Raw genomic sequence first — 71,511 nt, forward strand, 5'->3', positions numbered from 1 at the left:
TCCTGCATTGGGGTCCAGGAGCTGGTCTGAGAAATCAGCCCGCTCCTCTAGTGTAATGTGAGGTAACTAGCTTTTTGGGATTTCCTTAGAGCCTCTTCGTGTCCTCTTCCAGCACAGGAGGAGTGACCCGCAATCTCGGTTTCCATCGCTAGAGGGAGGGAAACTACACGGAATTATCACCCCCCTGCGCTCCTCTCCGATCTCCCCCTCCGTCTGTCCGTCCACCCGCTCCAGGCAGGGCAGCAAATGCTCTTCTAGCATGTTTTTATGAGGAACAGGTAAAAATGTGGTAGGTGGGCTGTTTTCCTTTAATGGTAGCAAACCAGGGTCTGTGCGCATCCTTGCAGGTTGCTGCGAGCAGGGTCTGGGACCATTGCTTTGGGAAGCTCTGCGTAGCCCCCGGTACCTGCTGAAGGAGGGGGACCACAAGAGCCACGCAGGCTGCAGACATCCCCAGGGCCACCAGCAAATTCTGCACATGCTCTTTGGGGTAATTTTTGTGGGAAGTGAAATTGCAGTGGCAAGGGAGTCACATCCTACCCCTGTGGTAACTAAATCGGTGGGTGATGGGCGGAGAGAACTTAACACATGCCATGGGTGCTGAATGTCATACAGCGGTGTGCTTTTGCACCCTTCTGAACTGAGGGGGAATATGTGCATTATCTCCCCAAATATATTCTCCTTCAAAATGCCTATCGGATCTTGTATATCTTTTAGCTTCATAATCTGTGATGTGGCCAGTTCAGTGTGGCTAAACAAATTAAGCCATTCAAAAAAATGCGGTTTAAGGAAAGACTGTTCTCACACTCTAACACACATATCTAAAAAGCTAATTTAATGAAACAAAATAATAACAAAAACAAATGGTGATAAATCTTATGGGTATTCTTGAAGCAGTGCAGCATAACTGTTTTTTTTTCTATTTGAAAGTATAGTAATTTTGAAATACATTTTTCAGAGAATGATGATGACAATTTCAACCTAGGAACACAGTTGTAAAGTCAACCTGCTCCTATGGGAAGTACTAGAGAACAACTTTCCTGCTTTCGGAACCTGTTTCATGAAACCTGGTAGCTCTTTACCAATCCCTCCTAAACTTGGGGTTATGAAGCTAGTTAAGGTCAGCTTTCCTCACCAGAATGGCACCAGCTAGCTATGGTGGTTTTGGCTTCGTCTGCTGAGAGGACCGTCCATCTCCCCTATGTGACATGGAAGGGTGAAAGCAGGCATGTCAGAATGAGCTACTGGCTCTAAGAAAACCAAGGGCGCATCCCTGTTCTAGATTTTCTTATGATGGCCACGGTCATAACACAGTGCTGTATAGCACTGCAGAGAAGGGTGCTGTCATCTCTTGGGAGACTGTTGCTCCTGAGGGATGACAGTAGACTGATATTTTTGCTTAATAATGTTTAAAATGAAAGAAAAAAGGTAAGTCAAATAATTCATTGCAATATGGAAATAATTCATAATAATAAAAAAGTAAAACAGACCAAGAATGTATGTGACCATGGCTTATCTGTTGCCCAATCCTGAACATAGGAAAAACGGAGACAGTAACAAATCAAAGCAGAAAAGGCACATGTGTGGGTTTGTGTTTGGTCTTTTTATTTATTTATTTATTTTTTAAGTACAGGCTATTACTTTTTTTTTTTTTCCTTCCTTAATGAAAGGAAATATGAATGGTGCAGGACTCCAATTCTGGAAAAAACTGAAAGATGAAACCATAATGAGAGCTTCTTAATGTGTGACTTGGAGGTGGTCACACTTGTAACTGGGTTGTTATCGGGAGGGGAAAAAGACAGGGTAGAGCAATAGTGAGCATATGATCCCCTTTATCTTTTGATACTAAAAGAAATACGCACATCCACTATGTGAAAAATGTGGCTTCTGGCAGTGAAAACAACATGGAAGGGCTGAAGCAGCAGCAGGTCCCTGTGGGATGGGACACCAGGGTGTTGGGTTTTGTGCTTCGGGCTCAGCCTTCCTCTGGGAAAGCCTCAGCCGGCTGCAGCGTTGGCCAGGGCCGGCAGCGGTGGAAAGGAGGCAATTTTCTTCGTCGAAAGCTTGCCCGAGCGTTGCCGGCGGTCGGGAAGAGAGGACGGGTTCCAGGAGGGGACCAGTGCCCGAGAGGAGGGTGTGCCAAAAAGATCTGGCTGGCAGCAGAGCAGCTGGCCTCTGCTGCTAATTCAGATTGGCTTGCCCAGGAGGATCCTAATTACAGCACAACTGCTGTCTCCATAATCGCTGCGGCAGGAGCAGCGCGGGCCATAAGGCACTGAAAGGGACCTGGATGCAGCAGCGGAAGATTATTAGAGTTACTGCACTCTGTCCTGGCCACTGAGTTGCACAAAACCTACCAGATGTCAGGGAGGAAGAAATGGGTCATCCTCGGCATAGGCTTGACTGTTTATATGAACAACGTGATTGCATAGCGAGGCTGGGTTATACCCTACTGAGGTTGTTCACGGGGAGAGCGTTGGAAACGCGGTGAGTCTGCTCAGGCATCGGGGTCTGCTTTGCAAAGCAGCAGCTACTTGTGTGGCTGATGTCTGATGTGAATAACAAAAGCTGTTCAGACAACTCCCGGTAAAGCACTGTAGCTGTGTCGGATGTTCCCTGCGTCCCAGTAACGATGGCCGCTCACCCATCCGCACCGGCTGCTGACAGACGAAATCATCCTTGACAAAACTTGGGCCCGGCAATTATCAAGAAAAGCTGCGATGAGCAATAAGAAAACTATGTTTTTAGGATGTGAATGTTATTTTTTTTGGATTCCTGGTATGTTCCCAAGGTCAGCTTCTTCAGATATATTTTGAAATCAAAATAGTAAGCTCAGGCAACAAGCATTCAGGGGGGATGTACCAGAACAGATGTGATCTTTGTAGTATGGGCAGTTTGTTGGCAATCTGAAGTTACTGCCGATGCCCGTTGTGTTTAGAATCTAGGGTAGGAGGTGCTCCCACCATTTCCTTTGTGAGACAGAAGCATGAAAGATTTTACAATGCTCTTTTTGCAAGTGCTTCCTCAGAAAAGGACTGCGAAATGTTAAACCGCACCTTTGACTTGCAGCCCAAGCATTTCCCGAGTGAAAAGCCCGGCTCTTGGTCCCCAGATGTGAATAAGGGAAGCGGGGTGCAGGTAAAGCGTTATTCCCTGCATCCTCCCACTTGCTTCCCAGCGGGGGAAGAGCCCCCGGCCGCTTCCGCGCAGGCTGTACCTGAAGCACGTGTTTCTCTCTTGCGCCAGACTTTAATCACATGCAATTGCCTTACGGATAGCCGAGGCAATAACGGTGATCTTAAACATTGCTGGATGACTCACATTCGCTTTATCTAGGTCTGTTCACACTGTTGCAGCTTTTCTTGCTGGTGACGACGTGGCAGAGAAGGACAGAGTGAGAGAGTGAGATAGCGTGGAAGTGGGAGGCCGTGCCAAGGTGACAAGCTATTTTGCATTGGCATCTGATGGTGCTAATCAGTAACGGTGTACTTTAGAAGGTGTCTTTGATAACACTCTTTAATAATTTAACCCTCCTCATATTTTTGGATATATAATTTGCGTAGGGATTACAACCTGAATCTGCTTAGGTGCCTCTGGTTTCTGACACAGCAGCAGCCTTTGAATCAGCGAGTGTCTGCTCTTGCTGGTTAATCTCTGAGACAGCCAATTTGGGGACAGAAGGAGTTTTTACTTTATCTGCTCCAAACACACTTGTACTTTATTCCTTTGTATTGGGAAAACAGGAAAAAAAAAAAAAAGGCAAAAGGAAAAGGGGGGGGAAAAAAGCTGTGTGTGTGAGCACGTGTGCGTGTGTTTATATAGTATGGGAGACAGAGACAAAACTGAACAAGTGTGGGAGGGTGAGAACCTTTATTGTGCAACAAACTGATGGCACCAAATATGCTGCATTTGTTGTGAGTTAAAAGGTTTATACAAAGATTTTCTTAGTAGTGTCTAAGATCTTAATAGGGTAATTAATCTTTCTAAGTGTTAGTGCCAGATTATGGGATCAGCTATTACCCCTGGCTACAGAGTACTCCTTTGTGTGTTGCTACGAACAGGACTAAGTGATGAGACTACTCCATTTGCCAAACAAAGATATGGTTGCTGCTAGCTTGTTTATGTTTGAAATGCGTTTTCTGGTGCAGTAAGAGAAGGCAGCACCATTTCCTTGGGAACATTGGTGCCCTTTAAAATGAGCCTTATTAAAAGAAGAAGGGGATGAAGGTCTGTAGAATTTGCAGAGCTTTATAGAAATGTGCATATATACTTTAAGAGACATAATGGTGAGTTTCTTAGTTTGACTATTTTTTTTTTTCCAAGCAGGAAAATAAATAGATAGCTAATGTAATTGTAAGAAGCAGCTGTAGGAATAGATAAAAAGAGGTCTCTACTTAAAAACTTTTGTATGGAATGCAGAAGCCAAACACTTTAGTTGAGGAATTTAAATCCAAGTTGTACTGCAGTGGGATAGGGTAGGACATAGAGGACATGGGAGAATTTTTCTGAGAAATAGCCTTTGCTCAAGCCTGTTTATTCAAAAGGGTGAGTCAAAGCTATCGGTTGTTTTATTTAATAGCTAAAGGATTTTTTTTTTTCCCAGTGCCATTGGGGTGGGGGGGGGGGGAGGATAGAGAGAGGGAAAAGTAGTATATTACCCAATGATTGTCACTGTTGAAACAACTGGGGTGTCCTGGAAAAATGGCTGCTTGGCTGAATTTTGACATCTCCTGTACTGCTGAATGAGCAACCTCTGATCAAGGTCAGTATAAACTACTCTGTCCACATCATTTAGTCTTCAGTCTAGTGAAGGCTGTCATGTTCTTAAGTGATGATAAAGGAAAACTCCAGCTCCAAGCTTTTATATATACTATAGCCGGCTTAAACCTAGGATTGCTTTTAAGCCATGCCAGAAGCAGTCACCTGCGAGTGACCGTTCACGCGTGGGTGAGCGTGCTTCATGTATAATAGTGCTGGTGAGATTGTCGTATGTCGAGATGAAATGCTCTGGAATGGCTCAAGTTGCTGCCACATCAGGTGAGACTTTCTTCTAGGCATTGGGTGGGAGGACACTCACACAGGGTACGTGGGAGGAAACCTTTGCTATGTGCCTGGACAGTTGGTCAATTTGCAGAAAAGTGAGGAAAAGAGCAGTCAGGGAGGCTGGAGGAGGAGGTCTTGCTGCCTTTTGCATTGCTGGTACCCACTGATGCTGATGGCTTGCCACAAGCTGTCTGACGGTGTCCTTTCCTTTACAAGGGCAGGTACCTGTAACAGGGTTGGCCAGTGGATCTGGCGCTGCCTGCCTATCTCTGTAGCAACCATGGGGCCGTACGCTTTCTTGCCTTGCCTGCTGTAAAATGAATTATAGCTGAGCAACAATGGAAAGGAAAACCTGCAGGACCTGATTCACCCTCTTTTCACTCTCAGTGAGAAGCTTACATTTTACAAGGCTTGGGGAATCAAGGGAGAATCATGAAATTGTGCCAAACCACCAGAATGAAGTTGTAATGCTCTGGTTTGGCATAAAGTTGAAGAAACCTCCCCATGGGCGCATTGGGTAGATGTAGGATTGAAGGATTGGTCAACCAGGCCCTGTAGATGTTTACTCTAGATGGTGACACATGCTTGCCGGGCTTCTCCCTAGGTTGAGAGGATGAAGTGTCAGCTCTGCTGGCCTGGTAGGGCTTGTACAATGCCAAGCAGCTCCTTGCGGGCTCTGCTTGGCTTCCTTTGTGGCAGCTCCTGCTGGCTGGCCATGTGCTGAGGCCCAGGGAGGTGTGTGGCACCAGGGATGTCCACCCTGCCCAGCTGCTTGGGGGGAAGGCGCTGCTTGGCCGACGGAGGGGAGGTCATTGATTCCTCCCACTGGGCTGTGTCAGTGAGGCTACCCACAAGGGCAGAAAATGAGGGTGATGCTCATCCCACTTAACTAGGGGGGGTGGTGGTTGAAAGCCCACCAGGACTTTCAAACCTGCTGCACTGTGATTGCTCTAAGTGACTGGAGTATGTCTCTTAGCAATCGAATATTTGCCTGAAAACAACAGTGAGCCCCTGGCTCTGTCCAGTTGTCCCAGCACCTGTGGAGCCTCTTTTCCCACCCCTTCTCTGTGATGCTGCAGAGGCATGCTTGTTTGTAAGTAGATGACTTCATCGGTCAAGTTACACTTACAGCTTTCTGCATTAGCTTAGACTGTTGTCAGTGTTTGGGATTTGTAATTTGCTTTACAAATCTCAGTTTGATCCTAGAAACGATATGCAACACGAGATGCTAAAAACTCTGAAAGAAAGTCTTTGAAGATAATTACAGCTACCTTACCACAAAGACGCTCTGAGGGTTATGAGGAAAAAAAAATCCCTATTAATGCAGAGTTAAGATGACCCAGTTGTAGCAGAGACCTTTCCAAGTGGAAAATTCAAACCCAGGAAATACAGAATCAAGGTACATGCCAATAAAACATTAACTCTGCCCCCCTGGAGCTGGCAGTGCTCACTGGGAATTATCTGCAACCACTCCAGCTGCAGTCACTGTATTAGCTGGAGCAGTATTGAATGGTGGGAGGATTAGCGGGAGTTTGGCAGAGCTTGGAGGATAACAAGAAAAAATTTCAGGGTGGGAGAGAGGAGAAGCTGAATGCCCATACCTGTGTGTGTATATGCATACATAAAGGGAAACAGCACCTATGTGCCAGGGGGAACTTGGGAATTTCACTGCAGCACTGAGATGCAGCAAAGAGACAAAAACCTAGCAATGGAGATTTGGCAGCAAGGCATAAGGGAATATTGACTTAGGGGTTTAGTGCTGGGCTGAGGTGCTGCTGTAGGCTATGTAGCTGGGCATGGGGTAGATGTGTGCAGCTTCTGTTTGGTCCAGCACACCTACAGCACAGGTAGCATTAGCAGAAGGAAGGTATCAGGTGCTGTCCCATGATGGTCATCAGTCTTTTCCTTTCCTTGCATCTACGAAGTGTGTTATTGGGGAATTGAGGTCAGGGAACAATTGTACAGCTGAATTTTCTTATTTCCAAAGGACTGCTTATCCAGAGTGGTACGTATTACTGGGCAGCCCGGGCGTTCTGATAGCAAAGATAGTTAGTGAAATCCCTAGGTTTGTTCAATAGTAATAGCAATTTTTTGTTGTTGTTGTTGAAAATAGTGATGACTTCAACTACTTAAGTTAACATATAGGTTTTTACTCAATATCACTAAAGAGGAAATCAGAAGTCTTATGATTAAGTGGTTGTGTTCTTTTTTTTGTGTAATGAAATAAATTTTGTTCCTGTGGATTGGAAGTTATAGTCATGTGGGCTAGCAGAAGAGGAAGGGAATTCAAACCTGTGGTCTGTCTCTCCAGGTCTTCAGTGCTTTCTTTTGTGGTGGCTGTAACAGCTTGAAGCTTGCAACAGCTGGCTGATACATCTTTGTTTCCGCCCCCACCCCTGCATTTCCGGCAAGATGTAAAACTGGCCTGTGTCTTTGGCCCAGTCCATTTCCCATGCCCTTAAAGCATTAGTACCTCAGGAGCTGTATATTAAGCTCCTCTGTGATTCTTTTCTAAGCTGGGTTTTTGGAGCTGACCTGGGGCTGGGTCCTGGCCCCTGTGTTGTCCCAGCACAGGTCGAAGAGCCAGGGCTCCAGGTCCGAGCACGTAACCCCCATCCCGCTGGAGTTCAAGTTTGGAGCGAGCTAGAGGCACTTGCAGATGGGTGCAGTATGTGTTAAACATCTTCCTGGCAGGCAAGAAGGGTCTGGGTGCACTAGAGTCCACGATGCCCTTGCTTGGAGGCCGTTCTGGGCAGCCTTCAGGCGGGTGAGGGTTGCAGTGAGGTCCTGGTAGCGATGCTGGCACAGCCCCCTCCCGGGGTAGGGTTGGACCTGGGAGGTTTAAGCCCCAGGCTGTGTGTCTCAGAGAGGCATCTTGAGTCGCCTTTTCTCAAAAGCCCCTGATTTCGGATGACAAACAGGCCTTTTTGAGGCACAGCGAATTTGTAGGTAGTCTAAGTTGGCAGGGATTTTAGACTTCTTTGAAGACTCAACCTTTTAACAGGAAAGGCCTCTTAGCCTTTGTGAGAGCTAAACTGGCCCTCTGCTACAACAGATACACCCAAACATCTTCTCTTACATTTTGTTTTAAGGATACCCACAATATTAGGAAAATGTCGCAATGAAACACTACTGTTATTTCAAGAAGTAGCTAAAAAAGCCTCTGGGAGAGAAGTGACTTATTAACAAGTCACGGGACTTTGGTACGCCTCAGGCAGCATTTTCAACCTATTGCTCTCCAAATCAGTCGCTATAATTATATCACTTTCCAAACAGAAAAGAACAACGTGGGAAATTCATCTAATGTAATATCATAGGTCTGAGCCTTGGAGCAGAACAAAATGGGTTATTGAAACATAATAATAAAATAGGTGTGACTGCAGAACAGCAGGTCAAAGCAAACTCTCAGATGAGTAATTAATTCTTACTATCCTACTTGTTCTATTTCATCTTTAGGTATTTAATTATACAGTTTTCCTTTCCTCTTGTCCTAACATGCACCACAAGGCAATTTTTTTTCCTTGAGCCTTGGAAACAGTAAAACTTGAGTGCTTTATTAGAGCTACTCTCCTAAAAATAAAACTTTGAAAGGCCTGAGCAGTGGTAGGACCAGACTTTGTAATTACTGCTCTGTCTAGAGGGTACAAGATGGATGAGGGTGTCCTTGTGCTGGGTGCTGTACCCTATGTGTTAAGGCAGGAACTTAAAAGCAGCAGAGCACTGAAGAAAACCATGATCTTCTGCACAACTTGCAGCCCTTGCTCGAAGTTAAACCCATACTTTGAACTGGGTTGAGAGCAAGTTGCCTTGACATGGTCCCTATCTGGGGATGAGAAACTAACTTTTTTTGCAAGGATGTGTGCTGGATAAAAGTAGTAAATGCTGCCCCTGGGTTACTAGCCTGGAAAAACAAGACCCAAGTGCTTTCTTCAAAAAAAAAACAAACCCCACAACCATTCCCTGCCCGTTTAGGTGCTTACAATGTTCCTGTCATTTTAGTCTTCAAACGCCTACTATTCTAGCGACTCAGCTGATAGCACTGTGGAAAGTAAATCTCTCTCAAGCATTTTCCTCCCTCTGGGTAATAGCTAATCTAATAATAGTTTGACTCCTACCACCACAATAGCTCTCTTTAGCCTCCTCCCACTACACATCTTATAAAGATATTGTCTCCTCCGTGGTGATCCAAAACTCCTTGAAAGTAGCGTAATGGTACTGAATTGGGGCCCTGCGCTGCTTATCTCTCACCTTACAGACCTTTACAGGCTTAAATGTTTCTTGGATTTGACTTTAAAAATCCAACAAAAACAACCAACCAACCCTCCCCAACAATGCATGCCCCTCTCAGTTTTTGTTATTTTTCCCCCCTTTTGTGTTAATGTTTTCCTTGTTAGTGTTTCTGCACGAGATCCTTTTATTTATTTATTTAGTGCTTTTACATCAGCCCTAAATGATCTTCCTATTCGTACAGGAAGCTGGCAGCAGCCAGTCTGCAGCCTTTGGATAGCCAACTAATTAAGGGGAAAGCAGGTGTGGATGAATCTATTGAGTCTATAAATAAATGCCAAAAATTTAAGTTATTGGTCTGTGAGTGTTAGCAGGTGGAGCACTGTTTTATACTTTCAATGGAGAGAAAAAGAAGGGTTAGATGAAATTATTATTATTATTATTTTCGTGATTTAAACCTCTTCGGAAATACAGTATGTCTGTTCTTTAAAACAAAACAAAAAGTCATTGTCTTGTACAAGGTTAGTCTTGAAGACAAATAAAGGTAGTGCAGGGGCTCTTACTTTCATTGACCTGAGCTGAGTGATGAACTGGATGGTCTGCAAAGAAATAATTCATATTCTTAGGCTGTGTCAGAAACGTAACTCACAAGTGACTACAGATGTTAGTGCCTATTGTTCCTTTGTGGTTCTGTTTATTTATAAACTTTCCCTGCCTTCCATCAAATGCTCAAAATGTTCTAATCTGCAAAAAAGCCTCTTCCCTCAGTGCTAAACACGATCTATTGAACGAAGTATTATGCAAGGGAGTTTGTGTCTAAGAATATATTCTCTCCTCACACTGATTTCTCCTCCTCCCCAATTTCTGTACTGGCTTTCTTCCTTTGTGCTGGATTTAGTAATTTATTCAAACACTTCTAACCAGGGGGCGTTTTTCACCAGGGTGCAGTGGCAAGAGACCACAAAAGCATTTCACAACACATGCAAAATACATTAAAACACTTTCAGGGTAGTATAATGTGTAATAAGATAATGTTAGAATAAAAACATGTAGAACAGCCACCTACTTACTTGACTGGTTTCATTAATTTTGATCTGACTGATATAAAAGTCTAGTTCATGGACATGTATTAATCTTTTATAGGCTGTGTATAAATTTAAATGCAAGCAATAAATGAATGCTTACACTAAAGCTTGCATGTGTCAATCTGGGAAAGGCAGGGTGAGAGGAAAAACCCAGTATTCAAAACATACACATTGTTTACATTTTAAAACTCTGGGAGCATCTGGCCAGGCTAACAGGTGTTAATCTGGAGTCATAAGAAAGGGGACTTGTGGTCTGAGGCTTTTTGGAGGCACTACTGGTTTTAGGGACTTACTTTCTGAATATGCATCTTGAAACCAGAATGGGACTTTTTTTGCCTTTCCTTTTCTTTTCTCCCCCTTAAATGCTTAAAGATGGGGGAAAGAAAGAGTTTTCTAGGTCAGATTGATCCTTATGGATTGCCTTTTAGTTCCGAGTCCAATTCTCAAGGCACTCAACCACAATGTGGCCGTGCACGTGAGACCTCTTCTCTGCCTGCCAAGGTATAGGATGCTCTGGCTTGGAAAGGGGAATGTTTGTAACTTGCCTTTTGCCCCTGGTTCCTCTTCGTACAGATAATGAGGTATTCGCTAGAGCAGGGACTGGGATTGGGTACTCAGCCTTCCTAGCTAAGTGTACTAATCAGTGTCTCTTTTTCTGTCTCTTAATGAATCCATACATATTCATTGAGAAGTAGAACAGCTCCAATAGGAGAAACTCAAGGAAAAACTCTTTCTCAGAATACCCTGCAGCCTACCTGATGGTTTTAACTTTCTCCTGATGGTTAGAGACCATGGCTTAATTTCTTTGAATCAGGTGGAGGGAAGAAAAAAGCTCTTTTGCCTCTAGGATGAATCGTCTGGCCACTAGACCATTGCAGGCAAGGAGAATGGTCTTCTTCTGGAGGGTGTCTGTGTGTTGATCCTTACTTCTTACGTTCTTTTATTATGAGTGCCTTAAATACAAGCTTTTTCAAATTGGAGTTGAAGAGAAAGTTTGTTTACTAAGTAAATCTAAATTTTAAAACCTGTTTTAAATCAAATCTAAATATTTCCTTTCTTTAAACCACAGCAGCAATATATTTTTGGTTTGATAGAGGAATATGAAATCAATCATTGACATCATTTTATTGAGGTGCTTTTTAAAGCACTTGGACCCTATATGCTTTCCTATTTCATCCTCAGGAACACTTATGTTTTGTCACTAGAACAAAAAATAATGATACTAGTAATAATAAAAATGACTGGAAGATAAGTGGGTAAGCATTGGCTGAGAGTACCGACAGAACCCATCCTGCTGGAGAAAGCTGGCTGTGAAATGGGTGCTAAAAATAAACCTCAACTTTAAAAGTCAGTTCTCACAGACCTGGGTCCTGCTTCTCTGTGTAACGTAATTTGCCACAATCTGTGGGCTGATGTTGCAGTAAATTAGGTTCCTGATACTTACTGTTAATGAGTCACTGAATAAATACATCTGTATAAATTAGCCCACAATTTGCCTGTTGCAAAAATAAACAGTTTTGATTTCCTGTGTGAACAGCATGGCAAGCGTTGTACATGTGTAGTTTTGCTAAATACTGCAGATGTTAACTTGTGGAAAGAGAAAGCGGTCATGAACAGGTACGTGAGTGGTGTGTGGTGGGATGGAGAGGTTCAGCCCTTGTGCCACATCCCACTAAGTCGGAATGGGGCCGTGTGAGGCAGCGCAGGGGGGGTAGTCTACGGATGTGGAGAATCAAGAGCTCCAAGGCTGTAGCGCTGTCATCTTGTTTTAGACTGGGTGTCCTCTGCGTCAGCCTGAACGAGAACAGCAGCAATAAATCGTGTACCAAACAGCAATGTTCAAGATGTTATTTGTGTTTTTGTAGCACGGGGCTCGGGCCTCATGGCACCAGATGCTCTGTAAGACCAAAGTAGGAAATGTTCCACTCTTGGAGTATTTTACAGTTCAAGTCTGAGAAGACATAATAACACTTGGAAGGAAGACAATGAAACCAGCAATGAGGGCTTAGGTTTATATAGGCCAGATATTTGCACAGTCACAGTAGATGACTAGGCTTCTCTTGTGTATTTTTCATCTCCAAATAGGGTGGTCTAAGTGCTTTACAAGTTACTAGTCTGAAAAAGACTCGGCTACTCCTTTTTCAGTAAAAACACCTCCACTCCTATGCAGTGCCTTCAGTTGGAGTTATGTGGAAACAGAAACGAGTTCAATTCTCAGTCCTCGTGAGCTGGGTAGTGCATTTAGCTGTGGAGCTATATGATGTCAGTCTCCCTGAAATGGCTGTCTCTCTTAAGCACTGGGTCATTTCCAAGGGTTGCAAAGAGTTGCCGGTCTGCTGGTGCTAGACATGTGACCTTATTGAAATGTCTCCTTTAATATCTAGAGGCTGCGATATGTCACACTGATACGTGTTTTTACCTTAACACTCACTCAACAGCAGCTCTGTGATGTGACAGTGCTTTTCTAATGCGTAGACATCCAAGGAGATGGATGCCTGTGTAATGCTACTTCTGTTTGCCTAGCTGGTCTGATAAAATTAATATCCTCCCACAAAGTCATTATGTGAGTGGCTTATGATGGCATGTGGGAGTATGAACTTCAGTGCTTATTCTACCCAAAGTATGCATATCCCACGGATGACCTGTTGCAGGCATTTATTCTGGAAATGACTGTACGTAGCGTGCAAAAAAGAATGAGTTGCGTGTTGTGTTTGGTCACAAGCAACGGAGTCTGCAGAGGGGCTAGGACGAACTTGAAGGAAAAGGTACTCAGGCTCTGCCTGAGGCTGGAGCATGAGCAGGGGAAATTGTCAATGCAATAAACCCAAAAAATACTTAGCAATTTTTAGGGTCATTTTGGTGGCTTCTCTGGGTTGGAGATGCCTTGAAAAGCACCTGGCAAATCTTTCTGTCTAGTCAATACTATTCCGTATGGGTTGCATTTGCTAGGCAAAAAAATGTGACATTTTTATGCAGCCAATTTCAGTCTCTCCTTCCATCAGGCATGGTCCTTGTTTGTCGGCATACAACGCTGTGGTTCCTCATTCACTTTGTGTCTCAGTACACTACATGCAGCTGGTCAACCTGATTCGGGATTTGTTGGCTGGCTGCCAGCCCAGGGAGCATGTGAGCCCTGATAGAGAATGCACATGTCGGGATCCACCAACGATAGAGAACCAACCATACCTGCTAATTTTCTTCTCTCTGTGTGTGTATCTTGTGTGCTGTGGGAGGAGAAAGTCAAAAGACATACAGAAAGCACAGAATGAGTTAATAAGCCAACTATGCAGTGGCAAACCATAATCTGACCAGGAGAAAACATGAAGAACAGGGCTGTTTAAGCTTGACTTTTAAAATAAAAATAATAAAAAAATGCTTCTATGAAAGGCTATTTTATAATGAAACTATAATTACAAAGCTGTTTATTGTGCACATGTGGGTGCACATATACACATGTGGGCACATATGTACCTGCACATTGCGCATAAGTACCTGACCGAAGTCAATTTGATTCTGCAGAATGGTGTGCAAGCTTGTACTGGCTGAGGGATTTGTAAACTCTTTCATATTGCACAAAAAATATTTGCAGAAGTTATCTGTTGCCCAGCAAGGTTAATGTCTCTAGGATCATGTTCTGGTCAAGGGGAAGAGAGGAGCTCTCCCCAGGTGCAATCTAGAGCAGCAGTGGTGGACTTTTTTTGGGGTAATTTCCCTATGGGAGTTTTTCTCTTGACAGAGAGCGTCAAGGCTGCTGTGAGCCTGAGTGAATATCCTTCACAAGGAGATGTCAACTAGGAGAGGGCAAGTTGTCGAGGGTTTTTTTTGTTTGTCTTTTCTTGTCCTTTTTTTTTTTTGAGAGAAGCATCTTTAAAGTTAAGCTTCTAAACTCCTACTTCAGCATTGAAACCAGATGCCTGGGTTTTAGCAAGAGCAGGGGGGTCCCAGCTCTCTGCCCAGGCACCAGCAGCAGGACCCGGAGGGGCTGCTCTGCTTGCTGTAGGGCGATCGGGGTTCCTGGGGCTGCACCGTGCTTGCTTCCCCCTCGATCCACTTTAAGCTTTGGCTCTGTTTCACAACTCTTCATGGAAATAACTCCCCGTTCTGGGAGGGGCTCGATTTCTTTCTCAAATTATAATGCAATCCAGACATGAATTGGCAGAAATGTCATGAGACTCCTTATTCTTGCTTATTTCCAGTGTGAATGCGCTCAAAATATCCTGAGAAAGGCAGCCTTGGTATTTTTTCTGATGAACTGACACTGACCTGATAGTTTATTGCGGTTTCTTCCCCAAAAGTTGGTTATATAGGAAAGAAACTGAAGGATCCCTTTCCCATCCCTAGCTTGTTTTCCAGCTGTACTACTAATAAAACCTATTATTTTTCTACACTGTATTTTAATAATTGTTGATCCATCAAAATACTTACAGTTCAACACCACCTTTAAGCATATGCTTAAATGTTAACTTAAAACCCATTTACCTTTGAACTCTGTGCATTTCAGGAGGCTTAGTGTACCAGGTAGGAGGGGACAAATGGTTTAATATAGTCCACTGAGTACAAATTCAAAGGGGGACCTTCTTACCTCAATATATGGGCAGCCTAGGATGACTTACCTCCTTCAGGGTTGGCACCTAAATTTACTGCCCAGAGTTGGGCAGAGTGAATAGCTGCCATTATTATGTTTGTGCCTTGAGACAGCAGGACTCCTCTTTCTCTGCCTCCCTGTTTCCTCAAGTCGCTGATAGCAATTCCTGATATATCCTGAATGATGGAAGGAGAGAAGGTGTTTCACGGGCTTTTCCCAGTTTTGTTCCTGTATGCAAAGGGGACTACTGATGTGGCACAAGAAGAGCCACTGGGTAAAAGACTCTGTGGATGGGCTGGGGTCAAGTACCATGTTCTCTGAATCCTCTAACAGTTGGGCGACATGAGTGCCTGACTTAGTGAGCGCTGCTGTTGTGGCTGTACAGGGATAGAGAGGGACCTTAACACAGATCTTGGTCCCCACTGTGCGTATTCTGCCCATTTTTTGTGTGGGGAAAGGCTAATCTTGACTTGTCTGCTTAATCTAGACAAACTTCCCTAAGAAAGAGATCCCCTCTCATGAAAGCCAACATGGAGATTCAGGAAAGAAGATGACATTACTTCTTCATATGTCTTTCCAACATAGCAATGAATGGGTACAGCAAGGTAGGTGCAAGCGATTTAGCTAAAGTCTCACGGGAGAGCTATAGTGGAGCTAAGAACAAACCCGTTCTTCAGCCCCACAGCACTGACCTCCTTGTGGGCTCCTTTTTATTTTGATCCTTGAACCAGAATGGCAGCATTTCACACCACATATGTGCATAATTTTTCAGAAGATGTAAGGTATGAGGCACTGGAGGGCTGGATCTGCTGATTTTTTTCCAGCTGGTTGTTGTTGGGCTAGTTCCCCTCCTCCAGGGCCCTCTGTGGTTTCTGGACCTCAGTCCTCAGCACCCGACCACCGAGACACCAGGACAGATGGGATCATAGGTGCTGCTCAGAGAGGAGCTGGGGAAGAATCTTTGTTCCAGTTTCTACCTCTGCCAAACACTTCTCAATGGCAGTGGCACGTGTGTCACCAAAGAGGGCTGAGATGCTTCTTCCATGGAGGAAAGTGTGGGAGAGAAGCAGGTGAGCCTTATCAGGCTGGTTTTGGGTTAGTGGCTGAGTTGAGCTAATAGTTCATATATGCCTCATATAAAGTCAAATGTGTCGCTCAGTCAAGCACATCACTTTATTTTTAAAATAAGCTCAGCTTAGATGTGTCAGTAATACCTGGCAATGCTTCTTCACAAGAGAGTTGAACTGCTGCATACTTGTCGGAAAGGCAAGAAACAGAGCAAGTACCAAAGCTGCAAAAGCACTCTACTGGTAAAATATCACAGCATGACAGGCACATCGCAAATCAATACTACAGAAGAGTTTGAAATACAGTGTGTAGAAATATTTACAGACCATGGAGATTCAGAAATATTACTGGCATGGTTCGGGGAATCAATACATGAGGGTAATTACAAAATGCTGCCGCCTTCTGAGACAAAAAATACAGGTCCTCATCCTACCTTAATAGCAGTTAACATGGACCTTTATAGAGTTTCATTGAAACCAATGGAAAGTTCAAGGGGTTTCTGTTCCTCCGCTGAGTTATCTAACTGGACCCAGTATTAGATAATAGAAATGGGTCCCTTACTTCCAGCTATTTTAAGGAAAAAAAGAAAAAAATCCTGGAAAGCAGGAAAACTCTGAAATGATAAATAATTGGAGAAAGAAATGTTTAAAGTGCAGAAAACTTAAGATAAAAATTCAAAAAACAGTTCCCTGAGTTTTCATCTAGCTCCAGATTTTATTCTGGAAATGTAGGGATCAAAATGAAGCACATAATTTAGGAATTCTTTTTTCTTTGGATTTCTGTAGGTGTGATTTAGTTTACTTTGTGCTAAAGCAGATGTAGGTAGGATAATACTTCTGGCAGTATTTCATATAGCCTCTGTTCATAGTTGCTGAGTGGATTTTTTTTTTTTCCTGATTTATTACTGAGGTGTAAGTTAATATGTGGCCTGTCAAATATGTTGGAAAGACCCTATTTAACTCTCGGGAAGGAGAAGGCACCTCATCCGTGCAGTAAACTTACAAGCAGGATGGAGCCGGAGGCAGACTGGCCTTGGCTGCTTTGATTGCCAAACTCTTCCAAACTGGGCAGTAACGTGGTCTGTGGTTTCTGCCTGGTTCGGTGCAGCCTGCAGAGGTCAGGAACCATTGAGCCATCTCTGGTCCAACAGACACACAGAACATAACGAAGAACTCATTTGTGCCTCTTCTCCCTACTCCAGAAAATTCAAACCAGCAGAAGATGACCTTGACATCTCTGCTGAGATAAGCAAAGACAGGTTTTAGCCAGTATACATCAGAAAGTAACGTTTATTGAGAAGATTAGCCTAAGCTTAATAAAGGCTTCCTGGCATCTTCAGCCTTCATGGCAGACAGTGCTCTTGTGATGAAGCTGTGCCATTAAGCCAAGAGGGAAATTGGGTATCCATTTCTGCAAGTGCTTCTAACCCCACAAAGGTGCTGGGGGAACGCAATGTTGCCATGTGCGCTGTGGGCCCATGCCATGAGACATAAGGAAAGGTCTCTGGGTGCTTCCAGGAGATGTGGTGGCAGTAATTCCCATGGTGGCAGGATGCTCAGAGAAACTTCTCCCAGCAGAGCCGTCACTCTGGCACTCGACCATCTGACCTACCAGCTCGTGCACTGATACTGATCCAAATGGTGCCTCAGCAGAGCGTTTTGAAGGGAAACGATCTCCAGAGGGTGGAAAAGCCAAAGCTGTATGGTGGACAGCCTTAGAAGAGAGGTGTTGAGTTGCAGGCATGTGTTGCACCAGGTCTGTTTAGATGCTAGTTGAACTAAGAGAAGTTACAGCTGAACCTGTGGGTTTGGAAGCAGCCAAGGAGGAAGAGCCAAAAAATCTGGAGGCAGCACAAGCTGAGTTTCTGCTAGCACCAGAGACCAGTCGACCCAGCCCAAGCATATTGTTACTGTTTTATTAAAAGGGTTGATTTGGAGAATGTTGTGTTTGCAATTCAGCATCATGCCTCGGAGCCTTGATTTCAAGCCTTTATTTATATGCTTAATTGTTGCTATGGAAATTCAATATTTAAAGAGGTAATTATTGCTGATCTTGTTGCATGTGTCCATTTCTGATGTCCAGCTGTTAGCTCTTTAGCTCCAGTCTAGCAGATTAATTACTACTATTGATTACTTTGAGCTACTCTCTTCACACCTGCAGTCTGTGTAATTAGCCGGTGGCCTCCTCTGAAAATTAGGAGCAGTTTCATTTTGGCACCTTGCCATTTCTCAGCCATGTGCATTACACTGATGAACAAAAGCAAATCTATTTTAAATAGAGATATCTGGGCAATGAACTCTTTGTATTTTTGAACTATCTGTGGAGAACTCAACTTACTCTATGTTAGCAAATATTGCAAACCATTGGAAGACCACTGGTAGTAAAAAAATAAATAAATTCCAAAACACTGGCATTTGCTCTGACAGCCCACCAGTCAGTAAATGCTGTTCTAGCTTTTTGAAGTTCATTTTCCATAGTGATTTTTGCACTAAATGGGACCCAACCATCTGAGCAGAATCACTTCTTCTCTGAACCTGCTTTCCTGAGGTGAAGTTGTGCTTTCATAGAATCATAGAATGGTTTGGGTTGGAAGGGACCTCAAAGATCATCTAGTTCCAACCCCTTGCCACGGGCAGGGACACCCTCCACTAGACCAGGTTGCCCAAAGCCCCATCCAACCTGGCCTTGAACACTTCCAGGGAGGGGGCATCCACAGCTTCTCTGGGCAACCTGTGCCAGTGCCTCACCACCCTCACAGTAAAGAGTTTTTTTCTAACATTTAATCTAAATCGACCCTCCTTCAGCTTAAGGCCATTACCCCTTGTCCTATCGCTGCCCTTGTAAACGGTCCCTCTCCAGCTCTCCTGTAGGCCCCTGGTGTGTGTGTGAGACATTTCCTGATATTCTTCCTAGATACCACTGGGGCACATCAGAGGAACCTTAAGTAGGAGGGTACATCTCTACCCAGGAGACCCTCATCCATCCTCTCCCTTTCCAAGCACTGTGCTTGTGTCTGGCCATTTACTGTTTTCCAGTGGTCACCCAAGGACTGTGGTCCTTCTCAGGAAGACAAGTCTGTGCTGAATTCTCCCCCTTTGAACACCACAGAGGCAAAGACCAAGGATTTGTAGGCTTTGTTTTAAGAAATAAAATACACTTATTTTGCCACTGAGGTCATAGCTTCCTCCTCTCAAAAAAGAAACCTTTTCTTTATGTAAGCTGGGTTGCTAAGCGTAGGTCATGCTAACATTGTGTGATTTCAACATAAGCAGTGTGCTGGGAGGGGGAGAGAGCAGGAGGTGAACTCTGTCTTTGCTGTCTCTGGGCGAGCATCCAGTCTAGATTTATAGCAGACCAAGGACAGTCCAAAAGCACAATACGGGTGGCCTGTGAACCGAAGTGTGCTGAAATGCAGTGTTCAGGAACTAACTTTCATATTAATGCTGCATGACTGGACTCTCTCCACATATCAGCAATTTAACATGCCGTGGTTCAGGGTGGTGAGTCTCCAGAGTCGAGGTGGCAATGAAAGCGATCTCTGCTTCATGGGTCTAACGCCACCCTGAAAGTTGTTGTGAAGTTCAGGGGAAAAGAAGGAATTATCTCCTTTCTGGTTGGGTAAAGTAGTTGCTTTAGACTGTTTGGTACAGCACCGGCCTCCAGACCAGAAGGTATAGCACCGGCCTCTAGACCAGAAGGTCCCCAGCTGGAATCTCATCACCGCCACTGTTTCTAGATTAAATTCTAAATTGTGTACTGTCATTTGGAGGCCTTCTGTGCAGGGTCTCACTGAGTCACCAGTTATTAGGAATGCCTCCTATTATCGCAGCCTTAAAAGCTATTTGAACAGAAGCCTAATGTGACTGTGATTTCCAAGGACCATTTGCTGTTATTGCAGCTCTGCTTTGCTGTGAGTGAGAGAAACAAACCAAAGTTGCTTTCAGATCACATGAAAGGGAGGGACAGGGAAGCAGTGGAGCTGGAGTGACATTCAGCTGCCAAGAAATGTAAATTCACCAAAAAGAAACAATCTTTTTATTAACTAGAGTGGGATCCTTTCTACTGCAAGAAAGCAAACAGGTTAATTTTCTTCAAGCAGATACATTTTCAGGATTTTGTAATTCTTCTCATTTTTCTAAGTAGCTGCAAAACATAGTTGCTGAAGAAGTATGCAGAGCCTATACGCTGCCCTACCCCATGGTCCAGAGGGGTTTCCTCCTCTGTAGAAGAGGAGGACATAGCCGAAAGGCGAATGTCTGCTCTCTGTGAGAGGAAGGCAGTAACATGTGTGCACAAAATGGGAAACTACAAACATAAATATTATCGTGAAGGCACGCAGATGTACGTGAGAAGTCTATATAATGTGAGAGAGTTTGGACTCTGAACGATACAGTTTAGAGGCTGGAGTTCAGAGCAGTCTTGATTCTGCTTTCTTGCTGACTGTTTATCAGACTACTTAGTCCTAAGTTCCCTCCATAAAATGAAAGTGGAATTTTGCCCCAAGAAGGGCTGATTAAGGTACTAGGAAAACAGGTCTTTCTTAAAGAATTTTAGAAGTTCATGTGCTGTGAACAGCTTGCTCCTGCTTAGGAGGACTGATGTGAAATGGCATTGGTCCACTACAGCTAGCGGTGCTAGCTTCAACACTGGTTGAATATATGGCCAAATATTTGTATTAGTCCTGGTAATACAGTTGTATACACAATTCAGCCCTGGCTCTCCCTTATCTAGCCTAGCGCTGGGGTGTTTGGCAAGGATGAAGGGCTACATCAGAGACTCTATTTAGAGCATGAGGTGCCAGACATCATCTTCGTATCAGATGGTCTGCAGCCAGCCACGCTCGCAAAGAAGGACAGACGGCTGGCGAGGGAGAAGACAACTGAAAGCTGGGACCATTAGAGGAAGGCAGAGGTGCTGCCAGCTATTTGCTTTCCCTGTTCCCAGCTGGATATATCCCATTTAAGATGCTGCTGTACTGTCTCTACCAAAAAGATTAGTAAATTGGGAAGGGAGCACAACTAGCTGTGGGGTAAAGAATAGGTGGCCAGGCAGAAGAGAGAGCAAATGTGTTTATGCATCCATGTTATGTGTCCAAGCACTCACAGCACTTCAGCATGGCACAGGCTGAAGCATGGGGATGCTTTCATGGCTGGCTTACCATACTTGGAAATCTGTGAAATTTAGGGCTGAAGTTTCAAAGATTTCAAAGTGGCCAAAATCCCACCTACTGCAGCAGAGGTCACAGTCTCTGGCCAGCGCAAGGTGCAGAAAGGCCATTCCTGCCGTGATTGTCTCCTGGGATCTAAGAGCAGCAACTGATCCAATTCTGTGGAGAATTAGCAAGCCAGCCTGGAAAAAATCAGTCCTGCATGTACAATGGAGCCACCTGGGCACCAGCTGCCTGTGTGTTTTAAACCACCTTGAGGCATTGCTTTTACCTAACTGAGATCGAGCCTGGAACAACTTGCTCCAACCCACACAAAGAGCTGGATCTCATGGCTTGGGGGTGCAGGTGGGGTGGTTGTCCCCATATTGATGGCGAGGCAGACCTACCAGACTTAACGGGTCTGTGTCCATGGTCAGGGCCAGTGTGCTAGTGGAAGTGGTGACAAGCTGGAATACTTCTGGGGCAACCGCTTTACTCCTGGAGAAAGGTAAGGCCACTGGTAATGCCCCTCAGGGGTTGCTGGTAAAAGAATAAGTTCTCTACCTACAGGCTGTGACTAAATCTGTGATTAAAGGTAATGAGTGTCTGACCCTGAAATTCTTAAAATAAGTTTGCTCAGTAAACCATTCAAAGGTGCCTACTGGCATTATCAAAAACGTCTGAGGGCCCAGTTCAGGAGGATCTGAATATGGGCACTTTTGGTGATGGCTGCCTGTATCATTCTGCTGTCTGTATCTTTAGGTGTGTAAACAGTTTGATGTGTTGCCATGTTTAGAGTGTGTTAAAGGTGTGACTTGAACAGCCTATCACCCTTTCTGAGGGGTTTCATCATTCAATTTTGCATTATTGCTGCAGCTTTCTTCGTCCTTTTACAAGATTGTGAGGTACTACCTCCTGCCACCGTATACTTATGTAGGTCTCAGCGCAGCTGGTTCAGACTGAAGTCATCCCAAAATAAAATGCAAGTAGTAAACAGGAATAAGTGCGTGAGATAAGTATGCGATGGCAAAAGTGAGATGCTCACAGCTGGGCAAATTGTGTATCAGAGGTCTTTAGATTTGAAATGCCATTTATTTTTGACTGTTTGTCTCAGTGCAGTGACTTTGTTGATGTTTTCATAACAGAAAGTTCCAGCTTTAGATATAGAAACAATTTCAGTAGAGAATGAAAAAGAATTAAAATGATCAAAAAAGCAAAAGAAAATTTGTTGATTTTTCTTCACGATTCTGACTTTTTTGATTTTGACTTTTATCTTTACTGAAGTCAGGAGCATTTATTAATTCTCAATTATATAGAATTATGCTGAAAATTGAAAGCAGGAGAGGGACTTCTTGCAAGGACATGAATGGCTTTAAGCTGAAGGAGGGTCAATTTAGATTAGATATTAGGAAGAAATTCTTTGCTGTGAGGGTGGTGAAGCACTGGCACAGGTTGCCCAGAGAAGTTGTGGATGCCCCCTCCCTGGAAGTGTTCAAGGCCAGGTTGGATGGGGCTTTGGGCAACGTGGTCTAGTGGAGGGTGTCCCTGCCCATGGCAGGGGGTTTGGAACTAGATGATCTTTGAGGTCCCTTCCAACCCAAACCATTCTATGATTCTATATGCCAGGTGTTGTGTTTGGCCTTTGGCATCAGCCTATGCAACCATCACTGACTTCACCTGAAGCTGTGCGAAAGTGCTGCACTCTGTCATATTTTCCTTCCCCGGGATTGAAGTTGTTTGAATTGCTATGTGTGTGATCCTTCTCCTACCTAATGACATGCAGTGGTTGCACTTTGTCTTTTGTCAGTGTGGAGTTTTCATTTAGACAGTTACAGCTGTGAGCTTCTGTTGAGCTCTGATGGTGGTTTTTTCACTAGTCCCATAAAAATCTGTTGCCATTGCTAGAAAGGACACATCTGGGAGTGCAAAGCACTCAGGCTTTAAGCTCTGATCTGCATTCGAGGTGCTTGTTATGTCCTGCTTCTCTGACACCAGCTCAGGAAACCCTACCAACCTGCTGCCTATAGGAACGGGCTGAAGGAGCCGATGGCACGCTCTGCACCAGGCTGCTCCTGCTACATTCCATCTGCCTCGCTTAGCTGGAGCATTTATTGTCGAAAGCCCTCCTGACAGGAATCATTCCAGCTGTAATGAAATATCCACAGAGATTAATATGGTATTTGTTACCAAAATGTATCCCAAAACCACAGTAGTGACTTCTGTGTCCTAATTGTCCCGCATCTGCTTCCAGCTTCAGATTATTACCTCTTAGGTAGAGGGGCTGATTAACCAAACCGTCTCTTGGTGTCCGTTGCTTACTAATGTGGCTTCTGCATTGTTCATGAGCTAAGGAAATAGCACGGTGCTATAAGGATCCTAGGAAACTCAGGACAATCTGGGTTCTTTATGAAAGTAGATGTCTTCAGTAGGCATTTGAAATCCTTGTACTATCTCTTGATATAAAATCCTTTTCTTGAGAGCACTTATTTTATGGCTCACACTTTCTCCTCTCTGAATGTAAATACATGTACATATGTATGCATGTGTCTGTGTGTGTGCATGACATATATGAGAGATTTTTGTCCCTAAATAGGGAAAACATGAGTTGGTGTGTGTTTTCATGAGCCTGTGTGTCCCATCCACAGTATCAGCTCTCACCCTAATGAGCTGAAGCTACATTAGCAAAATCCCAGGCAAATAAATTGACTTTAACCTTGGTTTGATGATCCTACTAAGACATTCAATTAATTCTATTTTGCTACAAGCTAATTTATGACTTTGTATTTATTCCAAAAAAAATGTTGAATGTACAAATCAGTAGGAGACAAGGTAATGAATTATTCTACCTTCCTTCATGCTCTTGTCTTCACACTTCACTTCTATAAGAATGGAAGAGGAAATATGAAAGAAATGTCTTTTGATGTATGAAATGTGGGTATTTTCTCATACTGAGCTGTATCTAACTGGTGTAAACACATAATCAAGCCCTCTAGGAGATGCTAATTAGTGCAGTAAATGTTAGTTTATTAATTGCCATTACGTTTCTCTTTGTTTCACCAGTGAATGTGTCTTTTCAGGAGAACAGATTTGATATGGTGTGTCTGTAGAATTTGTTTGTGTTCATGGCAAATGAAGACAAGTAGCCTAGCAAAGCTGTGATGAATTAACAGCAGTCCGTGCGATCAACGTTTCTGTAACGGAGTCCACAAAGTGCATGGGCTTCTGTGTGATCTGAGAAGAAAAACAACACAAAACAAAAAGCCCCAGAGGATTTGATAACAATTTTCTGCTCCATCTCTCTACTTGGTGTGTTTTTAATGAGCTCTCCAAAAGCACAGGTAGTAAAACTTTCCCTTTTTGATGTGGCAGAATACACTGCCAAGACATACTGCAGGAGAGGTACTTCAAAGGCAAACAGCCAGCGAATACAATTACATTAGGTGAGGCTGCTGGGTATAATTGAGTTCCTCCCATCCTTGGAAAGTGATAGAAGACAGTCCCTTAACAATTCCCTCTTCCTGCTCCTCCAGCTTGTTATTACAAATCAATACTTTCCCTGTGATGTTCGCATTTGTAAACTATACCATTATCACACACTACGTCGCCTGAGTCAGGTACTGTGAGCCAAAATTATGCCTACTGGTAAAAAATAAGGGATGAAGTGAGTGCTCCCCCAGTACGCAGCAGCAGCATGGGCTGTGGAGAGGGCAGAAGAAGCATCCAGTGGTCTGCCAGCCTGGAAGCCATCCCTTCACCCCCATGGAGGCTGCCAATAATTGCTGGAAATGTTCGTGCAGGGAGGTGCCGGTGCTTCTGGGAAGCAGCAGAGCGGGTTGTGCGTATCGAAGCAGCTCAGTGTCCCAGGAGGACCAAGGTGGGAAGCGACTTTGCTGGGGGTGGATCTCTAGAGTATGGTTTGACCAAGCTCTGAGGACCTACTTTTAGACTTGGTATGGGAAGAAAAGCTTTGCATGGGAGGGGGAGGAGGTTGTTTCCTTCTGCGTGGAATGTGAACTTTTGGTGTGTTTTCATGGACTTTGTTTAAAACACACCAAAACTCAGCTGTCTTTTCATATTCCTTCCCCTGTAGAATCAGCTCTACAAAGCCTTACAATATGAAACAATGAATGTCTTTCGCCCAGACATTTGAAAATGCTTTGTCATTGTTTTCATCAATTATTTGCCTAGACTGGCGTTAGGAGGCCACTGAAAATCTGAGGCTGGAATGCTCATTTGATCTTTATCCTTGAGAGCAAGGTTGCTTTGCGATGTCTTTGAATAGTTGGAGTCCCTAATCCTGTTCAGGACAGCTTCCAGTTTCCATTCTTATATAAATAATGACTATCCCATATCACAAACTTCCAACTTGGACTTCTCTGGATGTTTGTTCAAGAAGCAGGATCCTTCTTGCCTCTTTCCACTAAGGCACACATCTTGCCTCTGCGCTTCATTTACTGCAGACGTCAAAGGCAGGCATGGCTGACTCTCTTCTGGGACTCTGCATGGCAACAGTGGGTGTTGCTGCTGCAGGTCTTAATTAGTATTAAGTCATTGATTTATTTTCTGGTGATAAATAATCATAACTAGTATATAAATATGTAGTTCTGCTCTGATTGGAGCACTGAATTAGAAGGTTCTGTCCAAATGTTTGCACGATGAATGAAAAGAAAAAAATATATTGGAGCACCTTTCATTTTCCAGATTGCGAAGATTTTAAAAAAATTGCAAATGTTGTGTTTAGTGTATTGCTTCAGCACAGCTTGTGCAAAATTCTACCTTATTAGTGAGGGGGCTTTTTGCTGTACTCCGGTAGCAGAAGCATGATGGAGGATGGACCTAGCTTAGAAATTTGCTAGAAATCTGGAGACAGAAACTGGCGTGTCCTCCGAGACACGCTCCATATATGCAGAATCTATCTGAATAAATGAACCCCTTACTTAACTGGGAACGTACTGTATATTCCATCTGCAGACTGAATGATTGCTCCATTTCAAGCCTCCTGACTCCCATGGAGCCATCTGGTACACGCTAGTTTGTACGAATAGGTGAGGATTCCTGCTAACACAACAGCCTTCAACTAGGCAGAGTGCTGATATTTAGCACTCTGCTTCACATCTGCGCGCAAAGCCGTAACAAAAACCCCAACACTTTCCGTGTTTAATATTTAAATGAACCTTCCTTTTTTTCCTGGAAAGCCAGTTGGGACAGGAACAATTAATGCAATTACATCAGAAATTGGGTTGAGCTATTAATACATCCAACTAAGCAGAGATTTCATGTTACGTGGCATTGTGAATTTTTTTCACCCGTTGCTTGCTTAGGGCTGAGCGGGGAGGAGGGTAGAAGAGGGGGAGAAGGTATATGTCATATAGATATTTTCATATCATTTTGAGATATCATCAGAAAATTAAGCTAATGGATAAAATTCATGTCTGTAAGCAGCAGCGGGCTGGTCATACGACTTATCAATAGGTATGTAAAGGTTGTGTCGTTTTTGGCTGCCCTGCTATGTCCGAGATGTCCATATGGGATTGGCAGTCAGTGGCACAGCACCACAAAGAATATAGGGGAGAAAGGGCAGTGGGCTAAAAACCAAAGGCTGCCTGTGTACTCACACTGTTTTATTCTCTGGCACCCAGATCCAAGATATATTTGACACCTAACACATAGCCAGAGACACCTGTGTGCTCTCTAGCAATTTAAAAAGCATAAAGTGACACTAGATCCCCCTTCCCCCCCAGACACAGTGCAGGAGCCTGGAGAGGAAGGAGGTCAGGAGGACTTTCCAGCTGCTGCGTGGGACGTGCTGCTGCCCTGGGCTGGACAGTGGTGGCCCTCGTGCCTCTGGAGCCTGTAGGGAGCTCTCGGCTCAGAAAAGTCCCACTAGGTCTTGCTCTCCTGAGACATTTTGCAGAGTACAGGTTACTTAAGACTTTTGCTTGGTCCAGGATGAGACTTGCATCTGTAGCAGACACCTGTCTGGTTTTGGTTTGACCAAATTTATTTATGCATGTAGGTATTTGACATAATGTTGGATCTTTCCAACAAAACTATATTTTTTTTTCAGCCATTAAAGCTAGCTCTAGCTTCTGATGCTTCCTGATGGGAGTCAGTGAATGGTGCAGAGACTTGTGTTTTCTCATAATGTGGTATGTGGTTTACCAGTGCAGGTTTTGGTCTGTGTAAATTCTTGCGATTTACCATCAGTGCAATCTCACTTTGTTTTAGTAAATGTTGCCCCTCAGACATGGGATCGCTTACAAACTGGGATCTGTGCTCACATGTCTATTGCAAAATACAGCCTGCTAAAAACAGCTGTAAGGAGCTCCCTTTGTCTGGTTGGGGTTCTTCACTTAAGTGCTTGTGGTGCCTGATTAAATTAGTAATCAGAGTCATGCTATTTTGTGACTCTGAGAGCCTTGATTGTGGATTATATTTACACACTGCAATTTCTTTCTAAATGGAGCTCTTTGTATTCAAGGACTTTAGGAGCCTTTCAGCCTGTGATAAAATCCAGTTTGCTACATAGGCTAGGTCTTGCAGTGGTGCCAAGCTCTTGGTCAGGCATGCTGTGTAAAACAGTTTTTCATTTGCACAATAAATACGGCTATGTAGAAGTTCATGTGTGGTGCAGTGGTTTTGCTGACCCTTTACGCTGAAAAACTGCACAATGGCAGACTGTCAGATGCATCGAATGCCTTCGTGTTGTGTCGCCTCAAAATGACAGTTTCCTTTCTTGTTAAAACAGAGGTTGGCTTGAACCAAAGCCACATAAATGGTAACAACAAACTTTGTGGTATTTAAAACGCCTGCATGGATCCCAACGCTGTGGCCTGTTCCTGGTCAAAACAATAGGGCTGGAAAGTCCGCCAACCCTTATAACATATTTTGTTGTGTTTAAAACCCACGTTGTGTGCTAAGCCAGTGGCTCTGTCCCATGCACGTAGGTAGCAGAGGTAGGCAGGAGACCTGACTCCTCTGCTGATTTTGACACTCCAGAGCCCTTCAGATAAGCCCTATGGGGGAAACTCTTTTGGTGGGGAAGCCCCTGTTTAAAGTTTCTCCTTGTCCTATTCAGAACAGGGACAGCAGTCCTGATCTGCATCAGCCCAGCTGCATTTGCTTGCAAAAGGGTGCAGAGAAAATGAGAAAGACTTGGCCCACCATGATGAGGTGCTCCAAAATGGGGGAAACCTTGGGCCAGTCTGTGCTCTGAATCAGCTCAGCCCCTTTAGCCCCTTAGGGATTTCTGTGCCCTTGGCCAGAATATTCACCCTGGCTTGCAGGAAACTTTCCCAGGGAGGGGTTTTCTTGTTTGCTTGCTTGCTTGCTTGCTTGCTTTGCTTTTTTGTTTCTGCTGGAAACTGATGGGTTCTTATGAAATAAACCTTACTACTTTCTCTGGTGACATTTGATTCAAGCTCTCTAAAAAATTTCTGACCAGCTTTAGTAGATACTTTAGTGGGTACAATTTATTTGAATATCTTACATTGATACTAACATGAAAGTCCTGTTTATAAATGTATTAGTGACATTTAAAACATGTAATTCTACTCCTTTCTTTGCTTTCCTCCTGCAGCAGCATTTCAAATCTCTGTGCCTTAATTTCCCTTCCACCCATTACTTACCTTCTCCATAAAAATTCTTTGGAACTAGATTTTTGTTACTTCCTTGTGCGAGAAAATGGAACTGATCTCACTTGGGTCTTTGTATGTTGTAACGTAAATAATATTCAATTAATGGAGTACCTTTAATGATTATTTTTAGGTATCTTACCAGCTACAGTAGCCATTGAGCCTATTAGGATGGTAAAGCCTTTGGATGAATTAACAGACCAGATGAACAGATACAACTCACACACTTATAACAAAATTAATTCTTTCCAGAAAATGATTGTACCATCTTGCAGATTGTTGGAATGATGCTGCCTACTGGCATTTTCCTTCTGCCACAGATAGCTACAAACCACTCCGCAGTGAACTGAAGAGTCCTACAGGATAGCAAACGGATCAGGAATGCCCCCGGAGTGAACCCTCTTTGAGTTCAGGGGGTTCTGTTCAAACAGCTGGAACTGTGTTTGCCTCTTGTATTTTCTCTTCCAGCCTAGATGCAGCTACGAGCTTGTTGAAGCAACCTGCCAGGAAAAAAAAAGTCTGAACTGGTGGGAAAAAACCAAACCACCCTTGCATAATAGCAGCTATACTCGCTGTAACATCATGCCTCTAATGATGGTCCTATCCCCACCCCTGGCCAACAGCAGATGCTTGGTGAAGAGTGTAAGAAGGGTGACATGAGTATGGTGATACGTGTCCAAACACCCTCCTGTGGCTCCGTGGCTCTTGACCGTGGCTGGTCATGGCTCAAGCTGGTGCAGGGACATGCCAGCACAAAGGCAGCCATCAGTGGGATGTGTACGTCCAGAGCCAAGCCTGAGGGGAAGGCAAGGAGGCACATGCAAACATGGAGAAGGGGTGTCCCCAGGCAGGCTGGAGCTTGCCTGGGGCGTTATTTAACAGCCAGCTCCATCTAACTGCAACGTGCTGTCTCCAGTACAGTCCTGCCTGATCACACTCAAACCAGCCTTCGTTCTTCAAAAGCTGTTTATATACACTGGTTATCCTATCTGGTTTTGCTACTGGTTGTTTTTGGTAAGTGGTGTTTAGTGATCTCACCCTTTGTAGGAGAAATGTGACTGTTTTAGGATTTGGTCTGGGTTAGGTGTTTGATTTGGGCTCTCCCTGAGCTTGGCTCAACATCCCCTGAATCGCAGGACCTGCAGGCTACCCTCCAGCCTAATTTAGGTACAGAAAAGTATGGTGCATAGGTCTGATCCCACCCAGCTCTTCTCTTGGTACGTACAGCCTAGCTGTGATCTCAAACAAACCTGTTCCCAGGGGCTCCATGTGTTGCTCGGTGTTAATGGTAAGTCATAAAATCCTAGCCCAGGCTTCCTCCTGAGCCTGAGTGCCTCGGCTGGCAGCCTGCTGCTCTGCTCCAGGCTCCTCTGCTTCACGCACTCAAATGCTTTTATTTTCTGTGGCTGGATGTAATGGGACTCACCTGGTTTAACTGCCAAGCTAAGTCAGCAAAATAATCTTGAATATCAATGTAGATTTCTCCTGTTCTACTGCAATGGCTGGATTAGTGCTCCTTTCCCCGAAATGATAACATCTCCTCCCCTGCCACCAGAAAAACCCTAAAGCCCTCCTCAGTGCAGGAACTAAAACTGTCACAGTCATTGCAGTTTCCACAGGTAGCATCTTTTGTGTTGGTTAATGAGCTTTTTGAAGGCCTTATTAGTATGGCAGTAGAACTGTTTCGTGGCTTTCGTGGTACGAATAAAGTAGGACTAAAATTGTGACTGCAAAAGTTGAAAGGAGTACAGTTACTGGGTGTTTGTTAATTCCATCTTTGCAGGAGGATAGCAGCTGCTTTTCTTTTCTTTTTTAACAGATGGAGTGATTTCTCATGTAGTGTTACAGTAATGACCAACGTGACACAGAAGGAAAATTCTGTGACAATATGGTGAGCAAGATCTTATTGACAGCTCCACTTGGTTGTAATTTGTAAGCTCTATATTGTTGCTCTATTCTTTTTTCTCCCCCTGCCCCCCCCCCCCCCCCCCCAAATGCTGCCTGTCTTTTCTGCCATATAGAATTAGATTTCAAGTTGAATGAAACAATTTAATTTTAAGGACTCTTAGCTAAAAGCTGTTCAAAATCTTTACCAGAATTTACACCCCACCATAAGTTTAAGAAAATAAAAAAGCACTGTATTATGAAGTGATGGTGTGAAAATTATCCCCTATTTCATTTCTCTGTTGAGATGGCAGCCTTGATGTCTCCTGTAGCAGCTGATACCCTCTCAAGGACAGGACTTACCTGCTTTGCAGAAGGCAACCTAGTCCTAGCATGAAGCTGGTACAACTAAGGACCAGCCCAACACCCAGGGCACAGCCCCGGTGTATGGACCATGAATGATGAGGAAGGAGTGCTTGAACCCTGCCCTATAACTAAACAGCGTGCAGGGGGTGGAAAAATGCCCTGGGATGTAATTATCAACTAAAATCTCTGGCTTCTGCCATGCATAGAGGTGCTCATAACAAATGACACCCTCCATTTGTAGAGAAGCTGAAAATCCAGCTAGAGACACCCACCCGCAGCCCCTCTTTTGCAAAGCATAGAATCGTAGAATGGTTTGGGTTGGAAAGGACCTCAAAGATCATCTAGTTCCAACCTCCCTGCCATGGGCAGGGACATGTGCCTGCGATGGCATGGTTAGCTCTATATCACTATGTGCGTGTAGCTGCATGGATAAGGTAAAGGGCTCTCAATATCCTCATAAGCTCCTCTGTAATCTGTATGGGGAATAGGTCACAAGGCAATATATCTATGGGATAGCTGGGATGATGTTCTGCTCTTCCTTAGAATCTATTAGGTTTGAAACTTGAAAACAAAAAGCGAATGTTTGTTAGCTTGATGCTGTAAAAAGTACACCCGAAATGTTTTCTTAGAAGGGAACATCATGAAATAGCAAAGATGCTATTTCTCTGTGGATGATAAGGAAGACAGACAGAAGGATCCAGTGGATTCAGCAATAGCATAAAGCAGAACTGCAGAGAATATTGTGCCAGTGGGAGAACAGGTGGAGCTTGCATGTGCTGCAATCCTGACCTTCTCTGCTCCTGTATGAGGGGTCTATGGTCATCCTTGCTTCTGAGAAGTGTGGACTGGCAAATTCTGCTCTTAGAACCAGTTCCCAACGAAATAGTTCCAAGGGTTGGTTTTCATGCATGCTACCAAATGCCAGTGACTCTTACAGTCCTGTTACAGACTGCGTACAGTGCAAACACAGCCATTTCTTGGTAACAGGGAGAAATACTCCCAAGAGAGACATTTTCCTTTACAGTCCATAAATGAGACTTACTTTTTGTGTGTCCTGCACACACAAAATGAGGCCCTTTTAATCTCTGTAGCAGATTTGTCTTTAATTTCTGGAATTGTTGGAAACTTGTGATATTGTTTTTCAGAGGGTTAGTTAGAATAGGGGGAGATTAGACTGATTCTGTATTTCACTTTAACTGCCTTTTAAAATTTCTCCAAGTGAAGGGCTACCAGCCTGCTGCTCAGTGACTAATAAATTTGATTCATCCTCACTCCCCACAGGGTTATCCTCCTTCTTACTAATGTTTGACATTTTACGTTTTAATTAAAATCACCCTCCAAGCAGCAAACCACTAAGAGAATGACAGATATTCTTACTGCAACAAGATGTAAGCAAAAGGGCAATTTGCTAACTATATCTTTGATAGTGCCTCTCACTTACACTCAACATGACCACCTAATGTTTGTGTGTGTGTGTGTGTGTGTGAGACAAGGCAACACCTATCTTAACGTCCAGGGTATTTCCAGTGTCCCAAGATATTATCATTTAATGTCTGCATTTCAGTAGGAGCGACTGGGACTCAGGAGTAGCAGTACTTGGTTGGTGCTATATAGACACATTTATAAAGTTGTGTAGCCTAAGAGAAGGGAAGGAGGGCAAACAGGAGCAAAGTAAATCACAGCTGTGGAAGCAATTGCAATGAAAATGCTCTAAATTGTGTGGCAGCTGGCTGCTGGCTGCCCCAGCCATCACTAAGGGGCTGGTTGTATGGGAACTCCCCGTGGAGAGGAGCAGAATGGAAGGACCGGTGGATAAACCTGGTGGACAGGTGTAGAGAGGGTGTTTGTGTAAGGGCCTATACTAACAAGCATGTTAAACTATCATCACATGAAGCTGAAGAGCTGGCAGCAAAGCTGGTGTCAGTGACAACATAGAGGAGATGGCTGGTGGGAGACAGAGCAAGAGGCTAGAGTGCATAGGTGAAGGTGTGAGGCGCCTTGTGATCAGAGTTACAACGTCCTTGGAAGGAAAAGCAGGTCGAGGAAGGTGATCCTGCCCCTCTACTCTGCTCTTGTGAGACCCCACCTGGAGTACTGCGTCCAGCTCTGGGGGCCCCAGTACAGGAGAGACATGGAGCTGTTGGAGAGAGTCCAGAGGAGGGCCACGAAGCTGATCAGAGGGCTGGAGCACCTCTCCTATGAGGACAGGCTGAGAGAGTTGGGGTTGTTCAGCCTGGAGAAAAAGCAGCTCCGGGGAGATCTAATGGTGGCCTTCCAGTTTCTGAAGGGGCCTACAGGAAAGATGGTGAGGGACTGTTTATCAGGGAGTGTAGTGACAGGACAAGGGGTAATGGGTTTAAGCTGAAGGAGGGTCGATTTAGATTAGATGTTAGGAAGAAATTCTTTCCTGTGAGAGTGGTGAGGCACTGGAACAGGTTGCCCAGAGAGGTTGTGGAGGCCCCATCCTTGGAAGTGTTCAAGGCCAGGCTGGATGGGGCTTTGGGCAACGTGGTCTAGTAGAGGGTGTCCCTGCCTATGGCAGGGGGGTTGGAACTAGATGATCTTTGAGGTCCTTTCCAACCCAAACCATTCTATAATTCTGTGATTCTATGAAGAGGAGGTAATGCTACCAGAAAGGATGTATACCCTTTGCAGAGGTGAGTCTGTAGGCCTTGAGAAGGGGAGTAGCAAAAGCATGGAAAAGTGCTTTAATTATTTGAACAGAAAGAAGGAAAACCTGAAAATGTTTTGGAAAAACCTGAAAGTGGTGGAAATGTTTTTAACTGGTCTGTACATAAGGCAGAGAAAAGATAATCCATTGAAGATGCCCTCTAGGGTACAGAGCTTGATAATAACAAGATGGTGAAGCCAAAGGGACAAGGATGGATGCTGGCAGAGGGACAGAACAGTGCTGTAAATCCATTGGGGAATTGATGCCTGAATATGTATGGAGAGTCAGAAAGGCATCAATCCAGTGGCTTGGGAATGGCAGCAAATCCAGAATGAGCCCTTCAGATTATGAATTTTATTTACCTTTGACAGAGAGCTCTGGTGACACTTATCCAGGTGCTCATGATAAGCCAATTTTTTTCAGATGACAGTGACTGGATGTGTGTGATGTGAGAAATGCGATCTTTCCTCTACTCATGCAGTCTAAGAGCATAGAGCTATGTTGTAAGAGGGTAGTGACACAGCCTATGCCTCACTTGTTTCTAACCTAATGCACCATATTCTAGACTCTCACTGGCCTCTCTTCCTCTATCTCAAACTCAGCAACAAAAAATATTTTCCTCATACATATTGAGTCTGCTCAATGTTGAGGATGTTATTTCAAATGTCTTCAGAAAAGACAGCATGCAAGAAAAACTTGCAAAACCCTGCAAGTTACAGGCTTGTCTGGGCCTTTCTGAATTATTATATGAACCCCAAAGGAATAGTGGAGAAATGACAACTCCCTTTCATGTGATATTCTGGCTGCCCTTAGGAGATGAACTCCCTTAGGAGTGAAATATGTGACTTTTGAAGAGAAACATACTTAATAGAGAGGAAGAAAGCTTAGCTATATTGGTATGAATATATAGGGAAAGAGAGAAAGCCGTGAGAGAGACAGGTTTTGTATTCATAGCTCATTTCTCCTCCTTTCTGGAACAGAAAAGTCAAAGAAACATGGTAGTTCCTCTTAAGAAGCTCAATGATCTGCATTTCAGCATCGCCAAAACCAGAAAATCAAGTGGGACTAACTGGTCTCCTGTAGCTCCAGGGAGAGACCTGTTTTTGGTTTGCTAGAATAGCTAGTAGATAGCAACAACCCTGTGGCATGTACTGTTGGTATTAAGAGCTCAGGAGATAAAAGCTGTTATAAGAAATAGTGTTTGTGTCTCACCATGACTCGGTCCTTTAGGAGTGAATTTACAAAAAATGGTAGAGGTGCCTCCTTCTGTTGGGACATCTGAATTTTGCGTGGAGGAGGCACTTGCACCAACCCTGGTAGAACCACATGGACTTCCTAAGGGCCATCACTGGGCATCTTTACTTATGATAGAAAGGGTCTTGGCTGTTTTCAGAAGCATGTTTCTTTCAAGAGGATTTCTGTGTCAAAGTTGCAAGATGCTTTGCTAGGATCTCTGAGTGCAGACACGTACTTGAAAATAGGAACAGACACCGCATCTCAGGAAAACAGGTGCAACGCTGTACAGATTCCTACCCTCCGCTGGCTGTCCCTCAGGCATGTTGACTCATGGGTTAGTCTACACAGGCACGTGGAAGGAAAGAAATCCAAACTAGCTAAATGATCTGAATTTAAAGTGGATTGATTAATTAAATCTGTGTGTAGATGTTCTTGTTCAGAATCAAGGTAAATTAAGATAAGTCTCATAAAGGCCAAGTTAATTCTGAAGGAGAATACGTACGTAGAGATTTAATGCATTTTTAACTAATCCATTTTCGCAGTTAATTCAGATTAACCGTACTCAGTGTTCCTCTCTAGGAAAGCCCTTCAAGAGAACAAGACATGGGAAAAACACCAGACTCAGAAATGCAATGTTTTTAAACACCCAGCACTGTCGATTACAAAGTAGATAATTACCACTGTGGTGTTCCCGAGTTGAATGGCTGCACGCAGACCTACCTGTGTCGGTGCTGTTGGAGGGGGCAGCGGTCCTGGGAAGGACTTGCCAAGGGCATCCTTGCTTCCAGGAAGGTGCTTTGGGAAATGGCGCAACATGCTGTCTAAGCCTTGGCTAACCTGCTGCTACGAGGAATTTTGATCGTTAATGAGATGTCTGTGCTAATAAAATGCATCCTCCCCACAATGAGCATGGAGTCGGCTGATACCTGTGCCTGCTTGCTGTTTGCGTGCAAAAGAGGCAGGATGCGGTGTGAATCTTAATGGTTTCTCTCCTACCTGGAGTGATGTATTCTCGGGCAAGATCCTGTCTTCACTCCTCTGTGTAAACCAACCAACCAAACATTGCTTAGCCCTGTGAAGTCTCTTCTTTAGCTTAAAAAGTCAAAACCTGGAGTTTAAGCTTTATTATTGATTTAAAAAAATATATTGTGAACAATAACTTACAGGGAAATGGGAGATTATGAATAAATAATAAGGTGCATAGGTGTACAGGGAAAATACAGCAGTCCATAAATATAGTTAAGAACTCAGTTGTACAGTAAAAAGAAATGGTATAAAAATGTAGATGACTAAAGCAATATGTGTGCAGAGGAATAATAATCTACCATGAATTAAAATATGCAAGTATTGGGGACTAAATTGCTTTTACTACTCTATACATTTTTTTAAAGTACCTAGAGGCCTTCAGGTATGAGTGCTAAAATAAAAATATTATTATTATGGTTTTTGGGGGGCAGACGAGTTGGAACTCTAGGATGTCCCCTGTGCCTTAGCTCTATTTCTTGTGGTTAAATGCATTGGGCCAAATTTATCCCTGTTCTGCTATATTTATTGTTGAAAGCACTTTAGAAAAGTGCGTATTAAAGCTATATCTAAAGAAGCACTGAATTCTGAACAGGCATTAAAAGCAAGGCAATAAAATCAAAGATGTTCTCTCAGGTCAGTTTAGTTTTGGGTGAGGGGAGCGACTGCTCAGTCACATCAGTCCAGTGAATCCGAAGCAACAGCGCGTGAAAAATATGGTGGCAAAATAATGTCTCCATGTGGGGCAAGTGCTAATGCTAATCACTGGCTAGGCTGCTTCTCAGTTTTTACTCATGGATTTTATCCTAATTTTTTCACTGATTATTATTCCCCACTGGTGACTTCCAAGATAACTTTTGTCCCTATTTTGCAGGGAAATTTGAGGCCAACGTTTTTGCTGCATAATGAAATTCATGTAAGGAAATTTTTCATAGTGCCCGCCAGCAGCAGCCTGCAAAGCGATCGTGGTTTTCCTGCTGACTGTGAAGGAGCTGGGACTGAGCCTTGGAAGAAGACACCCAGACTGCAGGACCTCCGATGGGTTTGCAGCCCAAGAGGCACCCCGTGCACACGTATGGCAGCAGGTACGTTTTGCCGCTGTCACTGCCACAGCTGGCTTGGGTGATACTTTTGTAATCAGGGCAGTTGTGCTGTTGGGGCACAGCTGCTGGCAGTGACAGATGCCAAACCGGCCAGGTCTGCGGTTCCTTCGTCTATTTTACATTCACCTCCCACTTGCTTCAGAGCATTGGGCCCTTCAGGAAGAGCTTGCATGACTTTAAGGAGATGCAACAAATATTCAGGAAAGATAAAAGGAAAGGAAGGGAAGAACTTCATTTTCTATCATGTATTTTTTTCTGCAGTCAAGCTATTTTACAGGGTTTGATGACTCCTGTGTCCAAAACAGCCAGTTAAATCTTGTGTGGAGAAGCTGAGGCTCTCTATAGCCTTACTTCTCGAGCAGCCGTTTGCCTGCAGCTGGTCCAGCTGCATTGTCCTCCTTCCTTAGATCACACCCAGGGCCTCCCATGGCAGGACTGCAGCTACATAAAAGCGGTGATGGCTGCCAAGCAGGGTCACATTTGGAAGAAGAAAGAGGGCCATATGGGAAGTGTGCAAAATGTCTCCCCAAAGAAGGGAAAAGCTACAGGCAGTGGGATGTGAAGAACATGCTTGGTCGCTTGCTGTTATTCCACGGCAATGAGTTACAGGAGAGCGGCTGAGCGGTTGATACTGAGGCTTCATAATGTCTAGACGCATCTTGTGTATTTTTGCAACCACGTTTTCAACTTGTCATTGCAGAACCTGGCATGGCCGCATGTGCAAAGTCCCATTTTATGAGAGGAGGAGGAAAGGAAGGCCGCCAGTGGGCGGCAACCAAGCTCACAGCACTGTTTGCCATGATTTTGCTTCCATGTGCAAAGTAGAATTGCACCTGAATTGGTTCATTTTTGCTGCCACAGCTGCAACTCAAAGGTTTAATCCTGCGGACCACTCTGTTTGGCTGATAGAAAGGAGCTGACACACTGGGGCTCAGTGTGGCATTTGCTCAGCACTTGTGCAAGCAGCTTATTTAGCATGCGTGGTACAGTGTAAACCTTCATACCTGAGGGGGAGAGGGTGCGGTGCAGGGGTGAGTCCATGGCACCGAAATCAGCCCTACTGAATACCCAGAGAGAGAAATGGTCAGGGACAGAGCTGGAAACAGGCTGTAACGAAGTTATAGCATAAAAACTCTGGTAAGAAACTGAACTAGTTCATGGCAGACAGCAGGGTTGGAAAAGGTCGTGCTCCCAGCCTTTTCACTCCCTGGAGGAGCAGGGAGCCTCGCACAGCCGCTTCGATGCTTCTTCCTGGTTTTGTCCTCTTTATTTAAGTGCTTAGCTCTGCAAAGAAGGAAACGGCAGGGTTCAGTCGTGGCTGACCCCAGTTCGCAGCCATGCCGTAGCAAGGCCCGTGTGTGTGAGAGTTAAAAGCTGTGTAGGGAGTTAACGGGGGTGCATATACCAAAAGGTATCTATCTTTCCTGGATGCCCTTGGGAGCATCGGCGTGTAGTACTTGTCTTTTGCTTTATTTCTGTTAGTTAAAAATGTCCCTACTGGTTGCGGTGCAAGCAGCTCGTACCTCGTGCGGCTCAGGCTTGGCATCCTGTGCCTTTCTGTGGAGAGAGGCTCTTGACCTCAGCGCAGAGGCTGCGTTTTTACCAGCAAAACGTGCAAAGGGAGCGAGGGAAAGCTCCATTTTCTGTTTCATTTAACGTATAGGGATCACCCGCGCTAAAAGGATCGAGGTGTTTTCAGAAGCACACAGACATTTTCAGGGTGGCTGCTGTACCTTTGGGGAGGTTTGAGTCCTGCGGACGATGTCCTGCTGCGCTGCTCCAACACGAGACGCTTGCCAGTAGTTGGTTCAGTCCTAGTGAGATCAAGGCAGAGCTGCCACTGATTTTAGGGCTGTGTGGCTGCAGACTACAGCAGCTGTGCAAATCGCTCCTAGGGATCGTGCTTTTTTTTTTTTTTTGTTACAAGTGTGAAAGTGAGGCTAACCTCTCAGCCAGTTTAAGCCAAGCAAAGTCCTTTTTTTATCATATCGCTTTTTTTATCACAAAAGCATGCCATTTCCTGAAGAAAGGTAGCTGGGGATGGGGGAGAGGGGCTGTCTGCATTTTGCCTGGATAGAAATGCAATTTTGTTAAAACTGTGAATCAAACAGTTGGAACAAGAGAAGTAAAAACAACACAAAGTTTCGGTGCAAAACTCAGTGATGCAAAAAGAGCAACTCTCCATCAGCTGGGGACCTGAGCACATTCTCCCTCCAGCAATGCAAACAATATCATCACCTTGTCCCTGGTGAACGTGCTCCCAAAAGCGGGGAAAGGCAGACCCAGTTCGAGACCTGGCCTCATCTACACAGCGGTGCCATGCTGGCCGGTCCGAGGGATGAGCGGGTCAAAATGCAACATTGCTGCTCGTGCTGAGGGCTCTCAGGTGCCTCTGCTCTGCCTCCCTCAGCGATGGAGGAGCCAGGACTGACCCCCTTCAACATGGGAGGACAGAGCCAGCTCAGGCATACTGTGCTGGAAGAGGGCTTGAGAGAGGATTCTCAAAATAAACCCTGCAAACAGTTTTCAAGGAATCCACTGCCTGTCCGGATGGTCTCCCAGCCTATGCAAGCCCTTCCCTGCCATGCTCATGGGCATGTCCTCCAAGGACAGGGACATCAGGAACTCATGTCTGGGCTCGATAGCTCTCTTCCTGGCATGAAAGCCTGTTTTTCTGCTCCCATTTCTGTTCCACAAAAGGGCAAGTGATGCTTTGCCCACTGCACGAGTGGGTTGTGAAGATCGGAAGGTAAAGTGCTTTGGAGGAGATAAATCCTGCAGGCATCTTGTTTTGCAGAGCCTTGTGCCTCGTGCTGGATTTGAAGCACTGAGAGCTGCCAGTGACTTTTCCAGGTCAGGGCCCCCAGGCATCCGCATGGAGAACTGCAGTAGCGGCACTGACATGGCTCAAGCACCGTGCGAGGAGACAGATGCGAGAAAGAGAGAAGGAAAAGCGATGCCACCTTATTTTTGCCCATCTCCTTTGCTTCAGATAGTAAGTTTAGCTACCCTCCCTGTTGCAGAGCTAATGGAGGGCAGCAGTGGCATGCCCAGGCTGCCCTCCTGGGTCATGGCAGCCACTGCAGACTGAAGGGGAGCGTGGTGAAGGGCTGCTGGATCAGGGAGCGTGCTCGCAGGAGAGCAAAAGTTTATATTTGTCAGAGCAAAGTGAAGAAACACGGGATCAGAGAACACTGGGTGCTGCCATACAAGCACCATAGCCCCAAGTCTAATGGGTAATAGAGTCATTAATTCTGCTGATTAACTTGGCCTTGGGGTTCATTGAAATGACATCCACCTCCTTTCTTTTTTTTTTCTTTTTTCTTTCCTTTTTTTTTTAAGCTCAAACTGTGGAACGAGGGAGCATAAAAAAACAAGCTAATTAGAGAGAAATCAGGAGAAAAGAAGCAGGGAGAAAAGAGAGACAGTCTGAGCATTAATGAGACTGATTTGGGAAGAGGATGTGACAAGCTCTTCAAAAGCATTATTGTCAAATGTGTCACTGTTTCATAGATGGCTAGCGCTACCTTTGAGCTTCACGCTGATAGTTAATGATTTGAAACTATAAAAAGATTGAAAAGGTAAAAGGGAAAATGGCAGACTCGACTGGATTTTAATGAGAGCCCCCCCCTTTCTCTTTTTCCATGTGAAGCAGCCTTGGAAAGTACAAAAAAAAGTTCACTTTCCCCCTGCCCGCTTGCTCTCTCAAGGCAAAAATTGTTTACAAAGAAGAAGGGAGAGTACAGAGGACCATCCGTCTCTCTGATCACCATCCATCTCCCCTTCACCAAACCATCGGCTCCCCCATCCGCTGTCAAGCAGTGGTGGGGTTGTGGCTGTACAGGCAGAGGGCTGACAAAAATAAGCTGAGATTGATGGAAGAGACAGCTATAGCTCTTGTTTGTTTTTTTGTGACGTGCTGAGCAGAAGCAGTCTTCACACTGTGAAATGTAACAAAGAAATCTAAAGTGATTACGCAGGTTCATTTGTCAGTATCGCTGCTCCAGCTATTGCTGTGTGCGACAATGAGATGACAAGGCATTTATTGCTGATGGTTGGTTATTAGCTGCATTATAGGAAACATTAGCACAGTCTAGGATACATAGACCAGGGAGACAATAGCTTTCTGGGCTCCAAACTCAGCAGGGTAGCCTTGTCATTAAATTTGGTGGTACCAGTTTAATTTTTTAAAAATAAATTGAAAGGAAACTTTGAAAACTGAGTCTGTAACCCTGCATTTACCTTAAGACTGATTAGTGTGTTTTCTTCGGATGCTATGTTTTGTATCAGAAGGGCTATGCGGCTCAGCAGGCCAACATACCTCCTACAAAGAAAATCCTAAGGATATGTTGGCTCCTGGCCGATCCCATTGCTCCCTTCCAGCCCTGACCTCCACAGTGCCCCGCTGCTGCCGGGATGGACCAGGTTCTTCTCAAACAAGTCACCTGCGAACATGCAAGGAGAAAAGTCAAGAGGCATCTGTAATCTTTTGTTATGATCTTTGTCCTGCTTTTCTTATCTTTCTCAGGCCCACCCATTTTTTGCTTGTCTTGCCTGGGTCCTTTAGTGTCTGATCTTGGTAGGTCTCCCATCCTTGCAAATGGGCCTGTAGAAGTCACTGGAAGTATTTGACAGTGAGGGCTAAGTGGGGAAAGTAAAGGTTTAGCATCCCTGGGACATGACTGGATGGCTGCCATGTTTATTAAGCTGTAAAAGAACATGCCTGTCCTGTGGCAAAAGCTGTATTTGCACAGTGGTGCGAAGCCAACCCTCAGTTCTGGGGTGAAGTGCCTACTTTTTGCAGCTTTTCAGTACTGAGTTTTGCAGTAAAAACAGAAATTCTGGTGGTGGCTCCTTCTTTTCAAAGAAGGTTTTTATTATCATCTAATTCATTTTCATATTAACTCAGTCAGTGAGCAATATATTCCCTGTTTCATTTTTTCTGACACTCAGCTTCGGTTTATTTTGTGCTACCCTCAGATTTCCAGAATGCCCCAGATTTTGGCACTGACAGCACTTAAATAAACTGTAACAGTTGTTCTGGGAAAGTTGGAGGTTTTGACAGCTGCATGAGGGATCATGGGACTTCAGCCCATAAAATACCAGTGCAAGGGGAATTACAACATTTTAAAAGACACTATCAGTTGATAACATTGTAAATAGCAACAGGAGCTGGATTTGAATAGATTCAGGCCAAACCCAAGTGTCTTTGAATCCAAAAGTGAAATTTTGCTGTAATCTCTTCATCACTGGATTTGGATGAATCAGATTTTTTTTTTCATGTTATGAAATTTGTCATAATCTTTGCCTAATATGCTGCCTGCCTAGCATTGAGTTTAATCTAAACTGATTGTTCTGGATTCATTGATGATAGTGGTAACCTGAAAAGATTGTCAGACTGAGACCCTTAAGATTCGTAAGTCAGGATGTAACTTCTGTAGTATTTTTGAGGTTAAAAACAAATAATAATTAGTAATTTTTCTTTAAACTGTGTTTACCAAATGTGTGTGACAAAAGAGCTGTCAGCTCTCTTGCATTTACTGGGCAAAGTGATCTTGCCCTCCGCTAGATGCACTCTAAGCCACATCACCTGCCTTTGCCCAGCAATAAGTTTTGCCCTAAACTACCAAACTGTTTTCCCCAGTTTCTATATCACTGTGCCTTTCTCTCATTATTTCTGCTCTTGTGTTAATTTTGTCTTCTCTTAATTTCCAACTTCCTGCTGAAATCCTGTGATTTCAGTGAAATTAGAAAATCGAGGGAGCTGATAGCACTGTCAGGCACTTCAGTATCAATTCAAGAATGTGTGCCTGCTGAGCTGGGGCCCCTTGAAAACAGAAATATCCCCCATAAAATGGACAGATAGCAACACTTGTGATTCAGCTTCCAAATTAGGATCTCTTGTAAAAAAACAGAGCAAAGAATTTAGTTCAATAATAATAAAAATAATAATAAAATAATAATAAAAAATTTTAAAAATCATGACCCTCTACCCCCAACACCATGAGAGGTTTTGAAAAGGTAGCTGATAGGTCTAAATCTATGGTGGTAATCAAGAACCAAATAAGGATGAGGTCCCTCTTGAGGCCATAAAGCTTGAAACTTGTCACAGAAGAGTCATCTAAACTCTCAGAAAAGAAAGCAATCTCTATTTGAGAGCACACAGGCATTTCTGACGAGTAGGGTCTGATGAATCAGCATTTCAGCTAGTGAGTTAATGCAGCATTTGGCAGCTAAGCTAAAAGAAAAAAAAAGGAAAAGAGCCCTTTGGCATGAACTTTGTTTGTGAGATATATGCAGTGTGTCTTTGAGAAGTGGGAAGGTTTTTGAAGTTACAACGGAGGCTGTTTTAATTTGGGGCAGGCTCATTAAGGAACACAGTTTAAAAACATAGGTTTTGTTCCCTCTGGCTGTACGCCATGCTTCACACTAAACTTGGCAAAGCCAAAAAAACAATCCAAGAGAAGGTATCTGTATTGGAAGATAAAACGCGGCAAAGCCAGCCTTGCTCTGTGGCTCAGATCAGATAAGGGCTGCAGGTAGCAGCGCTGTAAACTACAGCTAAAGGCGTTGAGGGGTATGCTGAGATGATGTGTCAAAATTTAACTTAAATCCTCCTGCAATCAAAAAGACCAATCCTTTCAAACCATTAGTTGTTAAGTAGCAATTGGTGTCAATGGAGTTTTGTTGTCTAAAACCAAAACGGTGGAGAGCGACATAAAGAAGCAGTTAGCAGCGCTGTGTGTTGGTCCCACCTTTTATCGCGGCGGTTTCACTCAGCCAGAAGAGGCACGTCTTGGTCTTTCTAAAGTCTGAGCCCTGCTTCTGCTCACTCTTTCCACAGTTTTCATAAGGAATTTCTGGCTTTCAATATACAAATTATGCAGGAAGGGCAATGTCTGCATTTCAACTGAGACTAAAATGTTTGACTAAAACTTAGACTTCAGATCTACCAGAATTTGTACACAAGAGAGTAGCAAGTAACTGATGATACACTGATAGAAAATGTTGGGTTTTTTAAAAAATATTGTTTCCCTCATATGATGCTAAACTTGCAAAGAGTAAAGTATTGACTAGCTATCTGTTACAAACAAGACACAGGCATTTCAGACAAAGGTTTTTGTTGTTAGTATTAATCATTGTTTGTGTTGTGACCGAGCCTCTGAAGGCCACCTAAAACCAGGTCACTGATGAATCAGGCACAGCAAACATGAAGAATTCATAGCTTAAATGCATGAAAGAGCCATGAGAAAGAGCTGTCTCGTGAAAACAACACAGTGATGCTGTGGAGAACATCCAGCCTGAAAACTGCAGCAGGGTCCCAAGTGGCAGCCCCTGCCCGAGCGGTGTGGGTGGTCCCCCGAGCTAAGCTACGGTGAGGCTGCAGGACTCAGGTTAACTTTTTTGCCCAACACTGGGCTGGGAAGCATGGTTGAGTGGCTTGGAGGTGGCAAGGCAGCCTTTAGTGTGGTGCCGTGCGTTCGTGCGTCCACAGCGTACCCCAAGGTGGGTTCTGAAACACCTGCAGACAACTGGCTGCACAAGGTCTGCCTCCTTCCCCCCGGCTGCATTTACCTTCCTGTCTGCATGTGCAAAAAAACCCCCAAAACCCACAAATGGAGAAAATCAAAGTAATGAATGAACATTCAAAGCTGGCCCTGAATGTTCATGTCTGGTAGATGAAATCAAAACTCATTGCAGTGACATTGCTCAGGATGACCCATGGAATTTTGCTTTCAAAGGTTAGAAGGTAAAAAACACGGCTTTGCTGCTTGTAGGAAGGAGAGTGTGTAGCTGTAAGGTCACTTTGTTTTCACACTCTTGGAAATGTTACCTCCACCCTTCACAGGGAATGTAAATCAAGTAAAAAACCACCCAGCAGGGTTATCAGGGTAACACTAAATCAACACCAGCTGCAACTGCTAGGGATGAATTTAAAATTTACAGTGAGGCATATGTCTATTGCTACTGTGCGATTAACAGTCTTTTCAATTAAAACATGCAAAGACCAAGATGATTTTTTTTTAGTGGTCTAAAGAAAAGCAAACTTGGAGGCCAAACTCATCCAGGTTTTCTGTTCTGTGTTCACAGCGTCTCTAAATCAAGACTATGTTGCTAGCTGGAAGAGGATAGGGAGGAGGGCAAACTTTCCTTTCAGCAATTTTAAAAAACTGCTGACTAAAATCTGCATCTATCATCTTGTTATTGAAAAGTATAAGTAAAAGGTGAGAGAAAATTGTGTCTAATGTGGGATGTTTAGTTGACAGACAGCTCATTGTAACAGATGTGGCTCCTTTTAAATAGCACCGTAAATGAGATCCCAGAAAGACAAGGACAAAGACTAGGAGAGAGCACTTAGACTAATTAGACAGAGAAATCCATTTCCTCTTTAACTGAATGCTCCTCTAAATGTGCAGAGATTTCCAAGTTATGAAGCGCAAGCAAAGGATGGAGACTAGAGCTATCAGTTCATAATCTGCAAGGCATGGAATAACAATGGTCCTCATTTTTCAAGTACTGATCTTCAGCAGTTTGTTAAACCTGCACATCATCCCCTCACTAAAGTACCTGCAGATTAATGACGTGGCTAGAAAGCTTTTCATCCTCTGCGTGTGTGTGTGTGTAAATCATAAAGGAAGGCAAAGAGTGGCCTCAAAATTTGTTCTATTTTAGAAATTGATTAAGTAAAGGACTGGAAGCCCAGATTTTTACTTATCCCAAACTTGCAGGGAAAATAAGATTCAAGGTAAAAGACACAGAAATGGTACTATGGTTTCTATAGCAATCAGCACTCCAGGCTCATTGTGCCTTTCTGTGTGTGCTTTATGTTGGCCACAAGATATTAAAGGCAGGATCCCTCTCGCCTAGCTTCAGGTCTTTCACTGCCAGTCATTCATATATTTTTACCCTTATAAACACACATAAACTGAAGTTTTCCAGGATACTCCTACAGTTAACTTTGAGAGAGAGAGAGAGGCATTTCCAAAGTTTCTTTTATCTTGTCCAGGGTGTGTGTCCGAGATGGGCATCTCTGGAGGGTGAATCTGCCAACCTACTGCCTCCCGCTGACTACAGAGGGCAGTTGGCTCAGGCTAGCGGAGGCGCTTCTAGGCAGATCGAGTTAGGGAGCTATTTTACGAGAAGTGATTCTGCACTTACCACCAGAAATCTCAGAAAACTTTTCACCAGAAATCTGCGCACTTGCTTATTTTTGATCTCTTTCTTTGTTCTACCAAAGACCAAAGAAGGGGAATGGAGAAAAGGAAACTTGAGGAGATGGAGAACATGACTAATTTTTGTTGCTCCTTTTTGAGCTGAGCAGGCAGCCAAAATTTATTGCCTTGAATGTTATGTGGAGTTTCCAGTGATCAAGTTGGGCATCTTTGGTGCAACTTGTGTGTACCTTTTTCTAAATAAACAGTTCTGCTTTCTTGGAAGCTGGGGGAATCAGATGAATGGAAAATGTTTCTCAGCTCTCACCTCTATACCTGTTCTGCCAGCGTTTCCCTGACCTCCTTGAGAACCCTTATTTGCAGTCATGTTACAGTGCTTATTCAGACCATGTCTGTGCCAGTGTTTTTTGGTATTTTTTTCTGCACCCCAGCAGTAAGTAGCCTGTGTTAGCAGGGCAGTAGCAGTGAAGACAGAGCAACGTAGTTTTCAGAGAGCTGTAGGAACCACAGTCTGTAGGTCAACTTTAGTCTGGTTGCTGTCAGGTGTTACAGCCTGGGCTGCAGTCCATTTTCACTGCTGTTGCCCATGTCAACTGCATTGCCCAGGATGGATATAATAACATTAGTGAAAGACTAACTTAACAGGCTGGCAAGAGAGTGAAGCGAGGAGAAATAGAAAGTAATTGTTCTCTCCGAGGGAAAAAGCCTGAACTGTTGTTCCTCATCTCCCTTTTCAGAGCCAGCTCCTCTATAGAAGAGTAGGAGTGGGAGCAGGGAACGATGAGCCCTGCTCCTTCCTACGCCTCCAAATATAGGAAGAATGTGTAGGATAGGAACATAATTTTAGGAAGGATTTGGTACTTTTGGGCTGTGCTCCTTGGAAGCAAAGGAACATTTAATCCATTTGAGGGGGAAAGCAAAACCTTTTGTCAGTATGGCAACAGACAGCTTTCTAGATAGTCTGAAGAATAATGCAGTGTCTTAGTAACGTATGAGCCAAACAAATGTGGTTTTTTTTGAGCGTAAGTTCTGCCAGACTCTTGCCAGTGGTGCTTAATAGGCAAATTGCTTAACAATTACAGGAGGGGTTCTGCAACTGGGATCTGTGCAGGTGCAGGCTCCTGGTTATAGGCCAGGATGATTTTGCAATGCCACTGGCTAAAATTATTTTTAAAGGAAAACATGATGGAACCGTATTTGATTTGTTTCTATGTGTGTGCGTACCCATATATTTACATACACGTGCCTATAAGTGAGCGTGGGCATGTGTGAACGTAGATATGAGTGTGTTTGAACTGTACATTGGCAGTATTTGGAGCAGCATAGAAGAATTGCCAGGCTTGCTGGTGATGAATTAACCCCAATGGACTGAGTTTAGTTCAATGACTCTGAAACAAAACAAAGCCATCCTCAGCACTGAAGATTAACAGCACATGGCATGGTGAAATAATGGACGTTAGAAACTCAACAAAGTTGTTTTGTGTTTTCAAATAGTGTGGGATAATGTGAGCACAGAATCGCAGTGCAAGCATAAGCTGGGCATGGGTCAAGATAACAATCTCAGCTGGATTTCTCCCTGCATCTGGACAGGAGATCGAGCACACAGGGCAGTATTTTCTGGACTTAGCAGCTTGTGGACTTCATTTGCTTACACAGCCACAGAATAGGAAATGTACAGAGTTATTTATCTGTGATTTTTGTCAGAGACTCTCTTAACTGAGATACTAAGAGAACTGGAGAATAGATTTTGGTGACAGATGTCCTCTGCTTTGCTGCTATGTAAAAAGCCACCTTACCTTCTTTGTCAGCTTTAGTATCTGACTATAATTAGAAGAAATAATATCTGTCAAATAATTGATTATGCACATTTTGATTAATTTCCTGAGACAATTCCACTCTTGTGCCACTTTTCAATCTCCCTATGATTTCTTCTTTTTTTTTTTTTTTTTTTCATTTGGGGAGAACTTCTGATTAATTAGACTCCAAAATCTTGCAAACAACAAATATATGTGGTAAGGTTTGTTTCCTTACTCTTGTGAGACACCAGAATACGTGGTATTCTCAAAATGCATCCCATAAGTTATATAGCACCACTGCTACTGAAAGTGGAAAAAAATACAGTAGAGCATCTTTCTTGAAAGTATAGTTATGATACGAAGAAGGACTGTACTAGTTTATGAGTGCTGTAAGCCTGCTTTGCTGGTTGGTCATGCTTCAAGCAGGTTAAGATTGTGAAAGATGTTTTTGGTGAGATTAAGTGTTTTCAAATGTGAAGCTTGTTCATCTCATTGTGGCTTTGTCAAATACATTTAATTTTCTTTTTAAGAAGTTAACCTGGAGAATTTTCAGAATTGTGTATTTGGTATTTATGTCAGACAGTGATGATTATCCTCTCCAAAATGTAAAATCAAAACAAGCCAAAAAAGAACCCACACTTTAAAAACGGTTTTGTTCCCAGGCATGGGACCAACTGACAGACAGGAAAAAAAGGTGTGGAGAAAACCAAGAAAATCAGTTCCCAATCTGTCCTAGGGCTACTGCTTTAATAGCATCTGTGTGCGTAGCGTTGGCAGGCGTGGTGCCCGAGGGGCTGTAGTCGTTCCCAGCGGTTCCACACCAGGTGTGTGAGCGTGAGACTCACTCCGGATCCACACCAGGTGCCCTCGTGCCCTGCCTGGCTGTGCCGTGGGCACTGCTTGGGCAGGGGAGCGAGCGGCGGCGGTGGCAGCGGCGCACGGTGCCAGCCCTGTCGCTCCTGAGCCTGCTGCTAGCAACAGGCACTGGCGTGCGGCGATGGTGGTAGCCTAAAGAGCATCCAGGCTCAGAGTTTAGGATGAACAGATGATTTTATGTGGTTTTGTGTAGATAAGAAAATATTAAACATCCCGTACTTCTCTGGAATAAGGATAACTAGAGAAGGAGAAGGGTGGTGGTGTTTTTTTTTCTTTTCTTTCAGCAATCCCTTTGAGGCCTGCAGTAGTAATGGTAACCTGTATCAAATGTGCTCTCATATTTGAGCCCTAATGCAGTATTTTCCTGGAGTTTGTGTACTACTGATTATCTTTCCTCATAAAAACCTTGAAGGAGATCCCCCAGCATTTTGGGAAAGATACAGTAGACTGTGATGCAAGTCAAACATCATAAGCATTAGATCAAAACGTAGGATGAAGTCTCAGCCCTTTTGAAATCCTTTGGAGTTTTTTACTGATTTGAGAGAGGCCAAGACTTTCCCATAACATGTTATGCAGGCAGGCCAGACTTGACTTTGATCTCACCATCTGATATTGAGCACGGACTGTTCTCAATCCAATCTCCTCTTATTTTCTGTGTGAGTTCATCCTCCTCTCTGGAGAAGGCAGAGTTTTTACTCCAGAGCTGACTTGGGGATGAACACACCATGACCAAACCATGCTGGGCAGCAGGATTTCCCTGCCTGCCTGCATATCAATCAGGAGATGATGCCTGTGGGGGGAACCCTAGGATCGGCCCCAAGGGTGTAAGGTCTGAGGTTAAACCTCCTTTGCTGTTCCTGGGCCGATCAGCGGGATGCATACCTGTGCACAAGAAGAAATTGCACCAGGGCACTCTCTTCCATGCAGGCTCCCACGCAGGGAGCGGGCTGCCTCCCACCCGGGAGGTCTGGCAGGCATCGTGCTCAGCGGTGCTCATGCTACCCCGATCTTGCTTTGGGGGGCGTAGATCTGTGGTGCTGCATTTCTTTAGCACCGAGAGCAAAATACATCCCCCTTACTTCTCCAGACCATTTTCAACCCGTCGCACATTAGTGTATTGGGCCATTCAATACTGTATGTTCCTCTGCACTTCATTTGCTTTTCTTCACTTCTCCTCCATGCCCCTGCACTTTGGTCTGTGTGTTGTATTCCTTCAAATCTGTGATGAAATGCTTCTGATTTGGGCCCAAATCCCACTGGCTGCATATTCAGTTTCTCGCCTTCCTGCCTATCTCCCACCCTGGATTTGCTGTCCCATCCGTTTGGCGGGCTCAGCTGAGGGATGGTGCTGCCCACCGTTGAGGGTCCCCGCTGCCTTCATGGCAGCATGAAATGGCACCAGGAGCCCCGAGCGAGGCCAGTCCATCCAGGTGTGCAGATAGTTGAATTGCCACTGCCGCCTCTGTTGCTGCGATAGAGTGCTACGAAGTGGACGTGATGTGGTTATTAGGCTGTGATTCGGTTCATACTGAGTGGTATTGATTGGTGTTGGTTCAGCGTTTGCTACATATTTTACCAATTGACCTTCTAGATTGTATTTCTGCTCTGCTTTTATTTCTAATTCTGCTTTATCTCCAGGTTTTGTAGCTCCTAATCTTCCTGCAGTTGATTTCTCATAGTGTTTCTTTAGTATTCTGTTACACAGAAAAGCTCTTTCTAGTGAAACTGTGCTTTCCTTCCTTTGCTTCCTTTCCCTTTGTTTGCCTTTTAAAGTCTTTTTTTTTAAGAAATCTACCTGCTCTTCCCTGATACATGAATTCCATTAAGCGATTCAGCTTCTAAAATATTTTTGCCCTCAGCAGAAGTCTAAATGCAGGTGTTTTGTAGTAAAGCTCAGGGGTGCAGAAACTGGTGTTATAGCAGATCTTGTCAAATAGGATTTACAGAACCCGATAACATGATACAGTTCGATAACATAATGCCTTCACAAACTGTTCTCCTGGCCATCTTTGGAGCCTCATGGTTAAACCAGCTGAAGATCTGGTAACCTATTTCCAAGATGTTGTTTGTAAATATGCACTGAAAACGTGAAAGAATAACTGTGGTTAAGTGCATTTAGCTGGGTGCAATTCACTGCGGGTATTAATTTTGGACTTTTGCTGAAAACGAGGGAGACAACATTGTCTGCTGTGTTGTTTTAGCTGGTAGGAAGACAAGGTAGGGAGCTAAAATATCTGCCTAGATCTAACCAGCTGCCTGTATGGCAAAATTATGTTTGAAACTCAGGAATTTCAGGCTCGCAGCTCTCTGCTCAGCCCAGGAGCATGCTCCCTGTGTGTTGCAGACCCCTAACATACAGATCTGCTGTATCAAGTAAAAACACTCAGATTGCAAGACATTCAGCGTAGGAAAAATAGCAAGCTTGTGCCAGTCAAAAAAGCAAAAGATAAATAATACACTGTTGATTCACAATGTGTGAAGAACTTGCCTTCAGCAAGGAGATGCAGAGCATCAGAAAGACGACCAGGGGATTTTCAAACCTTTTTGTCAGTTGGGAGGAATATAAAATAACTAGTAGTAAATGTGAATCCACACAGATAGGAATTATGATAATTTTGAAGATCTCAGATTCGTATGCCTGGCTGAAGTTCAGAGTTATCAATTAGAAAATGCTTTCTAGGATCTTATGTAGGAGTGCCTTTGTGTAGAAGTGAATTTGAAACTCACAGCCCAGAAGAGTAGTGGTTGATGTCAAAAAGGGGAAAGGAATTTCAAAATATATATTATAGAATTGTGATAAGGCACCAGCTCTTTAGAAATCTCCCCTTGTTAATAGTGCACAAGTGCTTGTTCTCCATGCAGTTTCATCCAATGCTCTCTCCAAGCCAGAAACAAACAGACAAAAGAAGATAAAGCCCCTTTGGTCTAAGCTCTGAATGCAACGTGGAAGTGTGAGGCAAGGTCTTCGTCTCGGTGTGGCACAGGCGAAGCCCATCTTTCCCTCTTGTAACAACACTGGAAGGAAGGAAGACATGCATTTTAGAAATGGCCTCTCAATCAGTATCATAATATTTGAGTGTGTTTGTGAAACCACTTCAGAATTAGATTTAAACAAAAGGAAAAAAAAAATCCTACTTCAATTATCTCTGAACAGACCGGCGTGCCTGTCAATGTTACAGTATGAGGGCATCAAGAGAAGTATTTTCACAGCCAAATCACTTGCCAGAAAAGTGTTATGGTCCATTTTCTTAAAACTACCCTAATGTGATAAGTCTTACGTGTAATTTTTTTTTTATTTCCTAATGCATTAGAAACAAGCTAGCCGATGCCATTAACATCTATGAGATTTTTAAAGGAAATCATAATGGCCACTCCAGGGTGTTGTTCTAAAGTGTTTTTTTTTTTTTTTTTCAATCTGCTTCATTCATTGAAACACTTTTCACATTTGTGTTATTTTGCAGTGCCATACCATTGCAAATATTTGACCAATTTTAAAGTCAAACTTGAATACTTTCTCAGTTTAGATCTGTGTCTCAATTGTATAAAAATTAAGGTCAAAAGATGGTGAAGGCTTAGTGAGACTTCTAGCAAAGAAAGTTTTATTGCATATGAAGAATGATGTTGAATATATTCACCCTGGTGTCCTTCTAGAATGCTTTCCCTCGCAGATTTTGTAGGTCAGCTTTTGTATTATCTCAGAAGCTGTGGGGTTTCCGTGGGGGGGTGTCAGAAAGTTGCAATGCCTTTCAATGCATCCTGTAAGTGCCACAAAGTCCAGAGAGCCTCTGGAGGGGCAAGGTAGCTGAAGAGGGTCTGGCCAGGGATACTGACACCTGAGAGAGTATCTTTTAAGACTGTTGTGAGGCAGACAGAAGAGAAAATTTGTAAGATGATATTGAGGTGTTCATGTGCACCAGGGAGATAAAACAGCTGGTAAGAGGGAAGGAAGAATGAAAGATGCAGGAAAAGCATCTTCTAGAGCAGGAGGAAAAAGAGGAAGTTGGGGGAAGAGAAGAGAAAAATAACCTCAGTGGTTTTATTTTTGGGGCAATAGTTTTGGAGCTGGAGTCTTATGATATTTTAAGTAAGTTGTTTTGAAACTGTTTATCATTGCAGCATTGCTTTCTCAGAGCGAGGTGCCATTCAACATGAAATTGACGGATGATAGATAGCCAAAAACCATTTCTATCATCTGCCTGGTTCAATCACCAGCCACCAGGGTTGGTGAAGAGCAAATGAGAGAAATTCTAAGCTTTCTTTTTTCTATTTTTTTTTTTTTCCAGGAGCCACAAATAGCAGAAAACCCTCTGCCTTCAGTCTTAAAAATTGAGGAAAAGTTCCCGAGGGCAAGCCGTGGAGTGACTCCAGGACTGACCACACCACCAACAAGCAAGAGACAGACCAGCCTGCAATGGTACGACCCCGGCAGACTTTTCCTCCATTCTTTGAACTCGTCACAGTACCTCCCACAGCAGCAGTTGCTAACCTCGAGTGCTTGCGGGTTGAGGATTGGGTTTTGCTCTTTTTTTTTAACGATCGTTTCGAACACTGATAAATTTCATTCAATCTTCTGCAATGTGAACAGAGTGTGAAATCCTACATTGCTGCACAGTGGAAAGGGAACAGCGCTATCTTGTAATGTACTTATTTGTCTCTGTGAGGGATTGCTGCCAAGATTCTGTGAATAGACTTTTTTTGGCTGCCCTCCCTGAAATGAGCAAAAATGCTGAAAATTTATTCCCACAAACCCCAAAACTTCTTTCTGGTATTTCATGATATTAAAACACACATACAAACATGTATACACATGTGCAAAACTGAGCAGGATTAAAAGCGCTTTTTTGCGACCACAGATACTCTTTCCCAAAGCCTCAGAAAATGCTTGAAAGTATCTAAGTTATCAGTTTACTCAAACCTTTGGGATTTTTTATATCTCTATAACTCTAAAATCATTGCGTTCTGACAGACAAAATCAAACCTGAAAAATATAATGCATATCCTGTGCGGCTATATTAAGAGTATTTCTGAGATGGAGGAAAAAATAGAGGGGAGAATAGTTAAGTCCAACATTTAAGAAGTAGGTAATAGTTCACATTCCATAGCTGAAGTAGTTTTTTTATTAAAAGAAAAGCAAATAAAAATGACTGATTAAATGTTCCTCGCATCTCTATAAATCTGCTGTTCTCCAAAGAAGGCCAGGCACTTGCTTGGAGTGTGTGCACATGAGTAAGTGTGTGTGTGCATGTTATATCTATTTCTATGTACAGGATATATTTCCAGCAGCGGCAGGTAGTAGAACTGATGAGTACAAGATGGGAAAAGGCTTTGGTGATGAATGATCAAATTTTCAGAAACATCTCACCTCATTTGATTTGTTCATAAAATCCATTACAAGAATAAATAGTATTTTCCTACCTCAGGCATTCTGCGGTTCTTGGTCACAAGATGATGATTTTCTGCAATATCTGAAGTTGGAGGTTTGTTGTTTGTTGTCTTTTGTTAAATAATATGTCATCTGAAAAAATACCTGCATTTTTTCTGAAAGAACATCGTGGCATTGGGAAGTTGACAGCATCATCAAACAGTCAGCAGTGGTGTATAGGTAAGGAATTTATATGAAGAACTTCCTAGCTAGAGTGATCTATTTAATAGCCAGGGTTGGGAGAAGGAGGGCAAAAGGGCCAAGAAATGATTGTGCCGATATAAATGTTTCTCCTGTCATTTTTCTTCCTCTGACAACAAGAGCTTCTCGAATAGCCTGTGCTGTCCATAGCGTTGGTGGCACTGAGGTGGAAGCTTGGACTCACACCAAGGGAAAGTCTCTGTGGCTTGCAGAGTCAGAACTGATGCACAGTTTTCTGCAAATATTGCTTTGCAATTTAATCCCAGTAAGTACTATCTACTGCTGCTACTACTGTTATTGGCCACTCCTTTTTAAATAGTCTTCATCCCTTGTGGAGCAATAAAGAAAACATATTTTTATTCTCTCAACTAGCCTCCAACGCAAGGTGCTTTTGAGAATCCACCTGTCTGCATGTGCCTGTAAGGCAATTGATGAGGTTCTCTGTCCTTACATACAGCACGTGACTGAACTGCAGCAGCACCTCTCAGTTCCTGAGCCTGCGGGCATGTTTTCTTAGGATGAAACCCAAGTGCACACTAAGCTTTGTGGGTTAACCCAGGGCCGGTGAGAGCTGCAGTGTACACCATGATCCCCCAGGTCCCCCAGACTCGGTGGTACATATCTTAGCAGGTAATGTAGATGTAGCCATAGTGACCGGCATTTGCATTAATTATGGTGGATTAATGGCTGGGCTTCAGAGATTCACAAATAATTAAGCTTATTAATATATGGAAGGCTTTACAATGTTGAGAGCCTTTATCAGGGGCTCAAATACAGTTTTTGTGATATTCCAGTAGGGAAGTTCGTGTTGCTTTTAGATCACTCAGGTGCTGAGGCTTTTCCTTCTCAGTCTTGGCAAAGTTAGCAATTAGCAACCTGGCCAGTAGTCTGTCACATGAATTTCTGGGCAGCACAACAACTGGTGCAAACAGGTTCCTGCAAAATCTTCAGAAAGACGTGCTTGTGCGCATCTCCCTCCCCAGGGCCAACAGGACAAGGGCAATTCACAGTTGCGCGTCGTCCATGGAGACTCTGAGATGCTCTCTGTCGTGCTGTGGTTCAGAGGGTGTCCCTGCAGATGAAACAGCATCCTGGCTGACAGCATGCCACTTCGAGTCGGATTGGAGTTCAGATTGCTCTCTCCCATCCGCAGGGCCCAGGCTCTGCCTCCTCCCCACAAGAATTTTGAGCAAACGTGGCCTTTGCGGAGATACTGTGTCCTGTGACTTGTGCCTGCCTCTGGAAACAATGCTGTGGATTCGAATTTTCTCCTCATCTTGCTACTTACAGTGTTGTGCCCACGAAATGGTGAGAGCTGCCAGCCCCCTGCACCCGCTGTCTCGGCTCTGAGCTCTGTTATTTCTGCCTCAGGCGCTTCCCATTGGGTGCGTTGGGCTTTTTATGGTGCCTACGCTGGTGGAGGAGTGCGAGCACCGGTCCAGGCTGGACAATCCTCTTTGCTTGGCAAACTCATGGTAGCCCCAAGAGTTTGTTCCCCCAGCAGGCTCTGACTGGGTGTTTTGCTGCTGGTACCGATCACCCTCTGCTCCCTTGACAGGAATAGGTTAGCCCTCCCAATATTTGACAATCAACTCCTCTGCCTTATGTATATAACAAATTCTTCTACAATTTCACAGTGTCTTCATATTCCCAGCTGCTTTAAATGAAAATTGTCTTCTGTTTGTTTTCTGATCTGCATTCTGATTCTAAACCTTTTCCAGTTACTCACAGGTTTCCAGAGAGTTTAACCTCTGTTGTGGGTTTTACTGCTTCATTATCTTCTTAGATACTTGCTTAATTCTTCTGATGGCTAGAACCATATGCTGTGTGGTAGTCATTGAGACAGGGAGTCTGAGAGAGGTAAAAAGTGCACATTAAAAATACAGTTTTTTCACAGGTCTCATTGGGAAAAATACTATTGATCTTTCGTCAGCCATTTGGGCTTTTTATGTGTAGTTCTGCTTAAAACACCTTCAAGAATGAAATTTTAGTTCATGAAAGATGGAAAGGCTGAGAACTCTGAAAAATAAAAACCTTTGTTTTTTAAGAGAACATCATGGCTTTTGCACTGGGCTGGTGGCAAATATACATTCCCTCCTACTGCTCCCATGGGCTGGTCAAGCCCTTTCCTCCATGGTGAGCGTATGAGAAAGGGCACTGGGGAGGGCTGGTCAGGCAGGACTGGGCTGCAGGATCAAGATGTTCGGTGGCCTGAACCACCCAGTTTATTTGGAGGAGGCAGTGGCAAAATCCTCGAACAAATCCTGCTCCTGCAGTTTCTCAGGCTTGGACCAGGGTAGGTCTGCTGGCCATTGCCATGTGTTGCTTGTAGGTGACAGGCAAAGGTACACGCCAGGAAGGATGAACTCTGCTGCTGACGTTCAGCCGTTGTGTTTTGGTGAGGTTAAAAATAATCAGCTGCAGTCTCAGCCATCTGGGTTAAATATTTTAAATTTTATTGCGAGTGGGTCGACTTGCAGTATTTGGACACCAGGCTCTCCATGCTGAAGAAGCTGAACTTCCCTCGCCAGTTCTCCCCCTTTCTTAACTTACTTTTTGGCAGTAGTTTGCAGAAAACACATCTGCTACCCTTGGCAACTAAAGGCACCTTCGTTTTCAGATAGATTCTGTGTAAATACCAAACAAAACATATATTATAGATGCTTGGCTTGGATCTAGTATAAAATTTACCTTCTAAGCTACCTTTTTCTCCTCTGGTTTATGCAGATGTAAGGGCGTTTCTGCAGCTATGTACGACTTTCCATCTACGTGATATTTTCATAGGTAATTGAAGTCTAGTGGCTACCATCCTGCTGCCCCTGCTTCTAACTGCATAGCCTGCAAAATGCAATCCGGAGCAAGCACCACTGCTGTTCACTTGCCAAAGAAACAGAAGAGAATAGACCCCATTTCACCTGGACCGTGGTGGAGCTGTATCAGGCCCCAAGTGTGCTTCCCCCTTCAGCAAACGTGATGGGCACACTGAGCAAATAATTGCCATGGTTGCTTGCTTCATAAATTTTTGTCCTTCCTCTCATTAGGGTTTTGGTCTGCCCATCAGCAAGTTGGGATTTTATCAGGTGCCCCCAGCATCTCTCTGAAGGATTCTTTGTTTGCAGAGCTGCTGGGCGCCCGTCCGGCTGGCTTGAGACAGAGGTTATGTGGTATGTTTCTGTCCTTTGAGTGGACTTCTAGAATCCTTTTTTTTTGGGATAAATATTTGGGTTTGCAGTTTTGAAAATTGCTTACCACAAATATTTGCCTAAAATTTGCTGGTGCAGGGAATGTTTCTTCAGTAAACACATTTGCCAACATGTTTTCGGTCAGTAAACACCACAGAGGTGTGAACACAGTTGAAGGGAATTAATTTTTAATATAAAATAATTTTGAGAAGGCTGGAATCAGCTTTTTCTCTTGTATTTTGGGGGATGCTCTTCAGTGTAAACCTGGATATGCTCAGTGCAAGCCTGTACCTTTTGGGGGGTGTGTGAAAAGAGGAGCGTGCAGCAGATGCAGCGACGTGTGCCCCAGTTTGGAGAGAGCTGGCGGTGTAGCTGTGCATGGTATGAACCAGCCCGTTTAACTTGGCCAGGCATGAATGATGAATCGTTGCACTGTGAGGGTCCTCACAGCAGTCCTTGTGACCAGCTTTTCTTGGGGAGATGAGGGGGAGGCAGGAAATGGGAGCTCTTGCTGTGCTGAGCCCCGGTGGAGGTGGTGCTCAGTGGGGTTGGGTACCAAAGAACTGATGGGACTCAACCTGTTCCTGCAGTGACGTGGCCCAGGAAAGACGAGCAGGTTGAGGAAAGGGAGGTCTCCTTCCTGGTGAGGCGGCAGCCCCTGGCCAGGATAGTGAGAGCAACTGCTCGTATTTTGGGCTGTCTCCTTGGTTTCCTCCCCCCACCTTGAAGTTGTCTCCCATTTGGTGGTGGGGCACCTTATCCTATGAATGGCTTTTCATTGCAGGTTCTCCTCCCCTCCTCGGTGGGAGGAGAAGTGCCGCACTGCTGTTGGTTTTCCGAGATGGTTTAACCTGGGAGGGAAACAACAGGCTGTGGTGACGTCTGGTCCCCAGCTCAAATCTCCCAAGCTGGGGCGGTCCATGGCAGGGCAGATTGGCTCGCTGTGCCCCAGCGTGGGGGCTTCACCTGGTCTGGGACTGGTGAGAGGAGAGTTTGCTCGGGGGGGCTGGCGTGTGCAGTGTCAGCAGGCTGTACCAAGGATGTGGCTTGATTATTATGGATTCCCACTCCAGTTTTAAAACTAATTTGCAAGCTCTAGAGAAGCGATGGCTTGGCAGAGGGGTGATGTCGTTATTCTTATTAGCACCAGCAGTTTTAGACCAAATCCTGTGTTCTCATTCCCTCTCAGAGTTTGCTGGTTTTCAATCAAGAAATGTTGTGACCCAAGTTGGGTAAAATGTTTATTTCTAGGCAGGAGAACGTCCTCTCTGAATGACATGGCCAGAAACATGAGCAAGAAATCTTGTTTTCATTCTAGGGCTCTCTGAAGCTTGTCAGGGCTGCTGAAGACAATCAAACCCCTGTCTCATTAAAGATCCTTTTCTTCATCAGTACGTTGTCCACTGGCAAAGTGGGAGGCTCAGTCACTGATGCCAGAGCAGACTGAGGGCTCATAGAGAAGCTAATTATATTTTACCTTTTTTTTTTCTTCTTTCATTGCAGAAAGACAGAATAGTTGTGAATAAATTGGGAAAGGGGAAGGTGAGGAGAACTGAGAGTTCATTAATATTCATATTTAGCCACAAGTACACAGAAAAGGTGACAAGGAGCTGGCTCCCTGGAAACCTATGCACCTTGGCAGTAGATGGAAAATTGCATTTAATTATAGCTACCTTTAGCTCAGCACCTAATGAGCATGTTTGAAACCATGCAGGGTTGCCGTATACTAGAGGAAGATCCAAGACTCACAGAGAAAATGAAAACCTTCCCTTCTTCTTCCCTGCTCTCCTGAATTTAAAATAATTCTGCCAAGACCCAGGGGACCAAGTGGACTTTTATTCTTGATTTCCCAGTGATTATCACAGAAACCCATCCAGCAAAAAAAATAAATAAGATGGTCAGTAGGGGGGAACAAGCACATTTTAATGGGGAGCAAAAGAATGGAGACTTACTCCATTCTCACTTTGCCTAGTGAGCACTGCTAGGGTCTTGAGGTCTCTTTTTTTCCCTTCTCATTTCCTGCTGATTTATCTATTCTTTGATAGCTTTTAGCAGTTTTTTTCTTCTTTAGTTTATTTTTGGGGAGACTGCTGTCTGTGGATTTTACTATGTTGTAGCTAGGGAAGAGAGAAGCCAAGGAGATTTCTTTCACACACATTTCTTAAGGTTGCTTTAGCATGTTGGTTCCCACAGCAACTTTAAAACCGTAGAGCCAAATCCTTCTCTGTAACACACAAGCACAGGCAGAGATTGAAGCTAGTGGAGATGCGTGAGTTTAGGGGAAAGCAGAATGTGGTTTATACCTGGTCCTGAATCTCTCGAGTTTCTTTCTCAGCTTATACATTTTTTCTTAAGTCTCCACATTTGCTTCTTTCTTGGCTCTGTCTCTTTGGGGAATTTGGTAAACCTTGGGAGAAACAGAAAATCATATGGGTTTCCATTTGGTCTGTCTCCTCTTTGAGTCTTTCTTTGCAAAGAACTTGCTAACGGTTCATGTTGCTTAAATATTCCTATGCTCCTAGCAGACACATAACACTGGTGCTTGAGAGATTCTTGAGATAAATCTCTTGTGGACACACAAGAGTTACTACACCACACACTTTCTTTCTCCTGCCTCTTTGGCAGGCATGTAGTGAATTCTTTGTTTGCAGGAACTACTCTCAGCTTCAGTACCCATCCATGTCTTTTATTTTCCTTCCTTCCCGGGGATGTTTTCTTCTGCTCCTGCTCTTTTCGGATTCATCTTGCTTTTCTAGCAACATTACAGTCTATTTTGGGTGATTTAGAACAGGACAGATAGAAAGGCACAAATACTATTTCCTGGCAAATAAGCAGGCCTAGATATGCCTCAAACACATTTTAAAACATTTTAAACCCTTATTCACAGGCAATTTATGTAGCTGACTAGTGGGCAAACATAAATCCCTAAATCCTTCTTTGCCTTTATTTTGATCAGCCTTGCTTTGTCTTTCTTCTGCTTTTCTTGTCAGCTTATTTCTAAAGGGCAGTAGGTACCAACAGGCTTTCAAAAATCCTGTTATATTGCTTATTTAGACACTTGCATACCACAGCAAAATTTTATCTCAGTTGTCACTTATTTTTTGAATGAAAACAGTATTTAATTATGATCAAGAAGAAAACCTTCTGCATGTCTGTCTTTAAAGGCACGATAGGTACCTATGGTGCGATGCTGCTGCTGCTGTGCTATCTCCCCTTCATTACAGTCAGCCGAACAGAGGAGATGCAGAGTGACAGCCATTCCTGAGTAGACTTTGGGATGTGCCAGAGCCCCAAAGTGAGTCGTAAGGTGTGACAGACATCCACAATTTTTTTACTTATATGTGGAACTTGAGATGCTACAAGATGCCTTTCTTCAGGAAAAATAGCTGCTACCTGGAGAGCTGTGGCCCAGGTGCTGTGGGTCCTGCCTGTTGGTGCTGCAGGGAAGGAGATGCTGTCTTGAAGGCTGGAAATGATACAGTCTTATTAGGAGAGAGTTATGGGAAAATTTCCTTTAATTTCTTGATCTTTCATATGTAACTGTCATGACTGTTGTAATACCTTGCAATGCATAACATGCATCGCTTCAGTTTGCTTGGAGAATGAGAAGGGAAGGCTTTTGCCTGCTATCTGGCTTGCCAATAAATGTGACTGAGGAAGTGTGGGGAAAGGGTAAAATGCAGAGTCTGCGCAAATGTGAGTGTTTTTTTTTCTACACTATTTTTGTTTAAAACTGTTGGAAAAATTAGAATTTTGAATAATGCCCACGATCAGATGAAGCAATTGAGCCAGAAGAGCAACTTCAACTCTGAAAGGCTGCCGTTGCACTTTAGTACAGGCATCTGGGGAACCTGTATGCTTCCTATAGCCAACATTGTCCCATCCGGCCAAATCGTCCTTCAGGAAACGTCCTCCTTCAAAGAACTGAGGTGCTGCAAAATGGGAGTCCTTCAACTTGCCATGCCATGGCAAATCATGCCTGCCCCTTGGGGAAAAGGGAGTCAATGAATTAGCATGTGTCTTGAGGCACTTCAGCAATATTTCCATATTTTGTCTTTTTGGCTTTCAGTGAATTATGTGGCAAAAATATTTTGGTTTTTGATTTTTTTTTCCCCCTTGAAGATACACCAATTTTCTGAGGGAAGAAATAGGCTTAGCTCTATTGGTGATACTATTTTCTGTCAAGAAACCAGTTCATCTTAATGGAGAAATTTTAATCAAGCGTGGAAAACCCCCCCGCTTTTCTAGGCAGCAATCCTGTCACCTGTAGAGAGAGATCTGGTATCTAGGGTGGTTTCCTTCTGGTTTTGAGCCTTGCCTTAAAGCTCATGTTTTCAAACTCCTCAAGTCAGCCTCATGACGTGCAGGCATGCACAGCTGGAGCATTATGAAAAATAAATAAAAAGAGATTTCTAATAGAATAGGCAGTGTCGGTAAAAGTGGCTTCACCTGCTCCGCTGAGAAGTTTGTGAAGCGTTGCTCCCCTGTGGCAACTGGCATGCACCGCCTTTGCCGTCATCAGCACGGCTTCTATGCGCTTGCTTTGAAATACATTTCCTTTGTGTCAGCTATATCTTTATCAATCAGGGCTGCACAATAAAGCCCTAACACTGAGATGATAAAGTGAATTTAGATTGTGGCTACCATTGATACCCACTGACCCATCACCAACCATTGTGTAAGAGCTTGTGGGAGGATGCAGTGAGGTGTCCCTGTGACAGCATAGACAGGGCATCAGATTGCACCAGACATGAGAATAACTATACGTACAGAATGTATTCAGCCCTCAGGCACATATCCATATGTTTGGATGCTGGTGGGTGTTTTTTAAAGTTACTGTTTTAAAGATATCCACACAGGTGGCTAGCGAGTGTTTGTTAGATGGCACAGCACGAACATTGAAGGAATCAGACCGCTCGTGGGTGAGAAATAGAAGGAGAAGCAGTGCTGGGTGCCCAAGCTTTTCTGGATAATGGCTATTTGCCTTAAGAAGGAAAGGACTAGTTTTTTCCAGTTAGCTTTGGAACAAAGCACAGGGCTGTGTGGAGGCTGACAGCAGTCTCTTGTTTCACAGAAAACAAAAATCCCATCGGGTAGAGGCACTTTAGAAAAACAAACCTAGTTTTCACGATGTGGTGGGTTTTTTTGTACAAACCATATTTCATGCTTGGGTGCAAAGTGTTATTTTCTTAGTCATTCAAAGGAAATAGAAAAAGGGTGTAAGGCATGGGGGGAAAAGCAATGTTTTGGTTTGTTTTTTATAATGGAAATATATGACGAGGCCAGAGTGTGCCATTGTAGAACAACTCTGTGATGAGCAGCAGGATGAAGCTGTGCAGCCCCAGAGGATGGGCAGTTGGTTTGCGAAGGCCACAGGCTCCCCAGAGAGGCACAGTCCTGTACCACTTCCTTACAGGATGAGAGACTTCCCCTGCGGCCAACCAGCTTCTCCAGGTTTCGTTTCCTCCCTCTGTTTCATGGTCACAGGAGCATCCCCTCCAGGAGGACTGGTTTGTTGTATGGGTAGTCACTTAGAGGACAGCAGATGTTGCTGGTGCATGTTCAGAAGCAGCTTTACCGCAAGGATTTTGAAGCCACTTTCAAACCACAGCCTTCTCTAGGTCTAAGTTTGCTCAACACAGAGAACGTGATAAACACCAAATGAGCGTGGGTCACTAATTGTAAAGGAGTTTTCCCAGGGACAAATTGCTCTGAGGAACCTTTCCTTCTAAAATGGCAAAGGCAGCCACTGAGCTGAAGGACACTCATCCTTTATTTCTGGACAGTTGCTGAGAATGAAAGGACTGTCTGTAAAAAAGCCCTAATTCCTTTCCCACCAAGTCTCTGGTCCAAACGCTCCTGAAGCCATGTAGAAAACAGAATTTCTTCAGACCATCCCACGACTTCTCCATCAAGCCTCCAGCAATTACGCTCTCATCACAACTTTATGTTGCATCTACAAGATTTGTGCCAGTGTTCACTGAGGAAAACAATCCTAACGTAGGTTTGCTGGCTCATTAGCTGCGAGTCTGTAAGGGCATGAGTGACGTATGAGAGAAGTTAATTAAAAGAGCTATTGCTGCGAGGAGGGAATGAATAGCGGTGGTCATACAGGGTGGGAGTGGGACTCAGGCAATATTCATATTGAGCTATAACTGGGATATATAGATGGCTGAGCCAAGTATTAGCAGCAGAACCGCCCATATGCTGAGGGAGTTGTCAGCTGGTGAAGCCGGAAAAACGGAACAAGACCAAGACTTTGACTCAAAACGTCAACATGAATCCCTCACCGAGCTGACCTGCACCAAGCACATCTGTGCATTGTGAAGGGAGAGCTTGTACAGATTGCAATATTTTAACCTGAAGCTATTTGGAAGTGGGTTTGTCCAGCACTCGTCCATAAAGACAGCAATTGTCTATCACAATTTGCTTCAAATATAATTGAAACTCAAGGAAAATTAGTAGAGCTAGGCTGATACTATCAAAATGACTGCAAAAAGGTTAAAAATACAGTAACACCGCCTCCTCCCCCCCCCTCCCCCCAACACCTGGCTTTCTGTTGAAAACCTGTGGTGCTCCATGTGAAATCTTGGAAATGACTGAGTGATGCTCCGGGTCCTTCATCCGCCAACTCTCACTGCTGCTGTATGGGTGGCTTCTGCGTGGGCTGTGTGAGGCAGAGCTGGTGCCCCTTGGGGGAACTCGCTATTTCCAAGCTTATGACCTCATGCTATTGAGCTGTAGTGTATGTGAGTGGTCTTTAATAATCATTACTGAAATGACACCTTATGCAGGCATGCACACATTCACCTGCGCACATCATGGACTGTGCATAATTTTTACATCCCGCATTTTTGGTCATTTTGGGAATACCTTCCCTTGCGGGCTCTGACTCATTCTATTATTTTGCCATCTCTGAGCAATGTTTATGCTGTGTTACACTGAGAAGCTCCTTAAATCTTCACATGCACCCTCACACGTGCATGCAGACAGTCCAGCATTATCAAACTCCATGGTGAGGATGTTCACATTTCTTCTCATTAGCGATGTGCAATGTAAAAGGCTTGCCTTGAGTTTCTTGAAGACGGCAGTAATGAAGCTCTGAAGAAATAGTCAGGGGACTGGAGCTAATTAAAATGCAGCAGGGTGTAGAAGTAAAGGTAGCAGCAGCTCGCTATGCCATGTCTCTGGCAATCAGCAGTCCCTAGTTTACCCACACTAATTGACAGGAGACGCAGTGCTACTGAGTGTGCACACAGCCAGCGTTAATGGAGTCAGCACACGCTGCTCTTCCTGCCTGACTTGTCTCATTATCGACCTTGAACTGGCAAAGGTCAGTTGATGGTGCTGCTTTCATCAAGATGACAGGTGTCTGAAGATCTTCTCTTTGTAGTATAATAATTTGGCAGTTGTCTTATCCTGTACGTGAATTAGTGATCAGATCCTGAAGAGATGACGGATAAAAAAGACTGGCTTACCGTGGTGAGGAGCTGGACTGTTGCATGTTTAAAAAAAATAATAGGTACTGAAAGTCCTGGAGGAAGGAAACAAAACTGTATTGCATATTTCCCCTTGGAGAAGGTAGTGCCCGAAGAAGCAAATAGGCAAATTTTCACAAGTGGAAATGCAGTCGGTCCACTGTTAAAAATCGGCAGCTTGTTTGAGTTGATTATGAGCACCAGGTGCACCACTGGCACTCGGCAAATATCTAATAATAATAATAACAATAGTCAGGGCACCTGACACCTGCAGTAAGCTGCGAGTGACAGTGTTCTTGGGGAGACGTCTCATCCGAAGGCAACGCTGTCTCCAGGAGATGCATCATTATAACATGCCGCACCAGGGCTGCATCTCATGTGCCCTCCTTTTTTTACTCCTCTGTTACAGATGGTCTCAGCAAACACAGTGGAGACTGACAGAAATACTTCTGCCATCCTCCCCTTCAAATCTGCAAAACCAGCATTTCTGAGCATTTTTAACAAATGCTTTGGCTTTTCTGAGAGACGACCAGCAGCCTCCTGTGTTTTGTGGCTCCTCTGGTTGGAAGTGGAGCTTGCTGGAGCCTGGGCTTGCATCTCCTTTTCTCTCCCACCTTCACTTGTGCAAGGTGCGTGTAAGGATGCTGCATGCTGCCATAGTGGTATTTAGCTACTTGTTTGTGGGTACAAAATGAGGTAAATCAGGGCCTAGAGCTGGGAGGAGTCCGTATTGCCCAGTAGTGCAGATAGAAAAGAGGTCATTGCTGAAGAGCCGAGGGGAAATTTTGGTAATGACTGACTTGATGGCAGTACTAGACTGCATTGTTCTTGGCTAAAATAGGGAGGGAGAAAGTCAGTGGGAGCCCAGATATGCAAAGCAGCACCTGCAGAGGGACTCCTTCGAAGAGGCTCCTGCTCCCTCATCTCAGTGTGGGGGGCCTGGCCCTGCGGGCTGGCTCACGGGCAGCTCTTGTGCCCAGCCCTGCTCTGCCTCCGCTGAGGGCAACGGGAGGTGCTGGTCCCCAGCTGGTCCCCAGCCTGCGGTGCTTTTCTTGAGGAAGATGAGGCGGTTGCATCCCTCGCCAGAGCTGGGGAGGGGAAAGCAAACCGAGCACAGCTTCTCTTTGCTTCACCTGCAGTTTCCCAGGATCTTTGTATAATATCCATCTCTGAAAGCAACTGCTCTTTGCTAGGATAATTACCAGAATATTTCTTCATTTATCTGTGATTATAGGAAACTGAAGTATTGTCTGGGGAACAAAATACTCAGTAACTTGAAAACGATTTATAGCAGCTCTCTTTTTAAAGATGTTTGAAACAAAAATGCTGGGGCAAAACATATGTGTGATGTCTGCTTGGCTGCAGTCCAGCTATGGAAGAAGACAACCAGGAGCTTTTTATCAGGGCAAGCCTGAGGTGACTAATAGGATCATTCTTTAAGCAGAAAAATGTTTTTGTGATTGAGCCTTCCCAATCTGACAAGTTTTCTCAGCTGCCTCCGAGGTGACTGCCAAGTGTACGCGATGCTCCTGGTCTTTCATCCTCCCGATACCTGCACTGGTGCAGCAGAACCTCCCCAGGCTTCCCACCAGCCCCTGGCATGTGGAGGGGCTGTTCGCCCTCTGCCCTCAGTGCTGCATCCACTCTATTGTGCCCGGATGCACTCTTCTTCGGGGGCACGAGAGCAGGCCTCCACCTTTGTGCTGGGTTGTGAAAGCAATTGTAAAATAAATGTTAAAAGAAAAAAACCTGTTGCCTAAGTGCATCCTGAGACCAATAAAATATGCAAGCATGAGCTCCTGCTGTTCAGGGCTTCAACAGTCTCTAACCTAGAGCTGGGAGGCTTGGAGGAGCGCGTCGGGGCTACTCGAAGTGACAGCTGATAGGAATCCCACATTAATGCAACAGGTAGAGCTCATACCTTTGTACCCAGAGGTCTCAGGTTCAGGTGCCAGCTGTGAGGGGACTCTCTGGAGGTACCTGTCTGAAGAAGCAGTGATAAAGGAAAGTAGTGATAAAGGAAAGCAGTGATAAAGGAAACTCTAGCAATTAAGATTTTATGGCTGGGTTAACTCCTTCCAGCACTGGGTCATTTCTTGTTTTGTAGAAGAGGATCTATCCCTTTCTTTCCTCAGTAAGAAGACAATTGATAATAGAAGTGGTGAAAAATGAGGATAGTGACCACTTTTCTCTTGCTGGGGAAAGAGAGATGCTCCCATCCAATCCAAAGACAAATGAGATGGATTCATGGATCATTTCTTCTTGAAATGAAAAGCTCAGGTTACGCTGCTGAAACCAATAACACAGTGGGACAATAGTTTCTCCTTCCTATCAATGGTGGTGAGTGAACTAATAATATGTACGTGGGAAGTATAACATGACAACTATTAAAAATATACAATTGTATTTGCCTGTTGGGTCAACCTCAGCTCCTGTTAACTCCCAGGTTATCTCTTTTCTTACAGAAAAAAAAAGTAGTAAGGGAGAAAGCGCCACACAAGTATTCTGGCTGCTTCATCATTGTCCGTGGTGGGAAGGATCGGCTAGGTCCCAAGTCCTGCATGCTGTGGGAGTGGCAGCTTGCCGTATGCCAGAATCAAAGCACTAGAAGCTTCTAAGGATCAAAAAATTTAATTCAAAGCAAAGGCACCTGGGAATATTTGTGGCTCACGGGAGTGTTTATGTTAAGAACATTTATGTCAGTGATTTGAAATGTTAAGTGTTTTGTCCCTGTACTTTCTCTGTGTGTGTACGTGCAGGCAGGGAAGTCAGGACTGAAAAGCAAAGTGGCCTCTGATGTGACAGCTTTTCTAAAGGGTGTCAGGTGAGGCATCCTCAGAGCTCTGGTGCCAGTTTGTCTTCTCTGAGGAGAGGAAAAAGACCCATGAACAGTAAAGCAACTTGTGCAAAAGGAACCAGAGCTTTTGGGAGACACAAACACAGCAGCTCTCCCACTGAATCAGGTATACACTTCAAGCAGAAACTGATTTTAAGGCTTAGATGAAACTGAATTCAAAGCTGCGCTGGGATGTCCCTAGCTGACTTCAGCTGCTCTGAAGAGGGACCCGTGGGTGGGTGTGGGGCAGGATAGAGATGACCAGATGGGAGCAGTGAGACCTGCTTGCACAACCCTGGATACTCCTTTGTGTGACTCTGAGGTGGGCTAAGAGTCTCGAAAGGATCTGGGGTTGATTGACAAGGAGTTTTCTGGTGAGAGAAACAAATGTTTGCTTCAGGGCTTGAGACATGGCGAGTGGAAGAGCGTAGTAGGAAGTGGCAGAGGAAAGGATGTCTTTCTGAGAACACAAAACTCAGAATTTGGAAAGGGACGTTTTTTTTCCTGTCATCCAACTAGCGTGTTGCATTAATGCCACAGACACCTGAGCTGGGAGAAGCCTTTTGACGCCTACATAAGCTCCTGAGGAACCTGGGAAGGGGGACAAAGAGGAGAGGCCTGAAGAGGGGGAAAAAAAAAAAAGTCTTTTCTCCTTCTTTCTGGCTTGCAGCTCTCTGGGAAAATGACTTTTCTGTCTTTGGGTAGGGGTTTGGCCACTCTGGCTAAAAGTTTCTATTACCTCAGAACAGGTTTCTGGGGCAGATGCAGGAACTGGCGGATGTTTCTCTTTAGCCTGTGTTTAAGTCAGACCAGATGAGCATTCAGGTCCCTTCTGGCTTAAGCATATTAAGCATTGTCCCTTCAGCTGTTTAAACAGGGAAAAAGGTTAAAGTATCCTTTGTCCCCATATTCTTGTCTCCCTTAGCGATCCTGAGGTTTTTCCCTCTCGTTGTTACTCCTATGGATGTTGCCTTTGGCCGAGTGCTCGGGGTCACACAGCTTTTGCATAGTATCCGTCTCTTACCAGAGGCAAGAAATTAGTCTCCCAGTTTCTGAGTGCAAATTACAGAGAATTAGTCCAGACACAGGCTAAGATGGGAAGAGTGTCTCAAAACTTAGTTCAGTGCAAAAATGAGGAGAGATCAAAACAGCATAAAAGGAAATAAATTGACATAAAAACTCTTTGTACGGGCCAGGTATCTTGAGGATGCACTTGAAATGGTGCTTCCACTTTCATCAGCTTTGTCTCCCAGCAGTTAAGGCCTTTTGTTTTACACTGTTTCTTAGCTCCGGTTTATACAATATCAATGAAACATTTTACTCTGAAAGCCTGTCGCTTCTATCTCACAGCTACTCTGGTATGGCCAGATGTGATCTGCTGCTACCATGGTAGTCATGGTGTTATTAACTGTTAACGTCCAGGAAATTACATTTGTCCAGGTGCGCTGCCTTGGGATGGGAATCAATCTGTGTCTTTAGACCACTTCAGAAAGCCAGTTATCCCTGCTCCAAAAGGATGATTCTTTTTCCAGCTCTTTCCGATACCCTTTCCTAGAAAATCTTGAGTTATGTATTTGGTTTTGCACTGATTTGGAGCAGCATGGAGGCTTGCCTGAATTTTCACACTGTCCTTCAAAAGAAGCAACTGTGTCTTCACACTCTACTGTCAGGCAAGAAACTCTCTCTTGCGTTTTAGTCATAGCTTGAAAATTCCTGTATCTTCAGAGATTAATGTCAATATTTCTCAATAATTTGATTCATATCACTTTTGATTCCACAACTGGAAATGCCTAAGTCCTGAAAAACAATTTATTTTCTAATCTGGAAAGAGCTTAGAGAAAAATATGCTGAGAGAAGGACAATGAGTACCGTTCTTATATCTTGTCTGTTTTGGTGTTGAGTCCTCTATTAATCATCATCAACACAGCACAGCAGAAATGTTTACCACAGCAAAAGACTATGAATTTAGCAAAAAACTTCTTTCTAAAATTTTATGCCTCACCTTACTCTGAGATTTTTGTCTGATAGGCACATTTTCTATCACATTGCTATGTCATAGGAAAGCCAAGGAACGTGTAAGGAATAAAATAAATAAAAGGAGACAGATAAAGCAACCTGCAGTGTACTTTAGCAGTGCTTAGGCTGTTTGGATCTGTTCCTAGCTCCAGGAGCATCGCTGCTGGTGATCTGCAGCAGTGCAACAGGCGAGCGAGTACTCAGCGTTTACAGGAACCTGAGGCAAAGCCATGGTGAAGACCAGGCTGCAGCCCAGGAAGTGGTGAGGAAACACGTGCAGAAACACCATTGAGGTTTTGTCAAATTGGCTTGTTTTGGGTTTTTTTTGTTTGTTTGTTTGTTTGGTTTTTTAGTCATCCCTTACACTTAACCAGAGGGAAGGGAAATATTAATGTTAGAAGTTCAGAGAATAGACTTGCCTGACTCCGTGCAAACCTGAATTCACAAGATGCCAACACAGCTTTGCAAATGCAAAGAATTTAGGCATTCTTATCTTCAGATAAGAATTAGAACAAGAATTTTTTTTCTATTTGCCCACTGCTGCCTAAAAGCTAATACCAAGAAAGTAATTTTAGCAATTGATTTTTTATCATTCCTGCACATATGCTTTTTTGTGGTCTGGATTTTCATCTGCATTTCCCATTTTCATGAGTTTTGGTCTGTTATATAATGGCATAATCAAGCCAAGGAAAAACGTAATGTTTCTTTTCTGTGTGCTGCATTTGAGTAAAATTAAGGCCATGACAGAAAAGCAGATGAGACCTAGGGAATACATAGAAAACTTAAGTCATCACTGCAAATATTTGCAGCATAAAATGTCATTTAATATTTTTATATGGGTGGCTTATTTGTTTTCCAGATTCCAGACTTCTGGTTCTTGCAGCTAGCCTTTGTGCTTATGTTAAAATCTTGGCTTTTTGTATGTATAGTGATCCGTTTGGGTGATCCAAAGCCAAATTAAGTCAACAGTGGTATTTCCATTAATTTTAATCTGTAAAAGGCTATGTTTGTCTAATATTCAGTGGTTTGGAATCTGATCTTCTGTATTTGCAATGCAAAAAAACCTGCTTCTGTGCCTATACCCCATTTATTCTTCATGAACGTCTTTCAGTTGTATTAGTCTAAAGGAAGCTATCTGCCTTTTGGCGTAATATATATTTTATGAGGAAATCATTGTTATACCTGGATGCCAAGAAAACTATGAGCATATTTTCTGTCGTAAAGGCTTAAAGGAAATAGAAATAAGTATTAAAAGTGAACTGACTGGACTAAATAATTACAAGGAGTGTCAAGAATTTTCCCCAGCATACACCTAGACCCAATCTTTGACATCTGAATAGGATCATTCAGTTTCAAAATAAGATGGTTTCTGGTTTTGCCCAGTTCTTCCCATGCTCCATGCTTGCTGCTGGAACTAGATACAGAAGGATGGAAATACTGGGAGGGAAAAAAACACCTCT

At 43.9% G+C, this 71,511-nt stretch overlaps 2 long non-coding RNA genes across 9 annotated transcripts; one reads left to right on the forward strand and one right to left on the reverse strand.

Moving 5' to 3' along the window:
• The first annotated feature begins 233 nt into the window (after positions 1–233).
• LOC142600468 (uncharacterized) lies at positions 234–56,497 on the forward strand. 8 transcript variants are annotated; one of them, XR_012833960.1, is made up of 7 exons: positions 4,623–4,762; positions 36,843–37,053; positions 39,869–40,066; positions 41,362–41,552; positions 53,200–53,330; positions 54,462–54,518; positions 54,660–56,497. It is a non-coding gene; the product is annotated as an uncharacterized LOC142600468 (long non-coding RNA). The 8 variants fall into 8 exon arrangements; XR_012833965.1 differs by lacking the exons at positions 4,623–4,762; positions 54,462–54,518; positions 54,660–56,497 and adding exons at positions 234–278; positions 30,608–30,679 and having other exon boundaries at positions 53,200–54,330; XR_012833963.1 differs by lacking the exons at positions 4,623–4,762; positions 54,462–54,518; positions 54,660–56,497 and adding exons at positions 3,376–3,436; positions 30,608–30,679 and having other exon boundaries at positions 53,200–54,330.
• Positions 40,056–51,777, reverse strand: LOC142600470 (uncharacterized). Its single transcript, XR_012833968.1, has 3 exons — positions 51,405–51,777; positions 41,393–41,516; positions 40,056–41,012 (listed from the first exon to the last, which is right to left on the reverse strand). It is a non-coding gene; the product is annotated as an uncharacterized LOC142600470 (long non-coding RNA).
• Positions 56,498–71,511: the final 15,014 nt, after the last annotated feature.

The sequence above is a fragment of the Balearica regulorum genome, chromosome 2 (assembly GCF_011004875.1).
Source record: "Balearica regulorum gibbericeps isolate bBalReg1 chromosome 2, bBalReg1.pri, whole genome shotgun sequence".
In the NCBI taxonomy this organism is placed as follows: domain Eukaryota; kingdom Metazoa; phylum Chordata; class Aves; order Gruiformes; family Gruidae; genus Balearica; species Balearica regulorum.